General features: G+C 41.0%; 1 protein-coding gene and 1 long non-coding RNA gene across 2 annotated transcripts; one reads left to right on the top strand and one right to left on the bottom strand.

Annotated features, from left to right (window-relative positions):
- Window positions 1–3,030: 3,030 nt before the first annotated feature.
- Pdk4 (pyruvate dehydrogenase kinase 4) lies at window positions 3,031–15,263 on the bottom strand. The gene is made up of 11 exons (XM_048437056.3): window positions 14,969–15,263; window positions 13,888–14,029; window positions 12,542–12,613; window positions 11,630–11,814; window positions 11,385–11,471; window positions 10,866–10,943; window positions 8,575–8,651; window positions 6,833–6,931; window positions 6,520–6,630; window positions 6,133–6,246; window positions 3,031–5,124 (listed from the first exon to the last, which is right to left on the bottom strand). The coding sequence occupies exons 1-11, from the start codon at window positions 15,096–15,098 to the stop codon at window positions 4,981–4,983; spliced, it is 1,239 nt and encodes a 412-aa protein (XP_048293013.2). The 5' UTR covers window positions 15,099–15,263; the 3' UTR covers window positions 3,031–4,980.
- Window positions 15,264–24,428: 9,165 nt separating this feature from the next.
- Window positions 24,429–27,479, top strand: LOC125402461 (uncharacterized). Its single transcript, XR_007232629.3, has 4 exons — window positions 24,429–24,757; window positions 25,289–25,538; window positions 25,911–26,087; window positions 27,138–27,479. It is a non-coding gene; the product is annotated as an uncharacterized LOC125402461 (long non-coding RNA).
- The last annotated feature ends 44,610 nt before the right edge of the window (window positions 27,480–72,089 follow it).

The following is a 72,089-nucleotide window of genomic DNA, read 5'->3' on the forward strand; positions in this document are numbered from 1 at the left end:
CCTTTCATACACACACTTATGTATACATATTTGCACACATGCATGAACACGCATACATACCTGCACACATACATGATGACACATTGGTGAAAGTTTTGAGGATTTATATTGTGTTTTCTACTTGTCAAGCAGCTTGGACCAAGGAAACTGTACAGCTAAGCACCTTTTCCTTCTGTGTGTGTATGTGTGTGTATGGTGTATGAGAGAGAGAGAGGTGGGTCGGGGGAGAGACTAGAAAGAGAAAAGAAGAAAGAGATGCTTATTTTCTTTAGAAAGTACTGGGTTCTTCAACAGACAGAAGGAAAATGAAATCAGGGGAAGAGGTACTAAAGAGCCATTGGGCAGGATTTTTATTTATTTATTTATTGCTTTAGATATAATTAATTTTATAAGGCTTCAAAATTTAGTTATGGTTAACCCATTTCACTAATCTCATTACTCAATTTTAGCTTTCTCCATTTCCTTTCCTGTTTCCCATTTGCTGAAACTTGCCCTGTATTGTGGTTTCAATGAGAATGTCCCTGCCCGACAAGTTCATGTGCTTGAATACTTGATCCCCAGTTGGTCAGCTCCTTTGGGAAGGACTGGGAGGAGGTGTGTCACAGTGGCTGGCGTTGAAGCACTGAAGACCTCCCGCACAGCACGCTCTGCTCTGTTTGGGGATTGGAATGTGAGTTCTCAGCTGCGGCTTCACAGCCAGGAATCCCTTGCCTGCTGCCATGCTCCCTGATAGTCAAAAAACCATCTCTGGAAATTTAAGGCCCCAATAAACCCTTCCATCTGTAACTTGCCTGCTTGTGCTTTACCACAGCAATAAAAAAGTACCAAAGTTAGTACCAGAACGTGGGCTATTGCTGTGACGAGCCTGACCTCGCTGGTTTCTGGAAGAGGGTAGAATACTTGGGAGTTCAGACTAGAGAAGCAGTGGAACCTTCTAAACGGAGCTCAATGAGCCGTTCTACAGGGGCTTGGAAACCGCGAGCGCAATGCGGACTGTCGAGGTCCAGCTCGAAAGTTCTCAGAGCAGAACAACTTTAGCAACTCGGCTAGAAACCCATATTTGTGGTATGTTGACAAAGAATGTGGCTGATATCTGCTTTCATCTAAAGAACTTTCCTGAGGACAAGGTAAAATATACTTACCTATACTGAGCTAAATTTCTTTGGTGGAGGAGGTTTCAAGGCAGCCTGAGACTGACTTTGTTCTGAGGTTATTAGTGAGCACAGTTATGGTGGTGTAAAATGAAAAAGAGCAAGTAAACGCACCAAGAAGTACCAAGTATACATTATAAAGAGAGAAAAGTACCAGGAAACTTATTATTGGTGCCAAGGCTTCTCCTGAAACAGATAAAGAGATTTCAAAGAGGCCGGATTCCCACTGGAATTAAAGGTGGAGTACCTTCAGGCAACTAAGCGTCCACATTAGAAAAGAAAAAGACCTAAGGAATTTTATGCTTCTAAAAAATAACAAGCAAAGGTTGCTGAAAATTTGGTGGTTCCTGTGGTTCTGGCTTTAGAGTGATGGAAGATAAATCAGCAGATAGACTGTAGACTCTTCCTCAGCGGTTTAGGAGTGTCACTAAGGCCAGGTGTGTAGCTGGAAAGTCTCTGTACGGAGGCCTGGAGAAAGGGAGAGCGGTGAAAGTGAAGCCTGCATTGTGCTGAAACTTCAAGGTGTTAGAGACGCTAGAGCCCTGAGACTTCTGTCAAAGAGAGCGCAGATTCAGAGGTGAACCAAGCCAAGGGAAAGAAGTGTGCTGGAATCGGCAAAACAAGAAGGGTGAAGTCTTTTATGCCCTCTCACTTTGGAGATGCTCCAGAATTTGAAATCTGACCTGCTGGGTTTCAATCTCTCTTTGGTCCAGTATTTCCTCATTATGCCTCCACCCATCATCCCTTTTGGATTGGTAATGTACATCTAGTGCCACTGTATGTTGGAAGTATGAGATTTGGTTTTAGATTTTACAAGGGGTTGCAATTAAGAGATTGCCTTGAGTCTCAGAAGAGATTTTGGAATTACACACTGCGTTGAGACTGTGAAAGACTATGGGGACTTTTGAAGTTGAACTGACTCTACTGTTCATTATGATTTGGCCACAATCCAGGGAGTAGAATGTGGCAGCTTGAATGAGAAGAGTCCCACATAGGTTTTGGTTTGAGTACTTCGTCCACAGCTGGGAGAAACTGTTTGGCAACGGTTAGGGGGTATGGCCTTGTTGGAGGAGATGTATCATGGAACGGGGCTTCAAATGTCTCCCAGCAGCTCCTTTGAATTCTCTGCTCCCTGTTTGTGGGTTGAAAGTGAGCTCTCAGCTACTGCTCCAGAGCCGCGAGTGCCTGACTGCCGCCATGCTGTCTACCATGACGGTGATGGACTTCTACCCCTCTAAAACTGTAAACTCCAAATAAACCCTTCCATCTATATTTCCTTGATCATTGTGTTTTTTTATCACAGTGATAGAAAAATAACTAATACACCATGTAAAAGCACTATGGTGGAAGCAAAGTTGTTTGTAAAGGCATAGGAGGATTGAATTAGTTAAAGGCTCCAAACAGCAGAGATGACATCAGCCATGATTTAAGTTAGAAATCTTTTTTTTTCTCATTATTACCTTTTGTTTCTGTGTTGGCCGTGCACATGTTTTCATGGTGTGCACATGTAGCAGTGTACATGTGAAGGCTGGATGACAGCCTGGGGGATTCTGCTCCCTCCTTTTACTGTGTGGGTTACAGAGGCTGAAATCAGATCCGGGGTTTGGTGTAAGTTACCTCTACCCACCAAACTGAATTGCTGGCCCTATTTTAGCAATTTCTATCTTATTTCTATGTTATTATCATGCAGATTCTTAACTCAAAGTTATTTAGGAATTTAAATTATCCAGGTTATTATTTTGATATTTCACAGTATGCATGCAAATACCACACTAAGCATAAATATGAGTTATGTCCGAATATAAAGTGATGAGTCCCTTTGATTGAAATCATTCATGATACTTTGAGATTATTTAAGAAAGAACATTATAAGACCACATTACTATTATAATAAAAATATTTATTATAAAATTATCACATTTTTTCTGCACATAACCTAAAGACAAAATGTAATTCACACATTAATAAGTTAAGTGGGCCTGAGCATTCAAATCCATCCACTGCAGCCTAAAGTCTCCCATGGGTTCAGAAATAACGGGGAAGACTGTTTCAATTTAGCTTATACAGTTGACGCTGTTGAGATTCTAAAGATTTTTTACTATTTTAAATATAGCTCACAGTGTTTGGGTTATTGAACCAAATGCCTTAGATCTTTGGTAAACACAGGTGTTTATATAAACAAACATACAGCTGACATTTCAGTTAGAAAAACAGCAACAAGAACACAACAGACAAGCTAAATGCTAACAGTTTTGTACGGTCAGTCAATGCAGGATTCAAAGTCCTGCCATCCAAGTCACTGACCAGGACTTTTAAAGATAAAATGTGAAATCCAAAACAAATAGTTGCGACTTCTGCTGCCACAGAGAACAGCACATCAGCACTAGATCAGCACGGAATTCATTGTAGGTTTCAGACTACCGTTCACAGGACTGGTAGTTTACAATGCAGAAAAAATTTCAACGTTAATTTAACACAAATGTATTTATTATCTCACAAAGTCCCTCTACCTGTAAGATGAGACCCATTTAAGAATCTAAACTGCTTTCAAAGACACCAATTTATTCTCCTCTCTACCCAGGATAAAGCACAGGATTTGTTGGAGGAGCTGGTGGGGACAATAGGAAGATGTCTGCCCCCGTTTCCTTCCTTCCCTTTCTCCACTCCTCCCCTTCTTCATTTTTTCTTTCTTTTTTTCCTAAGGGTGACCTGCATGATAAGGCAGATCATCCCCGCCTGCCAATTTTACCTTCATGCTCCTGAGCACCATGAACATGACAGCTTTTAGTTGTTAGCTCTCAAAGTCTCCATGATTCACAAATGACATTGTCCTGGCCTGGAACTTTTTACTTCCAGCCTACTCCTTTAAAGAACCCAAACAAACAAACAAAACAAAACAAAAAAACCTCCAAGAAGGCTTTTAACTTTAACACTCTCAAGCAAATTAGGAAATTGTGGACAGATACGTTAATGTTGGAGTGTAGAGAATATATTTAAAATATATAATGCACATGTTTTTAAGCCCGGACACATTCAGATTCTTCACAACTTCCAGTTAGAGAACATCCCAGGTAAGTTCTTAGGGTGTGATTTCTTTCCTAACATGGGTTTTCCCACATGCAATTTTTGCACTTTGGCAATTTATCTCCCTTTCTAACCCAGCTTCTTGAGGGCAGTGCGTGTTTAACAATTCACTCAAGACGAGGCACCAGCCGAGAACACTGGCTAATGGACTGCAGCCCAAACAAGAAGGGCTACATGATAGGAGAGCTGTCTTGCCAAAGAGGCTTTCATCTGAGTTTGCACATAGGCTGCGCTGCCCAGGCTGCAAGTTAGATAAAGTGCTTTGGCTTCTTCCATCCTGTCCTTTGTAGAACACATCAGCACCTACAAATGCACATTCCTAGTGACACTCTAATCTCTGTGGGACAGGAGAACACCAGTGTCTCAATAAGTGATCTTCACTGAACACCAATATGTTTGGAAGGCAATGAGAATTCTAGAACATCCACCAGCTGAAATTGCAAACCTCAAATCCTGTACTTGTTGAGAAAGAGATAAAACTCAATAGTTGCAATAATCACAAACCATTCTGCATTGCCAAATGAGGAGCAGGTCACTTGCTGCCTGCTGGAGTCAGGCCCTGACTTCTCCTAGATCACACTACTGAGCTCTAGTCCCCGTTAGGTCAATGTCTGTCCTGGTGTTTGTTTTTGGCTTGGCTGGTTTTTTGTTTTTGTTTTTTGCGGAAACAAAAGTCCACACACACTCATGAAGCAGCACTGCCTTAGACCCACTTTGATCCCATAACGTGTCCACATGTCCCTCTTCACACTGCCACCTTTTCCTTCGCCAGGTTTTTCGGTTCCTTGCTTGGGATGCACCAGTCGTCGGCTTCGGAGCTCATCTGGTAATGTTTGAAGGCCGACTTGTTAAAGACAGGCAGCTTTTCTACAGACTCAGAAGATAAAGCCTGAGCAAGAAGTAGACAAAATATCTAATTAGGGAAATTATGCATGGCTGCACTTCATTATTCAAAAGACATTCAGAGGTGTTATTTAATATCCAAATATTCTCATTTAATTGACTTTGTAGTAAAAATATAACAAAACCATGGTGTTCTAGGTATTTTCCAAAATAAGACTAAAAAACTATCATCTTTATTTCCACATGACTTTTGGGTTCCTCTGATGTAATGGAGTTGAAGAGGAAAGCGATTCCTTAGAGTGAGAAACCCACATATCTCTGGTAGAGACCTAAGAAGATACTGTCCATCTATTAAAGAGTTCTTTCCCTATGGCTTGAACACTTTTGTCCATTTCATAAATGAATAAATACATTTCAGCATTTAATTCCCATGAACAAAATGGAAGCCTAGAAACTTGATGCTGTAGTTCTTACCATCTGCAAATAAATTTTTAGTTGAATCATTGGCAAGTGATAAACAGAATTGGGGTGGTGATCTGATCAAACAAATTTAGGCTTTATCTGGGATAGAAAAACATACACCTTGTTTTCAAATTCAAACAGGAATTGCCTGGCACCCCACTGACACCTCATCAGCAATTGTTTCCTGGGTTTTAAACAGGGTCAGTTTAAGGTTACAGAGGTCTTGATTTCTATTGTTTCAGTCTGGAACATCATTCGCATTTGTTACCCACAAGGCTGAGTAAAACCAAATTCTAGCTGCCCTCTCAGATGTCAAGAGTTGTTTGAACAAGGTTCACATCGCTGTGCTGTCACTCTGAGGCTTCACTTACGTCGGGGTCAACCATTGAAGCAAACCAGTTGCATGGCTGAGCTTACTCTTGGGTAAACTGCATTTTAAGTGTGCACACACCGAAACCAAAACAGAAACTTTAATAACTGCCATTACTTAGATTAACTCAGTTTAAGGAGTTCACAGAGGACTGTAGAACTCAGAGAAGTAAACAAAGCCATGAATTAAAAAAGTTGGTTTTCTACTGAGTTCAAAGCATACCTTTAAGTAGATGATGGCGTCTGTCCCATAGCCTGACATAGAGTAGAGATTCAGATCTCCTTGAAAATACTTGGCATAGAGACGAGAAATTGGCAAGCCATAACCGAAACCAGCCTGGAGACAGAAGATCAATTGTTAATGAAGAAGTAGGCATGACCACTGGAGTACCAGATGTGGAAAGACACTAGTAGCCTCTCTCATCCTCACGTTTAAGAACCTAAGTAAATAGATCTTCACTCTAAAGTTAGCTTGCTTTTCATATTTCTCATACTCCTGCAAGCCTCTTTAACTGAAGTTGGTTAACTTGCCTAAATACTTTCTTACAATTCTCACTCTACATTTAGAACTAGGTGGATGAAATGGCTTCGGCTGTATCACTGGTCTTACCAAAGGGGCATTCCGTGAATTGTCCATCACAGGTGTTGGAGCAGTGGAGTACATGTAACTAAAGAGTCGGTCAGTGATCCTCAGAGGAACGCCACCTCCTCGGTCAGAAATCTGAAACAGGCAAGCCAATAGGTCAGAGCTCCACTGCAACAACTGTGGGCACCTGGTTACAGGAAAAGCTCTTCCGTCCCTTCAAAAGTCACCCAGTACACATGGCGTCATCGAGAGTTGTCCCAAATGGAAAACCATGTTATTATAGGCCCCTTTCAGTTCTCTCTAGACAGAACCAGAAACAAATGCAGGGAGTGCTTACCTTGATTGTAAGGTCTTCTTTTCCCAAGACGACAGTTGCCTCGACTGGTGTCAGGGAAGGGCGATTTTCTTGATGCTCAACTGTGGCCCTCATGGCATTCTAAAGACAACAGAACCATAAGGAATTCAATGGGGGAACAATGAGAAGCAGTAAATAACTGGTTTTATGTTTAAAACAAAAGCAGCAGAGGGTAATTCAAAGTTCCTACTTCTTAAGTGAGTGATAAAACATCTCTGTAAATATAGTCATTTATGAATGTGTCATGTAGAATATATAATGAAAAATCTTCATTTACCAATGTAATATAACTCCTGGGAGTAATGTCTAATGGAAAAACAATTCTGCTAGCTGTCAAGTTCTTATTTGTAAGCTTAATTTAAATGTAGAAATTGGTTTTTATAGTCCATTTCCTAGTGCTCTATTTTTCTGTCTTTCCATTACATTTTATATCTAAACACCAAAGACTATTACATAAGGAATGAACAGTGAATCATTGAACCAATTTATTGGCTTTTATAAAACTTGCTGGAAAAAAGGCTGTTACTATTTAAAAGGACAGTCAATAATTCTAAATTAAATTTCTATTTGCATTTGAATATCATCTTAACTTTCACCAGTGATGGCAGAATAACTCTGAGTTAGAGTGCTCAATTAAAAATAAACTAAAACGATGAAAATGGATCACGTGTTCTTTAACAGAATAAACTAAAACAAGCGTACAGGGGAAATGCCCTGTAGGCAAAGGCTCACATTATTAGACTATTTTCCTTTCTGATCATCCTTAGGTATCTCTGTATAATACCAACTATTCATTGGAGTGAAGTAAAATAGATCAGTTCTTAGTAGTCTAACCATACTTCATTGCAAAATATTAGATTAAGTTGGGAAATAGTACATCCAGGTCTCATGTCAGCATTAGAGGCAAATTTTACTTTTTTAGAAAAGATTTCCTCTTCCTGTCAATCTATAAAATCATCTTGGAGAATATCACAAATCAAGTGATTTTTATTTTTTCTGATTTAAGGTCAGAGTATTAGTATGATCTTAGAATGCATAAAAGGATTTGTTATCTGTGTTTAGTTACCCAAAGTAGAGACATCTTCAGTGCACAAGTGTAAATTCTTGGACCTATAGAATCTATACATTTCCATCCACCTGTCTTTCATCGAGTCCTGTAGATGGTTATGGTACACACTGTCTGAGAATCAGGGTCCTTCAGGCTGGATAGAAAGTATGGACTGTGGATAACCATCTTGTTCTTGGAAATTCAGAATCCTGGACACTCTCCAGACCTGCACTGGATGTTGCATTTTAGCAAATCCACATGTGATGGGATTGGTTGGTTTAGATTCAGAATGTGGCTGCCCCACCTAGAGGTCCTAGAGGTGGAGTGTGTAGCTGGAGAGTCTATGGTATGAAGGCAGCAAGACTTCACTCACTAATGCATTCACCCCGTGGCCTCTTTTAAAGAGAAATAACTAGTTCTTTGTTACACATCTAGAGAAATGACAGGAGCACCCTCTCCACTCTTCAACACTGAGATAGCATGAGTCATATTGCATATTTCAAGCACATTGTTTATTATGTTCTCTCTGCACTTTCCCAAACACTGGCTATATGGCTCCTTTATACCAAAAGATTCTTAGACAAATATATAAAGGTTCTTATTTAAAGAGAAATGATAACACTGTCAGGCGAGAACTGCTCAAGGGCAAAGCCGAGATTGCTGTGAAATGCCATACCTTGAAGAGTTCAAAGAGCATGTGGTGGAGGTGGGAAGGAACATACACGATGTGAATTGGTTGGCCCGGGAACTTTCCTAGAAAAAAGTTTAACTAATCAGAATTGAGAATCAAATCTTTTGCTGAAATGAACTTACATGTATGTGTTTTATTGTTTCAGTTTTAGACAAGATTTGGATAACCACCATTTTCCTCATCTGTGATTTAGTATATTCCCTTTTAAACAGTAAAGACAGCTGGTGGTGTGGGAGGGCCTTCTGTCTATGTGTTGCCTTTATTGGTTAATGACTAAAGAAACTGGCTTGGCCTGATATGGTAGAATAGAGCTAGGTGGGGAAAACTAAATGGAATGCTGGGAGAAAGAACGTGGAGTCAGAGAGAAGCCATGTAGCCCTGCTGGAGCCAGACAGAACTTTACTCGGTAAGCCATAGCCACGTGGCAATACACAGATTAGTAGAAATGGGTTAAATTAATATGTAAGAGTTAGTCAATAAGAAGCTAGAGCTAAAGGACCAAGCCGTGATTTAAATAATATAGTTTCTGTGTGATTATTTCCAGGTTAAGCAGCCGGGGACAATCAAGTGGCTCTCTCTTCCCAACAATCTGGCTTATTTTCAAAATGCTGTTCCGACTGCTGTCTAGTATTTTAAATTAATGCTTGCATGTCTCTACAAATGTAGTTATAATTGATTGGTGAGTGAGATGGTGGGGTAAGTTATGTTACATAGATGGTTCTACTTTCAACATGTTTGAACTATACAATTTCAGTGTTAAAACTAAATGTATTTGAAGATAGAAAGAATAGCTAGGTTTATAACATTAAAATTCATGATAGTTTTGTTTTTCATATTTCAATGCATATTTAATTACATGTTTTTTTATCACCAAAAATTTTAAACATAGAGATTAAATGTGCTTAAGCTTCACCAACAGGCTAAAGAAAACAGAAACAAAAACCACATGATACTGTTTGAAAAGAAAAATAGAAGTATTCTTTGATGCCTCAGGCCTGGGAAAAGTCTGAATGAGTAAACACAAGGAAGGTCTGGCACAATCCTGCCTTTGTTTTGTCCAGCGGTACAAGCAGTTTATCGGCGAGGATAACCCAATGCTGCTTTCTCTGAGCTTGTTTGCCATTATCACCGTCCTGCTCCTACCCTAGTGTTCACTGACATTCAATGTCCTCAGTCTCGGAGTTAGTCTTAACTATTAGCTGCGTCACTAGTAGATGTTACTGTATAAACATTACTTGCAAAAACATAGTGTGGAAAGAGAAGATCATTCCAATTTAAGTATGCCTTGATCTGAGAAGCTGCTCTCTTCTGGAGTAGAAGAGGATAGTAGGAAAATCATCCCTTGTATTGTTCATGTAATCACTTCCATGTGTGAAGACCCTATCTCACCAGACAGCATAGAGTGCAAATTTTGAAGTATATTCTGCTTCCAAATAGTAGCACATCTTTGCAGCACATTTTTAAAATTGTGGTGGACCATTCAACACAAGTTCAAATCCACTTGACAAATTCCTGTGTATGGTACAATACTGTTAACTACATTGTACATCAGATCTTAAGAATTTGTTCTTCTTACACAACTGAAACTTTACTGCTATTCAGAAGCAAGCCTTTATCTCCTGTCCCTGAAGCTTTGACAAGCACTGTTGCAGTCTTCACTTGTGTGATTATTACTAACATACTTCACAAGACTGGACTCATGCGGTATCTGTCATTCTGTGTCTATTTTATTTCTTTTAGGACAATTTGTGAAGTATTTTTGTTCTCTGGTCCTGTGAATGACTTCTTCAGAAGGATAGTTCCATTGACAACTATTTTCCACACTTTAGATATCCTTATTCTTCATATGACATTTTTATTTTACTTTTTGAGGCAGAGTCTCATAGAGCTCAGCTGGCCTAGAGTTTGAACTATAGGAAGGACGTGAACTCCTCCACTTCCCCAATGCTGCAGTAGCAGGCACCACGCGTGAAGATTATCTTACATGTTTTATAGTCAGCAATCTTTCCTTGACCTAAGATACTAGAGCCTGCATAAGTCTTTGTTCAAACATTTTTCCTTAGGAATTGCTGTTAGCACATGATATACACAGTTGAAGCTTTTCAGCTGAGGCAATTAGGAAGACGTTTGGCTTAAAAAACAAAACAAACCTTTTTTTTGTAAAAATTCTAAGCAAGCTTAGAAGACTAAAAAAAAGCATAAAAGCATCCTTATATTTACAAAAAAAGTAACATCAAGTTTTACAAAGGTTGACTTGTATCTTGCCGCTAGCTTACCATTCACTTGTGTGAGTTTTAATTCTGGCGATGTCAGATAATACTGATCGCAGAGCATCTTTGCACACTCAAAGGCATCTGAAATAGAAATTTTTCATAACAATGAAATAAATTTATTCCAAGTACAGTTGTCAAGGGATATTCAATGTGTTTATTACCCTTAATCTAGAATTCTATTCACTGGAGAATTGGCTTATGTGTATGAAAAATGTCTTTTTAATATTTCATTAAAACAATATTTTATTGAAGTTGTACCAATAGCAATATGTGCACTTCAGAGATCAAATACAATATATAAGAATATGGCACACAGACCGCTTATGTTTAAATTTTTTATAATACTATAAATGAGTGTTTACACTTCTGACACTCAAAAGCAAGGGATCTTGTTGGCAGACTTCATAAAGCATGAACAGAACACGGTGAACACAAATTCATTTACAGAATCACCAACATTACGGATTTGCCAGACATGCATTATACATTTTCAATAAGGGAAATACAGAGTCTAGAAATTACCTTGGACCACTGCCACCACATCACAGCTTGGGTCAATGCTTCCAATGTGACTTGGGTTTCCTGTCTTTGAGTCACTGAATATCAGGACTGTTAAAAAATGAAAACAAAGGCGTGTTATAAAAACCAAGGTGGTGATTAGAATTGCCATGAAGAAAGGATGTGGGTCCCCAGTCATGGGCACAGCCTCAGCATGGCTTCTGTGCAGCACCCACACCTCCAGACCATGCGTTGAGAAGGTCACTTACTGTGCTGGTTCATCAGCATCCGAGTAGAAATTCGGTTCATATAAAACCGGTCCAAAAAATACTGAAGGTTTTGATTGGTAACTGGGTCAAGTGTACAGGTGTCTTTATACTCAAGGATCCCTTGAGCCATCGTAGGGACCACATTGTGATGTCTGTTCCGAACTTTGATGAGTGTGTCTACAAAACTAAGCCAGAACATTTATAACATTTATGTTAGCAGACATTAATGAAGTTTCCCATGTGTCTCTTTCTTAAGTTGCTTCAGAGAAAACTAACATTCTTTTTCAGCATCAGTTCAAGAACAGCCAATTATAAAATGCTGGATGATGCTACTTTCAGACTGTCACCACACATTCTTCTACTGCAGGGAAGAGGCAGTTTCATGAGAGGGTTTGTGTGTCTAGGTTCCAGGTGACTCACTGTATGACAGGCGCACTCATTAAAAATATTCACTAAGCCTACTTACCAGAAAATAATTAAAATCAAAGATGGCTCTGCCATGACACTGTGGAAAACAAAACCCTTGAAGTTTCTTGTCAACTTAAAAATATTATTATTTATCAAGTTAGAAATTGTCAAACAAAAAGGAAATATGTAATCACCAATGACCCAGAAGTCCATTAAGACTATGTTACAGTGAACTCTCCAGCGAACAGAACCAGTGGACTAAATTTAAAGTGCACATGGAATTCCTTGGATAGCAAGAACTGTAAGTTCTCTATGTTCATTCTCACATAGCACCCACTTCAGCCCTATGTTCCTTCACTCCTAAAGCCATCAAGCCAAAATTTGTAAGGAGTAAGAATTTGCTGTGGAAGTTGGAGCTCTTTAATTTAAAGGTCTGAAAACAATCTGAGTTATGCTCAGAAGAGCTCGAATTTATAAACATGCATTCTCACAAGGAAAGCTTACTCTGATAGCACTTTCTGGTCTTCTGGGCTCTTCTCATGAAACTCCACCAAGTCCAGCAGGCTCTGGATGTACCTGGCCGGGCAGAAGCTTTAGAATTAATGTCAGATGCAAAGAAATGGCTACCAATAAAATACCTTTTGAAATTATTGGAAAGGGGAAAGGACCACTATGTTTAACCTTGCAAATTTTCTTCAGGATATTGGGAGAGAACATGTTAAGACGTTTTTAAAGCTGCAGTTTTCCACCTTTTGCTTTCTAGCCGCTTTGGGTGACAGATGTTGTCTCATCTTCTACTGAAAACACTCATAATCAACTTTTGAGAAAATGTTTCATAGTTTATCAGACTGTAGTCTTCAGGAGAGCCAGAGTCTTGACAAGGAGCACAAGGGTCTGCATGTACAATGCAGACTGCACTCGTCCTAAGGGCAAATCACGATGAAACATTGCGCAGCACTAGGTGGGGTAGGGCACTTTATCTACTACTGTCTATGGCATGGATCTGCCTCCAAAAATCTGCTTGCTAGGTATCAGTACTCTTAATTTCAAGACAAAAATCATAGAAACTGACATTAAATGCTGGCCATGTACTTTGGTGTGTATTAGTTTAAGTCTTTTTTTTTTTTTAAAAAAAAAATAAACAACCTAGGTTAGTTATAGGCAACAACTCTTATAACAGTAGGTGGGGCAGTTGACGCAGAGAGGGTTTAAGACACTTGCTAAGACACTAAGGGAGATGCAGAGGCAGAGTCTGAACCCAAGGCTCACTTTCATTAGTTACTGATAACAAAGAAACAAAGATTAGACTCCCTCTAACTAGCAGACATTCTGATCTATTTCTAGGCAATGGATTGTTTGTGCAATTTCAGATTTCATCCTTTGTTATGTAAAGCACAAAATAAAACTACATATATTGACTGTTTTTCAAATGTATCCCACAAGTCAAAATTATATTATAGTGAAAGTTGGGTATGGTGGTGCATGCTTTTATAACCCAGCAGGTGGGAGGCGAAGGCAAGTAGGGAGGACCTCAGGGCCTTACTAAGCTTTAGAAAGAGTTCCAGGAAGCCTCTGGTACACAAAATCCTGTCTTGAAAGACAAACAAGGAAAGAAACAAAACAAAAGTAAAAGCAAATCTCCACCCAAAATAAAGGAATACGATATTTTAGGGTATTAACAAAAGTCTATTCTTGATTTCTATCTATCCTAATGATAACCTGCCCTAAGTTAATACAAACTTACTTACAACTTTCAAAACTACTTTCTGTCAAGACCACGTGTGATCTGAGTGTGATGCTAGCACGGCATAAGGAGAGCTACTTAGGTGAGACGTAGGTATGCCCCTTACCAGCTCCTGACTAGCTGCACAGAAGGGGTATTCACCAGTCGCTGAGGGAGGATGTCGATCTCCTTGAGAATATTGGCTAGTCTCACAGGCAGTTCTTGCCGCAGAAAAGAAAAAGAAGTTCTCTCACAGGCATTTTCTGAACCTGCAGTGGATAAAGCATGCTCAGTTGGGGGGGGGATAGAAAATAAATATCGACTATAAAGGACATTGGAAAATGATATCTTAACCACAGTTAGGTCAGTGTTTATAAATACCTTAGGAATAGATATCTTTCGTATATTTTTCTTTCCATTTGTCCCCTTTATTCTTTTAAGAATGACCAATATAAGTGAATCTCTGTTTATTTTCTTGCTGAGGAGAATTCACTCTGGAGAAATCAGACCACTCTCCATTTGTCCTATCCATGACAGCAGGGCTAGGCTTTCCCACAAAGTCAACAACATTCTCTAAGGAGAATGGACGAGGAAAGACTGGGTGGAAGGAGGCAGAGGGATTTTCAGACTAACAATCAACTATACCACATTAGCATCTTGAAATGCTCCTTATGGCTTCGTTGCAGAAAGGGAGTAACTGGCTTTATTTTAGTAGCAATGTAAACACTTGTAAAACAATAAAAGCAGAATGGTAAAGATGTTTGTTTGGCGTGCTAAGAGGCCGACAGTGTAGGTGTGTGTGTGGGTATGGGTTAAACCTAGCAGCCTAAAATTAGTTTGTGTTGTACAACAGGAAGAACGGAGAAAGTTTCTAGTTCATTATTAAAATGGTAGCTGAAAGCAACATATGTGTGCGTGTGTGTGTGTGTGTGTGTGTGTGTGTGTGTATCAACTCAAAGATCTAGACAGCCAGAAGAGGAAAGTGGAGTCGAAGCTGAGCATAAGTAGGGTAACAAGTGACCTACACTTGTGGTACAAACTGTCAGAAAGTAGCCAAAGTAGGACACCACAAGGTGCACAGCCTTTTGAGGCCCCTGAGTTTCTCAGTCAAGTGGACCTCAGTTGTCCTAGATCTGAGTTCAACCCTTCCTATCCTGGGACCTCCCCGGCCTCAGCGCCACCCTCCTGGACCCCCAGGCCCCTCTCACCAAAGTCCAGCAGCTGCTTCATGGACAGCGGGGACGGGCTGTAGCGCGAGAATAGCTCGACCTCCCTAGGGACCATGCCAGCGCTGCTTAGCGAACTGGCGCTGCGCATCACGAAGCGGGCTGCCTTCATCCTGACGCCCACCTAGGCTGGTGGTGGCTGGGACCCTTTGGGGAACGAGAACTGCGGGGCAGGAGCTCTGTCGGGCAGGAGCAGGTGCGCTGTGGGCTCGTGGTCCCCGGTGCTCCAGGCTGGGTGACTGGTGGACACTCAGGTCTTCCCACCTCCCGTGTCTTTTATCTACCTCCCAGCCCTCCCCACCTCTACTCCAACCGGGAGGAGTCACTGGGACTCTGAACTTGGAGCCACACCAATCCGCACAGAGGGAGAACTTTGCGCTCCGCCCCTTGGACGCCGTCACCAAAAGGCCCGGCACTGTGACCCTTGAGAGGCCTGGATTGGATACCCTGACCTGCGAGGGGCAAGGGGGAGAGGGAGGCCAAGGAGGACGCGGGGCACGGGAGGGGGGGTTGGGGGGGCTACGGCGGGGCATCTGGAATGACTGGGACGACACGTGCTGGAGTTTACCCCCTTGGGACTCCAGGGGCTTCAGACCCGCCCAGACTCGTCCTTGTTTACAACTCCCGAGCCGTCTCAATGTCATGCATTCCTCGCCAGAAACTGTTTCCAAGAATCTTGGCTCTGAGAGCGCATTGGTGCTTGCTCAGAGCGGGACTTTTATAGTAGCCAGTCAGCTGCTTTTCAGTGTGCGGACTTTCCTGCCATTGGACCACGGAAGGAATGGCCACCCTACACTTTTCCCCACTTTCTTCTTAGCAAACAGCCCACCTCTTCAAGTTTAAAAACTCCCCTAAAAAGTGCGCTGGGGTGGAGGGTGAGGGCGAAAGGCCAGTTCGTTTCTCTCTTGGAGCACTTTCTACCTGTTAACTAAATGCAAAATAAAAAGAGATTGCGGCCTGACTTTGTTTTCTTGCCGTTAGAGTTTTTTTTTAACCTGCTCTTTGACTAAGACATTCTAGTCAGCTCTCCACAAAATCTACTCCAAAAGCCCTCTCTTCACTGTTTGACTGCCCTGCTTCCGAATGCAGCCCTTGTAGCATATTGCAATTTGGGGGCTCTCTGGCATCTGTCCCTGACAGATTAGGGCTCTATCAGATGCTCATTGCGTCCCACCCACTTTGTTACTACTCAATATTTGCTCAGCTAATGGCTGCTATTGAAACACTAGCCTGTCACAGAAGTGCCATCCCAGCCTCCTCCGCCCTTCCATCTGCTTTCTCTAAATGGGCTGTAGACTGAAGCCAGCGCTTGGGGAAGCTGGTAATGACTTGGTTACAAATGCAATGGAATGGGAACTAATGAGGAGATAAAGGCCGTTTGTTTTCAAAGACCCTGGTTAGCCTTCCACCCTTGTATTTAAGCAGGATCAGGTGTTATGGGAGTCATGGGTGACCCCAGAGCAAGCTCACTCTACATTTTTCTCTTATGAGATCTCACCCAGTCACAGGACTGGTTTTCAATTTCTTTCTCCAACGCAGGCTCGCCACTGGAGCCAGACTCCAGCATTCTACTGCTTATCCGGCTTCTCTGTTCACAAGACTAGCATCTATTTTTCTCCTTTCAAAACCATCACCATTACAGGGGATCTGAAGGAGTCCTGTCAAAGTCTGTGTCGACTTGTGTGCCATGGTTAGGGACAGCGCCCTGGCTTTCCTTCCAGTTCACCCTCTGTCTAGCCGTCACCTATAAATGCTAGCATTTACAATCGCCTTTGCACCCAGGCATTTTGCTCAGATCTATGGGGGAAAGCCTGTGATGACATTCAACATTCATAGTTTTTCTGTAATTAGGGTATGGTGTGGGTTCTTCAAGACACTGAGAAATCATCTAGAGATGAATGAAAAAAACATCAGCAACGGCGTGTTGGTGGGGAGGAAAGGAGAAAAGCGGCCAAACTAAGTGTAACTTAATGCGCCGCGGCTTCAGCGCTTATGCTTGAAAAGACTCTCGGCAGCAGCGCTGGCTGGCACAGAGACACCACCAGAACTCCTGGGCTGTGCTCAGAAGCCTTCTTAATCTAAAGCTCTGAGGAGCAGAGATGTGTCCAGAAGGTCAAAATGAAACAAGACTCTTTGACAAAGCAGGTGAACATCAGGTAGAAGCTCCCTTCTATCTTGGATTACATCCCAAACAATGGAAGTCCAGATTCACATTTCTTTCCACATAAGATAAGGCACAGGGAAAATTGGACATATTTTAATCTGGTGAGGGAAGGAAATTGTGTATGATATGTAGGTCTCACGTAGAAAGGAAGTCCCATTTTCTCAGGTTCATTGTGTGCTCAGCCTTACCCTGTGGTGCTATGAGGTGATTAAGGATCAGGTGGAGTCATATGATGCTCAAAGATGACCAAAGGCTAAGTGTGAACTGAGGTCACCAACATTTTGTCGCCATGCTATCCCATCCAATAATATTTACCAGGTCGTTCTCAGCTTTTCTCTATGTCATTTCCGTGCAGTGGTAGCTGTTGCTAAAATTGGAAACACCAGCAGCGGCCGAGCCGAAATGGTCAGGTCAGGTTTTTACCTAGTTGGCTAATGTGTCATGTGGTACCGTGATTAGAGACCGTCCTGTGATCTCTATACTCAGATTGACTGCAAATTTTGAAGGGAATTCAATTGAGACAAAGGTGAAACACAGACATTATTTGGGAATTATGGGTGTGAACCAAGAGTAAGCACAAAGCATGGGAAATCTGACTCAATGCTGGGAAGGGGCAAACCAGCGGAACCTGCCCGACATAACAGCCCAGCTCCAACATAGGCTTTTTTATATTTTCAGCTGTACTTTAAATTTCACCTACATCAAATTGTTTTGCATCCTTTATCTGGCAGAAATCTAATAATATAACATTGTTATGGGAGTTTTGAGGATGTCACAGTTTGATCAAAGTTTTGGGTGGAATCAAACTGGCAAAACCCTTAAAGAGAAGCCTATTCATCTATTCAATTTTTTTCACATTCTAGCGAAATAGTCCAAGAAAACCATGGAAAACACACACACACACACACACACACACACACACACACACACACACACCAATAACTCTAAAGACGTGACAAAAAATTAGCAGACTGACCATAGAACACTTATAGTTAAAAGATGATGAGCAAATTTGAAGAAAATATTTACAAAACATGTAGCAGATAAATGGTGATTTCAAAAATGTTTCAGTGGGATAAAAGCTGTCATGGTTTGTTCCCTTTTGGTGTTGTGAACTTGGATAGGGAAATAGTCATTACTAAAACAAACGGACACTGAGTTTGGACATTAAGTTAGGATAAGAGCCATAAAGAAAATGCACATGGAGAACATGCGAGCTGGAGCAACCTTGGACTTGGTGGTCATGGATAGCTTTTTGGAGAGAATGACAGATGAGATGGAGTAGTTTTCTGTAGAGAATGTTCATGAAAGCATATTGGTGTAGATAATTAGGCAGATTGGGGCCTCATATTTCTTGCAATTCTGATCACTTAGAAGACAGTAGACCCAGGAGCTAACATAGGTGTCTTGGTGGCTGCAATGTCATCTACTGTTAAGTGCCTCAGACTCACAGTGGAGGGCCGAAAACAGTGCTCACTTAGTTTTAAATTCATGAGACTTTAATTTAACCCACTGTGTAAAAATTATTATAACTAAAGGCATTAAAGCAACCATCTACGAGAAAGTCTTAATCAATGTGTCAGAGGCTGTGGTGACACTGATCATGCCTGACAGCAAGCAGCAATGCTATTGAAGTTGAGGGCATTGGGAGGGAGAGCTAAGTTGGTGATCAGGGACTTCTGTCTCTGAGGACTAGTATTTAGGATGATCTTGGAAGGATGGGTAAGACTACCAAATAATTGGTAGGCAGTGAGGAAGGGTGTTTACATCCTGATAAACTATAGTATTGAAAGGGCAGACATACAAGTGAATTAATGACTAGTTTAGTCTGCCTATTGCTTAGAGCATCCTGTGAGAAGAGAGAATTGGAGGTTGTGAAATTTGCTTAAATTTATTAACAACAATTGAATTCCATTAAACTTTATTGAGGACTTACTGTGTAGCAGGTACCAAGACAGGTGCTAGGGCCGTAAAGATAAAAATAAGACAGTTTCTACCTATGAGTATGGTAGAAAGATATGTGAGTAATTTTGAAAAAAAATGTCCTCATCTTTGTGCAAATGTGGAGCAGTTAGAAAAGACATCCCCGGAGCAAGAAACACCATGTGTGTTTTAATTCCTCATATACAGGCAAGAAAAAAGGGCATCGGACTAGAGAGGAGGAGAACTAAGAGGAAGCCACTGTGTTTGTAGGACCACAGTGCTTCACAAAGACCAGAATGAAGTTTACATTTTTAGTTTGTTAAGGTTCTCTTGTGTTCTTGGTCTGTGCTACTGGGGGGAGGGATTTCATCACTGAAAGCAAGACCATTGGTAGAGTCAGGCAGATGGGTTGGACTGACTACAAAACAGCTCATGTTATGAGCTTGTTTGGGAATGTGTTTGCTAATAAGAAACCTTGGGAGAGTCCCGACTACCAGGAAAGGGAAGGCAAGGCGAGAACTCAGAGGTCACCCAGTCACTGCCGAAAAGTGACATTCCCAGAATTGTCACTGAAAGCTTTCTCCAGCGGCAGCTCATGTCCCCAGGGTTAGGAGTCCTTCTGGGACAGGCTTTTGTCCCATTCTCAACTTTCTGACACACTTTAAGACCCCAGCATTTCACACACACAGGAAGACCAACTCATTCTTAGTTTGGTCCTTGTGACTCCAAACCAATCAGAGAGAGAGAGAGAGAGAGAGAGAGAGAGAGAGAGAGAGAGAGAGAGAGAGAGAGAGAGAGAGAATAAATCCTGAGGCTCTTGACATTTTTGCAGTTGGACAAGAAGAATGCTTGTCACTTCCTAACTTGTTATTCGTCTTTCTCCCAAGAACTTTTCCAATTACATTTGATGTTTGCTTTTCTGAAACAATGAGGGAAGGCAAACACCGGAAATGAAAAATTAACCAAAGAAGACAAATAAATGCATACTAAGCAAACAGAAACATGCTCAAAGTAATAATGGCTAAGAAGATAAAAGTGAGATGGTAGTGCATTATTTTTCTGCCATCAGATTGGTAAATGGAAAAAAAAACTGATGGAATCTGCTGTGAAGGCTTTGAGCATGTTTCTGGTTGCTTCATATGCATTTATTTGTCTTCTTTGGTTAATTTTTCATTTCCGGTCATTTCAATTCCTATCATTTGTGATAACAGCAAGGGACCCAGAAGATATTGAGCTTGGTGAAAACAAAGCTAGGCAGGGACACAAATACTGTGTGATCTTGCTTGTGTGTGAAATCTGGAAAGCTGAACCCATCAAAACAGAGAGTAAAATGATGGTTACCAGAGGCTCAGAGACTGGAGACTCTGGAGATGTTGAGCAAAACCCACAAAACTTCAGCATTACGAACACAAACGATCTCCTTGCAGCATGGCCATTATTATAATAATGGATTGCAAGCATACTTGAAAATTACTGAGTAGATTTTATGTTCTTACCACAAAAACTGCATGTAAAGTAATATGTTAATTTGTTTCATTTAACCAATCCACAATGTATCACAACATTGTGTTCACACCATGTATTGACATTTCTTGAAAATTAAACTAGAGGATTTTAAAAAAAGAATAGATTTGGTGTTAAATGTAAAAAATTATGGCTACAGTTTCATATTTTTAAAGTACCAACTTGGTGAGCTTATGCTGCTGTTTCTATTCAGCTGTGTTCTGTAGAGCCTGGCACACTCATCTTTGCATACCTAGAGCAGATGCAGACCAATGCCATACACATGTATCATCTTAGGAAAAAGCCCATTTGAAGTTGGCTTATATGTATATAGTATAAGCTAACTTTTATTTAAAAGATAGTGAAATAGTGTGTATGTGAATATGAACTGGACTGAGCACAGTGTCTCAGAAACAACCACAGTAATTGTGGTATTGCAGATAAACACAGAAGGAATTTTCACTTCTTACTCTTTAACTCCTCCTTATATTCTCCTTGGTGCTTACCTCAGGGCATAGTGCATCAAAGCAAGCAACAATCCTTACTAAGGGAACCGTGTGTAAGGCAGACTAACCTAGGGTTTGTTATCTCGGGATCTTACATGATGCGCCAGCAGTGACTTGGAGGCAACCTGGCATATGGCATCTACTATTGCCAAAGGCCAGTTCTTGTTCTGTGTGATTACGCTGTCCTTGTACAAAGGGCTTGTATGATCTGTGGTTTTCAGCGGGGGATTATTTCATCCCCAAACAGTGAGGATGGAAATTCCATGTCTCTTGATTCCCTGTAGCATCTTCTTCCATTTCCTTCATTAGTTCATTCTTCCTAATCTTGCCTAGATGTCCATCTGTGAGGATCTTTTGATCATAACCCACCCCCTTCCACGTACAATGTGTCACTCGTCAGTTTTCCACCCTCCAGCTCAACACCATCTCACCACTTCTTTGAGTCTCAGCTTGGCTTTCTTCTTGTTCTTCTGGCTTTCTGGCTAGTAACCATTGTCTTCCCAATGATGCTTCCCACCCCTTCACCAGTCTACATCACAGTATGACAGCAAATAAATGACCAGGCCTTTGCTAAACCTTTTGTGCATGGGGAATTCCCCCTGTAACATATATAGATGTAGGAGTGAGCATTTGATTTGTACTAATGTACTATTTGATTTAAATAGTACAGCTGAATGACTGTATTTGTGTTGGGTTCACCAATCACCAGAGTCTACTGTATCTACCTAAACCATGCCTCGATTTTCCTGAAGCACTGCTGAATGCTTTCCCCCTCATTTCACCATATTTGATACCTGTTCCTCCCACTTGTTCTAATCTGTCATAGTCCCTAAATGTCGTCATTTTTCTACCAAATACTCCTCCCTGGAACACAGAGATTGTTTTCAAACTCCCCACACCCTCAGTTTCTTCTGAATCTTCTTTTCATTTTTTTGCAATAATCTGAGACACCATATTTTATGTAGTCTCAACTACAGATAACTTTTCATAACACAGGGCATTTGGTCTGAAGGGGGAATAGGCCTCATCCTCCTCCATCTCATTTGCTCTTTTCCCTGCCTTCACATGCTTCACATCCAACCTTGAGCATCACAGGGACTCTGAAGCTCAAGACATCAGGCAATACTGCTCACTACCTTTTGTTGCTGCCATTAATAGAATACCTGGCTGCTGACACCCTTGCCAGGTATTCCTGTCATTGTTGTGGTTGAAAGCAACACTCGCGTCAATAATCCAGGTACATTTGTTCCCCCAGACAACTAATCTTTTCACCTTGCTGTCTCCTCAGAAACCAAGTCAATTGTCCATTTCTATGATCACACCCTTAGAATCTGTCTTGACAGAAGATGCCACCATGTCCAAACAACCCAATGTGAGCATCCCATGCCCTGAAAACTGCCTTCCATACTCCATGCAAAAGTCAACCCTTTCTCAAGTCCAGCACCTCAGTACTATGGAGACTCCCATCTCACCTGCCTTCCTTCCTTGTAAGTCTCCACCTCCCTGTTACCCAACCACGCCTCCAGGGTCTAACCCTATAATTTCACATGAGAAAACCTTTAACTGACTATGTTTCACTGCTTGATAAATCGACTTTTGTTAAACCATCCCAAATATAGAGTGAAAGTACAAGATTCAGTCCATAAACATTAAGTGTGCACATGCTGACTTTGTTTTCTTCTCCTTTAGATTGTTAAGTCCCTTACTAATAAAAGATTGTACTCCTTATTTTGTCAGAGCCTCATTTATATTCCTAGGAGTGTATAAATGTCAGGGCAATGAACATCTAGTGTGTTAGCATCCACTGAGATGCTTCTTGTCAAATCTTGTCCTAGATTGTTAGTTCAAGTAAGCTATTGATCCAATATGTTAATTTCCATCCAAAAGACCAATTTTTGTCTGGCATACCTTTCCAGTATTTTGGTGTCAAGTCTCTAGGAAGTATTTTATTCTGCTGTTCCTGAAGCATACTGACACATAAACTTATACTCATTCACTGCTGAGCCTCGCTGACATGAATAACACAATGGGATGTCACGAACTTTACAAGGCTTTTCCACACCTATGACTACAGTCCCGTGCAGTCAGGCCTATTCCCGCTGCCTTCTGAGTGTCTTGGTGACAGCATGACATGAGTTCTAAAAGGTTTACTTTTGAGACCATTTGCAGCATCATGAATCCATAATAAATCACATAAAGATTCCCACAATTATCCCTCAAGCTAGAAAATATTCTCTTTGCATAGAGAACCTTCTCTTTGGAGAAGAACTGGCAACAGTTCAAATGAACCATAAAAGCAGAAAGTGTATAGGTCATAGAACCCATGCTTTGGTTTCATGGATCTGGAGAAAAAAGGTGAACCAATCTTTTAATTCCTCAGTAAAGTTTGACCTTAAATTTCTATTAAGTATTTTTGTTTTTTTCTGTGAGTCCTGCCCCTTCCTCCCAAGGGGTGGAGAGGTTCATGATATCATAAGCAATGTTTCCAAATACACATGTGATTAATATTTTGAAAATTTATGCAAAGATACACACACTATGAAGATATACCAGATTTTACATAGTGGTAACATGTTGGTGGTAGAAGTACCAGTATTTATCTTTGCTTCTATGTATCTCTGAATGTTAAACAATGAAATGTTAGCTTTTAATAATAAGAGAGTCAATATTGTATCAAAAGTTGAAATGCTAACAGATGCAGTAAGAGAACCAGAAGCGTTTGGCAAATGCATTCTCTTAAACAGATTTTTTTTAAAATGGATTGGAAGGTAAATAATAGAGACAGGCCAGAAACCTCTACCGTCTATTCAATATGCTTGCCATGAAGCAAGAACTAGGACCTGAGGAGCATGTACCCAGCTCCTCGTTGGGTCCAGCATCTTCTGGGAACTGGTACTGAGCTACTACTGTAGGCTGAAATTCTGCGTCCTTCCATGGTTTATTACTTTCCTCTGTTTGCTGGTCATTGCCTAGCTATCCTGAGAGCATTACCAAACAGGATATTTCATAGCTCTGCCCCTCAGAATTCAGACAGCATCTGTGTATGTAGAAGACTCCAAAGCTTGCCCTGTTCTGTCCTTGGTTCATGTGACTGTGACAGTCTTGGATAAATGTTCTGACTTTTCCATATAGTCAAGCACTCACATTCAAGCACAGGGTCACCTGGAAGACACATATTCAGTGCAGGTAATCTTGTGGCTTCTTTGCTTAACTCAGAGCAGGATTAAGACAGGCATTATATCAACATTGCCTTGAGTGAGTCACTTCTTGACAGTCTACCTGATGTTCAGGTAGACATCTCTGGAAATACCAGTTGAGTCAAGCATGTTCTACAAGTGGTGGTTAGTCCTTCATCACCCCTCTGGGACTGTAGCACTACAGATAGATCGTTACCTTCTTTCCTGTTTGGTCTAACTGAGCCTTGCTACTCAGCACTCCAGATGCTGGTGAATTAGTTACTAGCTTGGAGAAATTTGATGCTTCTTACTCCTCATCTAGGAATCCAAGAGAACTGTGAGTGGCCCCTACTGGACTTCGGAGCCTGCCTTTTACAGTACAGAAGGACAACCCAGTAGGACAACTATCAGAGGCAAAAATCAGAACCACTCTACTTAGTGCTCTACTCTCTTCGCTTGCAAGAGTGAACAGAGCGAGTTAGCAGGAAGCAAGAACTCGGTAAGCTCACTTTGGACAGACATTTCTGCTTCATTTGCCTAGGGCTGATAAATACTATTTTTTTTCAACTAGTAAATTTTTATTTTACATAGTCTTTTTGCTATTCCATTTCTAAGAATATCTGTTTTCTTTGTTGGCCAAAAACCACGCAACATGCAAAATGAATTGAAAACATACCAAACTTTCCTGAGTATTCAATACTTTTGTTTCTTCAGTAACACTGATGTTTTACAATGCTCTTTTACATGTAAACTTTAGTCAGACTATCTGAGAGAAACTAGACTTCTTTTGTAACCGTCCAGACAGCAGCGAAGATTCTAGAGATACTTGTTCCTTTTTTATGTTTTATTTTGTTTTGTTTTTCAAGACAGTGTTTCTCTGTTAAACAGTGCTGACTGTCCTGGAACTCACTCTGTAGACCAGGCTGGCCTCAAACTCACAGAGATCTGCCTGCCTCTGCCTTCCGAATGCTGGGATAAAGGCATGCACTGTGGCTACCACCTGGCCTTGTTCTCTCCTTTTGGCTACCAGACTATTGAAACAATGGTCCCCAAAGGGTTGGAATTCCTCCTGGAAATTTGGAATTGCTCCTGAAGTGTGCTGCCAGCCATAGAAGGAATGTCTCTCCCAGGAAGAGATTTCACACCTCTCGGACTGCCTGACCTGCAAGACTGGGGCTGGCACCCACCTCTACCAGAACTGCAGAGCTATGCCTACCTCCCGGTCCATATTCACACCCCAAGGATAGCCTCAGGATGCTAGGACTGGACTTCTTGACAAGGTGGGCAACTGAATACATCTTCTCTGTCTTATTCCTTGTCCCTTTAATTGCCCTATGGAGGGCCAGTAGTGGAGCCTGGTTTGTTAGAGCTGCCGGGGCCCAGGCTCTGACCCTAACATCTCCATGAACGTCTTCAATTTTAATAACCATCACACAGACACAGGATCTTTTCCTTATTTAGAACCTTCATTCCAAAAATAAACTTGAGGATTCAAAGTGCTGTGTTCAAAAACCATGTTTATGATCTTGAGTGACAGATGGGATCTGGCTGGACTCCAACAACCAGAGCTGGGGCTAAAGAAGACATAGGTATGGAAGAAGGGAAGGTTGTGGCTCTCCTTTCCTGATCTTCCTCTGCTCTTTCCACACTAGGATCACCAACTCTTCCTTCGATGCCCAGGCTCCTGAAAATGTGCTGTTTGGTCAAGAGGACGCTGTGCTCTGCCAGGGAGAGACTCACCGCTTGTTTGAAAATAAAGAACTTCCTGCCTTACAGTTTTCATCAGGATTATTTCAGAAGAAAGTGCTGGTCCTGCAGAAGCTGAGCAGGTACCTCGTTGCTCTCCAGAGCCAGATAAAGTAGATGAAAGTTCAGTCACACGCCCACGCCAAGAGCCCGGCCTGCACCGCCTGGCAGCACAGTCAACAAGGGGAAGTTTAGTAGGTGAAGGGTCACTCTTCGGCAGTAATAACTTTCCATGCATCAACTCTCAGGCATCTCGTTTCTGTTTGTGGAACTAGAGCTCTCTAGGGGAAAGGTCACACGGAACAGAAGTGGCCCTAGAATAGCCCATGCCTAATTCCAGCAGTTTACAAGGCAGGAGACTAAGCTCATACCCCATGGCTTTTCTGAATTGTGCTGCCCAAGTGGAAAAACAGATTGTAAAGTGGTGAAGGGAACACCCAGTACCAACTAAGAGGAATAGAACAGCCTGCAGGCTCATAAATTTATGTTAAGTAAATAGTATGCATAGCACAAAGGGGAGAGAGTCCTTTTGAAAGTCCATTTCCACAAATGAACCAGTGGGGTTTCTTACTTGTTCTACTCCAGAGCAGCAGTTGGTCCTCAGGCGGGACCGGCGAAGACACTTTTAAGTTTGTCTTAAAAACCTGGCTTAGGAAAGCCAGCAGAGGCATGGAGCAGACCGTGTTCCACACTGAGAGCTGTCATGAGCAAGTAGGCCATGACATCAGTTTCTAGATCATGAGTGGCAAGGGCTGGAGAGATGGCTCCAAGATTAAGAGAACCTACTGCTCTTCCGAAGGACCTGGGTTGAATTCCCAGCATCCACATGGCAGATCACAACTGTCTGCAACCCCAGTTCCAGGGAACCTGACACCCTCACACAGACACACATGAAGGCAAAACATTAACGTTCCTAAAATAAAAACAAAATTAAAAATTAAACAGGAACAGAGGCAAGAAGTATGCTTATGATGAGAGTTTTAAAATCAATACTTTTCTTTCAGATCTATGTAGACTGATATAAGATCTCTGTTCAAGATTCTAGAATAAAAACTGGGGGTCTCAAGGCCCCTCCCTTGCTCCTGGCACTACGAAGTTGGCTATTAAATTTTTTTTATTTTTGTTTTTAATAGGCTCTGGATTCTATAGGACATGGAGGTCTGTATTTGGGAGACTACCATGACATTGTTTTAAGAGAAACCTTGCAAACAAGTTTCCATTCAAATGGTTTCTAGAGTCAGACAAACATGAGCTGCCACCCCTGCAAGATGTGGATTGGATCATGACCAACAGCCCACAATTAATATACTCAAAAGACAAAGAACTCACTTACTCACAGCCCAGGTGGAAATTTTCCCAATGGAAACTCCACTGAAGGAAATCTGGATCAGCTAAGATAGTCATGTTTGCTCTTCATATCTGAAATTACGGGGTAGTGGGAAGACTGTCCCTGATTGTGGCAAGGACGGGCAGCGGGATGGGGAATGAGTACTGAAGGATCACATGACTGGTGCTAAGGAGAAAACCTACAGAAAGAGATGGAGGTAGCAATGGTCTACTTTCTCCATTAGTTACTATCCTCTTTTTTTCTTTTAATTTTCTTTTAAATGACTACTTCTGAGTTATTCACACCCTTCTTTGACTGTAAATGGATAGAACATTCCAGGATGCAGTCGAAGAGTTTATACACTACAACAACGTGGTAGCAGATAGGAGGCCACTCTTCTTAGACATATTTATGAGATCTTCAATGACTGGGCTTTCCATATCTTTCCTCCATATCTTGATACAGATTCTAATGAAACTCTTACTTTCCTTCTGTCCCAGCACTGAAGAACTAATATAATATATTCTGTCCTTCAGAGAAAGGTGTCTAATACTTTCAATATTTTGATTTATAGAAGAATTTCTCAAAGCCAATGAATAATAGCATTTGCCCTTTCTCAAGAAGGGAAGATTTGCTAAGTTCTGGCAACCAAAGAAATAATTAAGCTAATTTCTCCACAGACCTTGGAAAAGTGGCAACAAATAATGAATTTGTCCTTTAAGAAACATTTTAAACAAGCATCACACAGCCATTTAAGGCAGCTCCAGATCAGCCATCGGTTATTTTTCTCATTAAGGCCATGCTTATATTGCTCTATCTGCGTATCGTAGGAGACATATCAGATAAACAACACCAGAAAGAACTGGTAAAGTATTGATTTTTCTTCAACCTAAAAGTTTACTAAATAGGTGAAAAACAGTTTGCCTTTGCTGTAACATTTCCCTGAGGTCTTTCTGGCAATCAGCACATGCGTTTCCTTTAGCACCCAAAGTTTAATTACTAGAAAAGCCAAGGACATGTTGGTAAATTGGACCTCCTAACAGAACATTAGGCTCATTTAGGTGTGAATGCTTTTACCTTGTCACCCCTTACCTGCACCATCCTACCCCTCACCTCAAGACTACACTTCTGTGTCACACACACTAACCACAGAGGGTGGCTATGGGGACCTCAGCAGGCCTTGCATCCCAAACTGTGGTCCTTTGAACCAACATGTGCAGTGTTTTGTGACAGGGAAGGATGGATTGAGCACAAAGAGATCCCAGGCTCTTTATCTTGTTCTTTTTTAAAATTTTTTTTCTGTCTCCCCTTCTCCCCTTTCCCCAATCCCACTCCCGCCTCTCCCCCATGCTCCCAACTTTTGCCCAGCAATCCTGTTTGCTTCCAATTTCCAGGAGGATCTATCTATGCTTTTCTTTGGGTTCACCTTGTTATTTGGCTTCTCTAGGCTTGTGAACTATAGGCTCAATGTCTTTTGTTTATAGTTAGTCTCCAGTAATGAGTGAGTACATACCATATTTGTCTTTTTGGGTCTGAGTTATCTCACTCAGGATAGTGTTTTCTATTTCTATCCATTTGCATTCAAAATTCAAGATATCATTGTTCTTTTACTGCTGAGTAGTACTCTAATGTGTATATATTCTACACTTTCTTTATCCATTCTTCCATTGAGGAGCATCTAGGTTGTTTCCAGGTTTTGGCTATTACAAAAAATGTTGCTGTGAACATAGTTGAGCTAATGCTTTTCTAATATGATTGGTCATCTCTTGGGTGTATTCCCAAGAGCATTATTGCTGCATCCTGAGGTAGGCTGATTCCCAATTTCCTGAAAAACTGCCACACTGATTTCCAAAGTGGTTACACAAGTTTGTATTCCCACCAGCAATGGATGAGTGTTATCCTTACTCCATATCCTCTCCAGCATAGGCTATCACTGGTGTTTTTGATTTTAGCCATTCTGACAGGTGTAAGATGGTATCTCAAAGTTGTTTTGAAGGGAGAAGGGAAAGACGGGAGTGCTTAGGGGACTGGGAGGGTGGAGATGGAGGAAGGGCGGATATAGGAGCAGCGAAGAAGATATCTACATTAAGGGAGCCATTTTAGGGTTGGCAAGAGACTTGGCTCTAGAGGAGATCCCAGGTGTCCAGGGGGTTGCCCCCAGCTAGGTCCTTGGACAGCAGAGGGGAGGGTGCCTGAACTGTCCTTGCCCCACTATCACACTGATGATTATCTCGAATATCACCATAGAATATTTGTCCTGCAACAGAGATAGAGACAGAGACTCTAATCAGAGCAAGGACTGAGCTCTCAAGGTCCAAATGAAGGACAGAAGGAGGGAGAAGATGAGCAAGGAAGTCAGGACCGCGAGGGGTTGGTCCACCCAATGAGACAGTGTGCCTGTTCTAATGGGAGCTCACCAAATCCAGATGGACCAGGACCGAAAGAGTACATGATCAAATCGGACTGTCTGGCTGACAGTGGGGGCTGACTGAGAAGACAGCTTTTTTTTTTTTTTTAACTGCATGTACTGGCTTTTTGGAATCCAAGTCTATTTGGATGCACAGCTTCCTAGACCTGGATGTAGTGGGGAGGGCCTTGGACTTCCAACAGGACAGGGTTCCCTGCCCTCTCTCAAGCAGGGATGGGGAGGGAGGAGGCTGAGTGGGGGAGCGGGAGAGGAAGTGGGACGAAGTGTAAATTTTTGAATGGAAAAATAAATAAATAAATAAAAATTAATTTCTTTTTTCTGAAACTAAAATACACTTATATAGTTCCTCTTCCTTGCTTTAAATATTTACTGACCAAGAAACTTGGGTAGAGAAAAATCATTCATTTATCTGACGCAGTTTCCACTTGAATAAAATGTTATCTCAGATGACCTCTAAGGTCTTATTTTACCATCCCGCCCACTCTCTTCCCAACAGGAGGAGCCTGAATCCTTATTTCCATTCCTTGATTTGTGTTCACTGAGCATAAGTCACTTCTCCGAGGAGGAACATCCTTACAGCATCCCAGGCCTACGGCTGTCTTACTGCTGCTAGACTCTTTTAGGTGTCAGAGTATCTCTGAATAGGAAGTGATCTTCATAGTTTTGTAGTGTAGCCAAAACTACCATTAATTTTGCTCCCTTGATTTTTTTTTGGTACTTGTCACAGAGATAAAAAAAAAAAGCCTTGAGTAACACACTCCTGCAATGTCTTCACCTAGCATTTGGGAGATTCTTGGGTTCCTGTTGGAGAATAGTCCCATTTTGTTTTGTCATGAAAGAACAGGTATTTGCCTCCCATGAAGGATGTGGGGATTTGGATCAGACTCCTTGATCATTCCCTAATGCAGTTTTTAAAAACTTAACCATTTTTAATTATGTATACAGGAGAGTTTGTGTAAGTGAATGCAGGTGCCCTTGGAGGTTAGAGGCATTGGGTCTCCCTGGAGTGGCACTGAGGGAATCATTGAGCCATGTGATGCTGGGCACTGAACTTGAATCCTCAAAAAGAGTATTGTGCTTTCCTAATGAAAACCATCTCTCTGAACCCTCTAAGGTAGTCTTGAATCTTGCATGAGTATTGCAGCTGTGAGGATGCTTCCAGGTGCTGACCATTCATTGTTATCAATGGAGACAGGGCCATGAGGACCAAATGGCTTCCGGGCATGGACCTGCTAGGTTTCAAAAATTCCTACTCCAGAACTTCCAGTGTCTTTATGGAACATTAGCCTCTTACCACTCAGAGATTTTGTGAATAAATTTTCTTTTTAATTAAGATAATACAAGTCAGAAATAAGTATAGATTTACAGACTAGCTCTAGAAGCTGGCAAGGAACATAATTCATGAGATTATAATCAGCATTACTTCCCAAGACTGGCCTTGGACACCATCCACAGACTGTCTCTAGCCCATAGACTTACTCATATCTCTATCTCATAGACATACACTTGGCTACAGAGTCTCCCTTGCTTCTTATTCTTTTTAATATTTATTTATTTATTTATTTATTAAAAATTTCCACCTCCTCCCCTCCTCCCAATACCCTCCTACTTCCTTCCTCCTCCCTCTCTAGTCCTAAGAGCAGTCAGGGTTTCCTGCCCTGTGGGAAGTCCAAGGTCCTCCCCCCTCCCTCCAGGTCTAGGAAGGTGAGCATCCAAAGAGACTAGGCTCCTACAAGGCCAGTCCATGCAGTACAATCAGAACTCAGTGCCATTGTCCTTGGCTTCTCAGTCAGCCCTCAATGTCAGCCACATTCAGAGAGTCTGGTTTGATCACATGCTCCATCAGTCCCAGTCCAGCTGGCCTTGGTGAGCTCCCATTAGATCAGTTCCATTGTCTCAGTGGATGGACGCACCTCTTGCGGTCCTGACTTCCTTGCTCATGTTCTCCATCCTTCTGCTCCACATTTGAACCTTGGGAGCTCAGTCCAGTACTCCAATGTGGGTCTCTGTCGCTATCTCCTTCCATCGCTGGATGACGGTTCTATGGTGATATGCAAGATATTCATCAGTGTAGCTATAGGATAAGGCCAATTCAGGCACCCTCTCCTCTGCTGCCCACAGAAATAGTTGGGGAAATTCCCTTAGACACCTGGGAACCCCTCTAGAGCCAAGACTCTAGCCAACCCTAAAATGACTCCCTTGGTTAGGATAACTTCTTCCCTGCTTCCATATCTACCCTTTCTCCATCTCAATTATTCCATTCCCCCAAGCTCTCTCCAATCCTCCCCTTCTCCTTTCTCCCTAATTCACCCTCACCCCCCTTCTCCCAACTTTTGCCCAACGATCTTGTCAAATTTCAATATCCTGGAGGATAAATATATGTATTTCTTTGGGTTCCCCTTCTTATTTAGCTTCTCTAGGATCATGAACTATAGGCTAAATGTCCTTTGTTTACGGCTAGAATCCTCTTATGAGTGAGTACATACCATATTCCTCTTTTTGGGTCTGGGTTATCTCACTCAGTAAAGTATTTTCTGTTTCCATCCATTTGCCTGCAAAGTTCAAGATATCATTGATTGTTTTTTTACCACTGAATAGAACTCTAAAGTATATATGTGCTACACCTTCTTTATCCATTCTTCTATTGAGGGGCACCTGGGTTGTTTCCAGGTTTTGGCTATAACAAATAGTGCTGCTATGAACATAGTTGAACAAATACTTTTGTAGTATGATTGGGCATCTCTTGGGTATATTCCCAAGAATGGAATTGCTGGATTCTGAGGTAGGTTGACTCCCAGTTTCCTGAGAAATCTCCACACTGATTTTCAAAGTAGTTGCACAAGATTGCATTCCCACCAACAATGGATGAGTGTTCCCCTTACTCCACATCCTCTCCAGCATAGGTTATCATTGGTGTTTTTGATTTTAGCCATTCTGACAGGTGTAGGATGGTATCTCAAAGTGGTTTTGATTTGCATTTCCCTGATTGCTAAGGAGGTTGAGCATGACCTTAAGTGTCTTTTGGCCATTTGAATTTTTTCTGTTGAGAATTCTCTGTCTACTTCAGTACCCCATTTTTTAATTGAGTTAATTAGAGTTTTAGTGTCTAGTTTCTTGAGTTCTTTATACATGTTAGAGATCAGACCTTTGTCTGATACAGGGTTGGTGAAGATCTTCTCCCATTCAGAAGGTTGCCTCTTTGTCTTAATGACGGTATCCTTTGCATTACAGAAGCTTCTCAGTTTCAGGACGTCCCATATATTTATTGTTGCTCCTATTGCCTGTGCTGGTGGGGTTATATGTAGAAATTGGTCTCCTGTGCCCATGTGTTGCAGACTTCTTCCCACTTTCTCTTCTATCAGGTTCAGCGTGGTCAGATTTATATTGAGGTCTTTAATCCATTTGGACTTGAGTTTTGTGCATGGTGATAGATATGGATCTATTTTCATTCTTCTACAGGTTGACATCCAGTTATTCCAGCACCATTTGTTAAAGATGCTTTCTTTCTTCCATTGTATAATTTTAGTTCCTTTGTCAAAAATCAGGTGTTCATAGGTTTGTGGATTAATATCCGGGTCTTCGATTCGATTCCATTGGTCAACATCTCTGTTTTTTATGCCAATACCAAGTTGTTTTCATTACTGTAGCTCTGTAATAGAGTTTGAAGTCAGGAATGGTAATGCCTCTGGAAGTACTTTTATTGTATAGGATTGTTTTGAGTGTCCTGGGGTTTTTGTTTTTCCATATAAAGTTGATTATTGTTCTCTCAAGGTCTGTGAAGAATTTTGTTGGGATTTTTATGGGGATTGCATTGAATCTATATATTGCTTTTGGTAGAATTGCCATTTTTACTATGTTGATCCTCCCAATCCAAGAGCATGGGAGATATTTCCATTTTCTGGTATCTTCAATTTTTTTCTTCAAAGACTTAAAGCCCTTGTCAAATAGATCTTTCTCTTCCTTGGTTAAAGTTACCCCAAGATATTTTATGCTATTTGTGGCTATCGTGAAAGGTGATGCTTCTCTGATTTCCCTCTCTGCTTCTTTATCCTTTGTGTAAAGGAGGGCAACTGATTTTTTGGAGTTGATCTTGTATCCTGACATATTACTGAAGGCGTTTATCAGATGTAGGAGTTCTTTGGAAGAGTTTTTGGGGTCGCTTATGTACACTATCATATCATCTGCAAATAGCAAAAGTTTAACTTCTTTCTTTCCTATTTTAATTTCCTTGATCTCCTTATGTTGTCTTATTGCTATTGCCAGAACTTCAAGCACTATATTGAAGAGGTATGGAGAGAGTGGACAGCCTTGTCTTGTTCCTGATTTTAGTGGAATGACTTTGAGTTTCTCTCCATTTAATTTGATGTTAGCTGTCGGTTTGCTGTATTTAGCTTTTATTATATTTAGGTATGAACCTGTATCCCTAATCTCTCCAAGACATTTATCATAAAGGGGTGTTGAATTTTGTCAAATGCTTTCAGCATCTAATGAAATGATCATATGGTTTTTTCTTTCAGTTTATTTATATGATAGATTACATTGATAGATTAGAATATGTTGAACCAGTCCTGCATCTCTGGGAGATTATCATGATGGATAATTTTTCTAATGTGTTCTTGGATTCGGTTTGTCAGTAGTTTATTGAGAATTTTTGCATCAGTGTTCATGAGAAAGACTGGCCTGTAATTCTCTTTCTTGGTTGAGTCTTTGTGTGGTTTTGGTATCAGGGTAACTGTAGCTTCATAAAAGGAGTTTGTCAATGATTCTTCTGTTTCTATTTTGTGAAATACATTAAGAAGTAGAGGTATTAGCTCTTCTTGGAAGTTCTGGTAGAATTCTGCACTGAAACCATCTGGTCCTGGGCTTTTTTCGGTAGGGAGGTTTTTGATAACAGCTTCTAATTCTTTGCGAATTACAGGTCTATTTATATTGTTCACCTGGTCTTGATTTAACTTTGGTATATGGTACTTTTCTAAAAAAAATGTTCATTCCTTTAATCACTTTCTTAAAACACTTCCTTAAGTTGTGCTGGTGGAGGGTTGTTAGATGCTTGTGTTATTATGGGTGTTGTTGGCTTCCTTGGTTTGTGGTTTTCCTTCTAGTATTTTCTGTAAGTCTGGGTTTGTGGCTAAGTCTTGTTTAAATCTGTTTTTGTCTTGGAATATCTTGTTTTCTTTATCAAAGGTGAATGCGAGTTTTGCTGGATATAGTAGTCTGGGCTTGCATCCGTGGTCTTAGTGTCTGCAGCACATCTATCCAAGACCTTCTGACTTTCATGTTTTCCATTGAGAACTCAGGTGTAATTCTGATAGGCTTCCCTTTATATGTTACTTGACCCTTTTCTCTTGCAGCTCATAATATTCTCTCTTCATTCTGTATGTTTTGTGTTTTGATTATTATATGGTGAGGGAATGCTTTCTTTTGATCCAGTCTATTTGGTGTTCTGTATGCCTCTTGTACCTTCATAGGAATATACTTCTTTAGGTTGGGAAAGTTTTCTTCTATAATTTTGTTGAATATAATTTCTGGGCCTTTGAGCTGTAAGTCTTCTTCTCCTTCTTCTACCCCTATTATTCTTAGGTTTGATCTTTTCATGGTGTCCTAGATTTCCTGGATGTTTTGTGTTAAGAATTTGTTGGATTTGTTATTTTCTTTATTCAATGAGTTTATTTCCTCTATAGCATCTTCAGCATCTGAGATTCTTCTATCTCTTGTATTCTGTTGGTTATGCTTATCTCTGTAGTTCCTGATCGATTACCCAGATTTTCCATATCCAGTCTTCCCTCAGTTTGTGTTTTCTTCATTACCTCCATTTCATTTTTCAAGTCTTGAACTGTTTCCATTACCTGTTTGATTGTTTTATTGTGGTTTTCTTGGTTATCTTTGAGAGTTTTATTTATTTCCTCTACCTTTTTGTTTGTCATCTCCATTTCTTTACAGCAGTTTTTCACATCCTGTTTTAGGTCCTCTATCATTTTCATAATGTTACATTTAAAGTCGATTTCTTCTACTTCTTTTGGAATAGGGTGTTCAATTCTTTTTGTTGCGTGATTCCTGGAATCTGGTGTTGTCATGTTGCCTTTCAGGTTGTTGGAGAAATTCTTGCATTGACGCCTGCCCATCTCTTCCTTCAAATTCAGCCAGGAGAGTCTTGATGTCTTGATCCAGTCTATGCTGTGACTGACTCTGGGTGGATCTCCTCAGTGCAGGAGCAGGAACTGTTCCCTGGTATGTCAGTCTGAAAGGTTGTCCTCAGCACAGGGACAGGACTCTTGGAGGTTGAAGGCCCCTCTGCCCCCCCCCCCGCATTAAAAAGGACAAACTGCGGTGAGGGGGGGAGAGGGGAGGGTTGGGTGAAGCCAAGAAGCCCCTGTAGCAAGAGCTGGAGGTGCTGTGCACACCCCTCTGGCCGGGTGGGTGCACACTCACCCCTCTGGGTGGGTAGCCTCAGTACAGAAGCAGAAACTGTTCCTGGGCCAAGTACCTTGCAAACAATAGGGCAGCTTGGGGGGGGTCAGGGATGTGTGGGTCAGGGATGTGTGGAACAAAGAAGCCCCTGAAGCAAGAGCTGAAGGGGCCCAGTGCTCCTTTCCCGGTTGTTCAGCCCCCCGCTTCTTATTCTTTACACCATTTCTTCAACAGTGCTGAACAGTATTGAACAAGTTTATGATGCAGTAATATTGTGGTTTTAGTTGAGATTGCTGTCTATCTAAACCCCAATACCTAGTCTCCACAAACATAGACACTTAAGTGAGAGGTGCTTCAACTTTAATAAGGGCTTTTTCCTTAGATCTCATTGATTTTTGCCTGCCCAAAACTTAATGAATTCAAATGTCTGATGTTCATCTTTTTAAAAAACCAACTTGTATCGTATGCAATTTGACAGTTCTGATATTGTCCTTTGATTAAAGCTGTTTATAAGGAGAGGGACAAGCAAAGCTTTCTGTGTGAGCTCTAGAAACCATTTCTGTGTGAAAATTTGAAGGAATAGTGTCACATTCAAATGTGGATTGGAAATTATGCATTATTAAGTTGTCCTTTTGGAGATTTAAAATACATATATAGTGATAGTTATAAATTTAAATAGAATTTTGTTAACCGTCCATCTCTAGGCAGATAGCCTGGGCTGTGTAAGAAAGATGGCTGAGCAGGCCAGTGCAAGCAGTTCAGTAAGCAACATTTCTCCATCCTTTGTGGTTTCGGCTTCAGTTTCTGCCTTCGTGTTTGTGCTTGAGCTTTTCCTGGCTTCTTTCAATGGATGACGGATTATAATCTGTAGGTCATAAACCCTTTCCTCTCCAGGTTGCTTTTGGTCATGTTGTTTATCACAGCAATAAGGAACAAACTAGGAAAATAGCTTTTGCTTAAATACGTTGAAATAGGCTGACTCTCTTAGTAAGGGTTTCCATTGCTGTGAAGAGACTCCTTAACCATGGTGTTCTTACAGATGAAAAACAGTTATTGGCATGACTTACATGGTCAGAAGTTTAGTCCATTATCATCATGATGAGCCATGGTGGTATGCAGGCAGATATGGTGCTGGAGGAGGAGCTAAGTCCTACATCTTGACCCACAGGCAACAGGATGATGGGTATGACTTATGCATATATGAGACCTCAAAGCCCACCCCATAGTGACACTCTTCCTCCAACAAGGCCATACCCACTCCAATAAGTGACTCCCCAAATAGTGTCACTTCCTATGAGCTTATGGAAACAATTACATTCAAACGATAAAAATAAACTTTTACTTTGTGGTGATTCCCAATGTGAAATATGTAGATAAACTATTAAGTCTCTGAGGTCTACTGGGCGGGCCACAGAGACTTTCTTCATAAAGTATCTTTTGTTTGTGTGCAAACTCAGACCTCAAATTTGTTTTCAAACCCTCTTTTAAGATTAGTATGGTGAGTTTGTTAGAATTATCTCAGTGAATATTTGAGGGCTACAGTTACTCCATCAGCTCTCTATCTCCAAAGTGTTCTCTTTCAGTTCGTGTACTTGGTCTCATTGATGACACACACACATCAATAATGAGGAACTTTAAGACTGCAACTTCTTGGAGAAAACAGGCTTCAAAAACTAACTTTATTTGATTTAGTTGATCTTTATTTTTATTTACATATTTTTGGAATCTCATGTTTCCTAGGTTTACCTCAGACTCACAATGTAGCTAAAGATGACCTTGAACTCCTGATGATTCTGCCTCATGTTGTAAGTGTTGGCATCACAAGCATGCAAGCTACACCCATTTCAGATGGTGCTGAAGCTTGAACCTTTGACTTTTTGCATGCTAGGCAAGTATTTTACAAATCAAGCTATAGCTCAAACCCACCAAATGGGTTTCTTTTAGGCATTTTATTCTAGTAAACCCATTGTACCTTGAAATTTTGACAAGTCATAATGCATATTATCCTATAATATACCAAATATCATAGCTTAAGTGTAGCTAAATAATGTACTGTGGACTATTAGTTGTCCCTTTGAGATTGTGACAACTGGGAATCAGGGCTGGCCTCTGCTATCCAACATCTAGAGAATGTCACATAACATACTGCGAGCAGTAAAGAACTTCAGTCAGAACTGAAGCAATTTCTTTTGAATGCATACCACTTTTGCATGACAAACTCAAACACTTGTTAGGGTGAGTTGTCCTAAGTGGTGGTTGGGTAGACACATATACATACATAGTACTTTGAGTATACATTATTTATTTTTCTTGTCTATGTTTAAAATTTTCATTTCTTAAATAGTGTCTTTAACAGAAGCTTAGAATTTTGAAATCGAATTGTTTATTTAGGGTTTCTGTTCTATTAATATCTAGCCTCTCTAAGGGCTCTTTGCCCAGCACATAGTCACTAACACAAAAGTGAGTCTTCTTTTGTGTCAGCTCATCTCAGTCACAGTGTCTGATACTGTCTCATTCTTCCCTCTGCTTCTAACATGCTCAAGAGTAGTTGTCTGAAGAGACCTCTAGTTGTTGAGACTCTACACTGTCTATTATGGTAAGGCAATAGCTGTGCTCAGTTTCAAAAGATCAGAGAGAACATTACAGCTCATAAACCCTTAAACTGGAAAGATGCTAAGGGCCTTCCTCAAGTTCCTTATATAAGGCTCCCTAGGATAGCATTTATCAAATCACCTTGGGGCTTAATTCAAGGCACAATGATCTTTTACATGTATTTGTTGACATGTTTTCCATCTTATCCTTCCATATGCATTAGACTATATATTTTTTATAAAGGTCATCAGTGAGTAATGGATGAAGAATGAATGAATGAATGGCCTTAGGGTTTCTGTTGCTGTGAAGAGACATCATGACCACAGCAACTCTTTTAAGAAAGGAAAACACTTAATTGGATCTGGTGTTAGCAGTCAGGCATTAATGGTGAATCAATCCCACACCAGTTATGTTTTAATGGGTTATTTATTTTGGGGGGTAAAGCTTACATACACCATAAACCATCAGGAAGGGAGCCTAGTCGCTGGAGCAGGAGCCGGGAGCAGGAGCCGGGACCAAGCGCAGGAACCAAGAGACCAGAGCCGAGATCTGTGGCTCTTTTTAGAAGAGAAATATACCACGCCCCAGTGGGCTGGTATTTCAGCGGCTATTGGCTGACGGAGTGGAAGGCCCTCCCGCAGCACCGTGGGCTTGTGCTTCAGCGACTATTGGCTGAAGCAGCGGAAGATACTCCCACAGCACCTCCCCCTTTTGTTTAAGTAAGAGAGTTCTAAGCCTACTATGAAATTATATACAGTAAGTACAAACCTACACAATTATATACAATAAGTACAAATATCCTATTCTAACTAGCTAAAGTCTTGTATAATAAGTAACTTGACCAAGTCATGAGAGGAAAGTAGCTACATTTATCTAGTCTTCAATCCCATAGAAGATCCGAGAAGGGAAATAATGTTACCTGAGTAATTAGGAAGTGCAATCAAAGAACTTCCAAAACATGCAACAAATCACAGAGACAACTGGCTACCTGGGCAATCACCAAAGACCTGTGTGCAACGTTGAAGCAACCAACTTTGACTAAGGCCTAGAATAACTGACAGATTATTTTTAACAGGCAAGAGATTTTTCAAAACCATCTTATCCTGTCTTGGCAAGATTTAACAGTTCTGTTTATCCATTTCCAGATTTTATCCATTTCCGGATTTTAACAGGCAAGAGATTTTTCAAAACCGTCTTACCCTGTCTTGGCAAGATTTGACAGTTCTGTTTATCCATTTCCGGATACCGTGTATTTGTCAGTAGTTGAGATATGGGCAGTTCCTTACCCAGAGGCCAGTTTTGTCAAGAAGACAAGCTCCAAGTGGAGTGTCTTTGGTATTCAACAATCTCTTGGGAATAGGTCGGTGTTGCCAGGAGTGATTGTGTCTCACTACACAGAACTCTAAGATTAAATTAAATGCCATTTTCTACAGCTCTTCAAAGAGGTTGAAGACTATTTATATATAATCTCTATGTATCTAAAGAACCTGATTAGTCTAACCATAAATATGACAGACATAGATGACTATTGATCTACAATTCTTAACATGTATCTAACTTAAAGACTAAGAGAATAAACAACTGTGCAATAAATGAGGACAATGACCTCCAAATGTAAACAACAAATATCAATACATAAACAATATATGAGTATCTTAATCAGAGGTAGAAATGTACACTGCAATATGGTATACATATATCAATAAAATATATATCAATACAAAAAAATGTTTTAAACAGGTAGAGGCATGCATACATACAATATTCAATATATGCCAATGTAATTATCTATAAACAATAACTCACAAATACCATTATTATCTATCCAATTATCCCCCCCTTTTTTTCCAAAAGATCCCTGAGCTTATAAAATTCCTTTCCCAACTCTCAATCGTATACTAATTATAATCAATCCCTAAATATTGTTCCTAAACCTGAGGACAAACTTTGCTGAGAGAGGGGACATCGTCCTCTAGAATTACTTCCAGCTGTCATGGGGATATGGTTCTTTCTCGAGGATCCTGTGAAAGTAAAATGATGGTTAAATTTCAAGGTCAATGTCTTTTAAAATTGCAAACAGTCTCTGAGTATTTGGTGGAGGTCTGGCCAGAATCTTGTACAAGATGTGCACCATTTCAGCTAACCAAGTTGGAATCATCTGTGCAGCTGATACCCGAAACAGGACTTGTAGTAGCACTATCAGTATCATGACGTCATATCAACCGAGTGGAGTTGTTGTTATGTTGTTATGGGGGTCCCATCTTCTTCCTGGAAACTTCAAATGTCAGTGCAGAAAGAACTCATTGTTCATTGTGGAAAACTTCAACATTAATTATATAGACATATACAAACATATATTCAATGAAAGGTATGATAGACATAGTCAATGAAAAGTATGATAGATATGAAGAAAAGCAAAGATGTTTTCTAAACTTATATTTCTTTCTGTCTCATATAATGGCTCTCGACATAAGACAGAAACTCCAGAAACTCTGGGTTTTTCTCCTAACAACAGGCTTGGAATTAGAGAGGGACCGAACAAAGAGTCCAACTCCAAAACCAGCTCTATAAATTCAGAAATATGATTCAGTATATTCCAGAGCTTTATACTCACAGAACCTATTCAGTTTTCTTGATAATCCATATTGGGTAGTTATTTTTCCATCTGTCAGTATTCAAACATCCAGGGTCCTTTGAATTTTTCAAAGACGAGTGTTTTCCTGTGGAGACAAGAACAGAACCCTGCCCCCATTTTATGTTTTTCTTACCACCTGTATGGTCATCATCATTGTAGATGCTGTCATTTCTCCATTCCAAGAGGTTTCTTCTCTTCAGATCTAACCTTTATTAATTTTGATGGTATCCACAATTTTTCTTCTCCTGTGGAAACAAGAGCAAAACCCCTTCCCCAATGCAGCACATCTCTTGGCTTACACTGTGAGGTCAGCACATCCTTGAAATAAATTGGTTGATTTAATTCAGCAGACTTTTCCAATATCCAATGTCTTTCTGCAGTCCCCTTCTCATTAGCATTGAGAAAATTCAAGGTTAATAAAGCATTGTGTAACCTATTCCTGGGGGTATTTTCCACCCCTTTCTGTTTGTTCAACATATCTTTTATAGTTCGATTTGATCTTTCTATAACTGCTTGACCTGTAGGATTGTATGGTATACCTGTAACATGCTTAATATTATAATAAGCAAAAAATCGTTTCATTTTCCTAGAAACATAAGCTGGACCATTATCCATCTTTATCTGTGTAGGTATACCCATGATGGCCATAACTTCTAATAAATGAGTGATTACTGAATCAGCTTTTTCTGAGCTTAAAGCAGTTGCCCATTGGAAACCTGAGTACGTGTCAATGGTGTGATGTACATATTTTAATTTGCCAAATTCTGGAAAGTGAAACACATCCATCTGCCAAATTTCATTCCTTTTAATACCCTTTGGATTAGTCCCTGCAGGCAATGGTGTTTGGTTATAAAAAGAGCAAGTAGGGCATTTCTTTACAATCTTTTTAGCTTGTTGCCATGTAATAGAAAACTCTTTTTCCAAGCCTTTGCTATTGACATGATGTTTTTTATGAAATTCAGATGCCTGCAGCACACTACCAATCAATAATTGATCAATATCTGCATTACCTTGTGCTAGAGGACCTGGCAGACCCGTATGGGATCGGATATGCGTTATATACATAGGGCAGAGCCTGTTTCTGATCATGTCTTGTACCTGGATAAACAATGAGGTCAGTTCTGTATCATCAGGTATAAATTCAGCAGTTTCAATATGCAAAATAACTCTTTCTGCATATTGTGAGTCAGTAATTATATTAAGAGGTTCTTTAAAATCCCTAAGCACCATAAGAATGGCATATAATTCTGCCTTCCGGACAGAATCATAAGGACTTTGTTCCACTTTACTCAATTCTTCTGATTTGTGACCTGCTTTCCCTGATTTATTAGCATCAGTATAAAATGTACGGGCTCCAGTTATTGGAGCATCATGGACAATTCGAGGGAGGATCCAAGAAGTTCTCTTTATAAAGTTAAGTCTCTTGCTTTTTGGGTAATTGTTATTGATTTCTCCCAAAAAATTAGCACAAGCTCTTTGCCATGGTTCATTGTCTTCCCACAGCTTTTTTTTTATCTCATCAGCAGTGAAAGGCACTATAATTTCTGCTGAGTCTATACCTGCTAATTGACAAAGTCTCAATTTTCCTTTTATAATCAATTCAGAGACTTTTTCCACATAAGTTTTTAATTTTTTACTTGGTTTGTGTGGTAAAAAGATCCACTCTAAAATAGTATCTTCCCTCTGCATTAAAATTCCTGTAGGAGAAATTCTGGAAGGCAATATGACTAGAATGCAAGTAAGATTTGGATCCACCCTATCTACATGTGCCTCCTGTAATTTTTCCTCAACCATCGCCAGTTCCTCTTCTGTTTCAGCTGTTAACTCTCTGGGACTATTCAAATCTTTGTCACCATCTAAGGTTTTGTTTAAATGAATTATTAGATCAGGTGTTATCCCAACAGCTGGTCGTAGATTGGAAATGTCTCCTAATAATCTTTGAAAGTCATTAAGAGTTCGTAACCGGTCTCTCCTGATTTGTGCCTTTTGAGTCTTAATTCTTTGTAAACCTATTTTATAACCTAAATAATTAACAGAATCTCCTCTCTGAATTTTTTCAGGAGCAATTTGCAATCCCCATTTAGGTAATACTATTTTTACTTCTTCAAACAACCTTTCTAAGGTGTCTTTGTTTTGATCAGATATCAGGATATCATCCATATAGTGGTATATTATGGACTTAGGAAATTGTTTGCATATAATTTTCAATGGTTGGTTTACTAAATATTGGCACAGGGTGGGAGAATTTAACATTCCCTGTGGGAGGACGGTCCACTGGTACCTTCTTGCAGGCTGAGAGTTATTATAGGTAGGCACTGTGAAGGCAAACTTTTCTCTATCATTTTCTTGTAATGGTATAGTGAAGAAACAATCTTTCAGATCAATAACTATAAGAGGCCATCACTTTGGTAACAGGGAGAGCAGAGGAATTCCAGATTGCAGAGGGCCCATAGGTTGAATAACCTTGTTGATAGCTCTAAGATCTGTCACCATTCTCCATTGACCAGATTTTTTCTTAACAACAAATACAGGAGAGTTCCAAGGGCTGGTAGATTCTTCTATATGTCCAGCATCTAATTGCTCTTGTACCAGCTGTTCTAAAGCCTGTAACTTTTCCTCAGCTAAAGGCCACTGTTTAGTCCATGTTGGTTTCTCAGTCAACCATTGTAGAGGCATGGCTGTTGGTACCTCTGAAGGACCATCAATTGTGTTGTGTTCTTGTATAGCTCTAATGGCTGGTTTCCACCATCTGTAATATCTTGTAATATTGTCCTTAGAAATAGAGGCTCTGGAATCAGCAGGAATGTTAATTTGGGTATTCCATTGCTGCAATAGGTCACGGCCCCATAAATTCACTGCAATATTTGCTACATATGGCCTTAGTTTTCCTATTTGTCCATCTGGACCTATAAAATTGACCCATCTTGTGCTTTGTCTTACTCGAGATACGGTTCCAATTCCTAAGAACTGAATATCTACCTCTTGAAGAGGCCAATGTGGATACCAAGATTCTGGAGTAATGATACTTACATCTGCACCTGTGTGCAGTAAGCCAGTAATAAATTTGCCATTTACACACACTCTTAGCTGTGGTCTTTGTTCATTTATAGAAGTCTTCCAGAATATTCGTTTACTTTGTCCTCTTAGATTTCTGGATTCATTCACCACATTTAACTCATCCTTCAGGCCATTATTGCTTTTAACAGCAGGCATGGGGCATTCTAATTTCCCTGAAGAGGCATGTTCTCTGCAGTGATAGGAAATGACTGGACCACATTTGCCATGGGGGCCTTCGAGAGGCCCCCTATTGAGTTTCCCGATGGCAACGGGTCGCCCTGTTTTTCTCTTGTTGACCTACACTCATTCGTCCAATGCCTGCCCTTTCCACATCTCCTACATAAACCTGAAGGCTGAGTCCTCCTATTCCTGTTATTCCTAGAAGAGGCATTATTCCTGGAATTCCATTGTCTGCAATCCCTTTTCATGTGTCCCATTTTGCCACAATGAAAGCATTTTGTAATTTGATGCCTCCTTTTACCTTTGGAAATTGCTTCTTGCACCCATATTTCATTGCCATAATCAAATGTATCAACATTCATTGTATGTAAAACCCATTCATCCAAAGGCGCTGATTTGAGCTTTAAAGGCTCCAGGATCCTTTTGCATTCTACATTGGCATTCTCATAAGCCAAAGACTCAATTACTATATTTCTTGCTTCTGGATCAGGTATCCCTATTTGTACAGCCTTGGTTAGTCTTTGTAAAAAGTCACTAAAGGGTTCTCTCTGACCCTGTTTGACCCTGATATACGATTCTACTCTCTGACCTGAGTCTTGAACCCTGTCCCAGGCCCTTAGAGCTGTTGTAGCACATATGGATAAAATGTTTTCATCATAAAGAGCTTGTTCCTGAGGATCAGAGTAAAGTCCTTCCCCTAGAATTTGATCTAGAGAAACCTCAATTCCTTTCGCTGATTCTTATTGTTGTAAAAGTCTGGCCTCTTGTTTGAATAGGCATTTGAAATGCCATAAAGGTCCGTTTTTTAGGACAGCTGATGTGAGCTGGTTCCAATCTTTAGGGGTGGCCCTGTTGCTCAGAGCCCAGGATTTTAACATCTCCCTAACAAAGGATGAATGTAGTCCATAATTCACAATTGCTTGTTTAAATTATTTCAGATCATTCATACGTATAGGCTCCCATGTATGTTCCTTAATGACCTTAGGGTTTTTGGAGCCGGTTATCTTTTCTGATGCTATTACTGGAAAGGCAGGTATAACTCTATGTAGACTGAGAGTTTTTTGAGGTGAATGTTGCCTTTCTACCTTTTGCTCCTGTTCATCAGAGTCTATGATTTCCTCAATCTTAGTAAATCTGCTCACCATTGCCTTCTTAAGTCCTGAATCTCCTGTCCTGTATTATGCTCCAAAGCCTTCATTAACGATTCTAAGGCATGGAGCTTGTCTGTCAGAGACACCATTTCCTCCTTGGACACAATCCTCATGGCATGTACTGTGCCTTCTTGTATGGAAATCCTGTCAATTAATCTATCATATCATATCCTTTTGATAAAGTCCGATTTTCACATTCAATGGTTATAATCCTCTCAGCTAATGTTTCAGCACTTACAGTCATGGACTGGAGGTTACGAGTCATTTTGGTTGTCCCATCCTCCAGAGCAGTGAAGTTCCCTTCTAAAGAAGCAATATCAGACTGTACCTTCTTGATATTTTGGTCAGTCGACTGAGTCATATCAGACAAAGATCTAGTCTCCTCCTTGAGAACTCCAAACTCTGATCTAGTCTCCTGCTTGAAAACTTCAAACTCCGATCTAGTCTCCTCCTTGAAATCTCCAAACTCTTTTTTGAGGAGGTTGGTATCAGTCTGAATTTTTCTTAAGGTCTTAATCTCTGCCCTCAGCATTGTAGATTCAGTCTGTAAGGACTGTATCTTTCTTATAAAATAGCCAAACACCAGAAAAGCGACAGATCCCAGGAATAACAAAGTAAGAGGAATATCAGAGACATCCTTCAGAATATCCTCCATAGTGCAATTAAAAAAATCATTGAACTTTTGGATAGTAATATTTTCTGACATTTTCAATCAAAAGAAATTTTACTTTGTATGTATGTATGTATGTATTTTCAACCGAAAAGAAAAATCTTACCTGTAATGACCGTTGCCTGCCAGTAGGAGGTGGGGCACACCTGAATCCACGTGGCAATGGCATCGATTCAGGAAGTAAACTATAGAATATATACACTCAAATCCAGAGGTTAAATTCACAAATCACAAAAGGTCAGAGAGCTTCTAGTGGCCAATAAACAAGGCAGCCTGGCCTACCCCAGCTGGGCTCTTCTTCCCTGCCGCTCTGTTCAACCCGATGCAGAGGGTCGTGACACAGCCACTGCGCTGTTGCTAAAGAGGCCTAGTGCTTCGGGCCCCGTGTCCCTGTGGTGGGATTAAGGGTCAAGCTGCTTGCAGCACTCCCAATCAGTTATGGCAGATGGCAGGGGTTTTAAACAGCTTGCTGGAACTTCAAAGGAAGCTTGCGCTGTGAGCTCTTTGACTCACGTTGCAAGGAAAAATTTAAAAATCCATGCAGAACAGGGCAAAGTAGGCCGGCAGAGACTGTCCGGACCTGTGTATCCTTGGAGGTGTGGAGGTTATGGCCGAGGGAGGGCTCGTGCCAAGCCCAGCTGGCCAAGCCGAGCTGGCAGCAGGTAGCCAAGCCAGAGGCCGAGCTGGGGGTGGGGGGCTGGGGGTGGTGGGGTGGTTCTTAAACCAAACACTGAGTGCCAAATAATGGCTAATAAATCCCACACCAGTTATGTTTTAAGGGGTTATTTATTTTAGGGGGTAAAACTTACATATACCATAAACCGTCAGGAAGGGAGCCTAGTCGCTGGAGCAGGAGCCAGGAGCAGGAGCCGGGACCAAGTGCAGGAACCAAGAGACCCAAGCTGAGATCTGTGGCTCTTTTTAGAAGAGAAATATACCACGCCCCAGTGGGCTGGTATTTCAGCGGCTATTGGCTGACGGAGCGGAAGGCCCTCCCGCAGCAAGGCATTATCTAGGCCAGCCCTTTGGGACCTAGAAGACTATGTCATCAACTATAACCACTCTCTATGAGCATATGTTGCTAGCATTTCAGGCATTGTACTAGCCTATCCCAGGGTCCTCAGCTGTAGCCACTGAGAACATCACCTACATGCATGTATTGTCAGCATTCAGGCAGATACCTGGCCAGCCTCGGGTCCTACAGCCGCTATATCACTACATTGTCTGTGTGCATGTGCTATGTGTCTGCACAGTCTCTCTGCGCATTCACTAACCCCTTTTAAAAACCCATCCCCCGTCCTTTTTCAGCTGCTTCTCTGAAGAGGTAGGCAGGCATTAGTGCCTCTCTGTTTCAATTTGCCCCTTCTCTCTTTTACCCAATAAACCTCCAATGTGAGAGTTTGTTGTATGGTGTAATTCATCTTTGCCTTTTCTTTTTAAAATGATAACACCTGGCTTACAGTTCCAGAGGTTTAGTCCATTATTGTCATAGCGGGAAGCCTGGCCACATGCAGGAAAACATGGTGCTGGAGCAGTAGCTGAGAGGTCTACACCTGGAAGTTCTGCTGCAGGAAGAGAGTGACACTGGCCTGGCTTGAGCGCTGCAAACTTCAAAGCCCACCCCCAGTGACATACTTCCTCCAACAAGATAACACCGACTCCAGCAATGCCACACCTCCTAAGAGTGCCATTCTCTAAGTGCCTATCTGAGCCATGTTCATTCAAACCAACGCAGAATGAAGGAGAATGAAGGAGTCAGTAGGTCCAAGTTGCAGTGTGACTGACCATAATGACATGAGTTTGGGATTTGTATTTCCTACTGTTTCAGACTGGAAACCTTCCCTGTAACGATCACCTACCACCACACTGTTTTATCCAGTAAGCTACTCTGTGGTATAAGGCCTTTCTATGGAATTGCAAAGTCCATTCTTTTAAGATGAGACAAACCATCTCTTTCTCTATTTGAATGAAAGTTGGGATCCTCTGAAACTTTAGTGTCCACTCTTTTCTGGGTAAGGGAGGATTCAGGAGAGCACTAATGGGGAATTATTGAGAAGATTGCTTTTCTCTGTAATTTCCTCTCTAGTCTTTTAGATGGGTAATTAACAACAGAATATTGGGTTTCTGAGATTGTTGCCTAGTAGCATAAGGTCAGTTAAAGCAGACCTGCTGGCATCTAGGAAAGGGTATTTTTTACTGGTGTTTATCATTCAGGTACTGAAATTCACACTAGGTGAAAATTGGTGTGACAACTCTCAGCTCAGTTGCAGCTTAGAAGAAAACAGATTCTGCTTTGCTTAAATTGTTTTCGATTGACTGGGTAAGAATAAATTAAAGGTCCTCATAGGTAACAGCTTCTGAATTCAATTAAAAATGTGATCAGGCAGCTGCTCTCTTTTTGTCCCCCTGAAAGTATAGAAATGATATCAGGCTATCTAATTGATTTTTTTATGAAGGTTTTTGATGGACAGATTGAACCAAGCTCTTCTTCTGCCTCACTCACACTAACACAGGAATCATAAGAAATGTGTAATTGCCTCACCATGGGAAGACTCTTGGTTAAAACCTTATATGCCAGTCAGTTAATCCTTTTGTCAACTCATTCACACACTGATTTATTGAACAAACATGCATCTCTTGACTGGGCTAAGTTTCACTACACAAGCATTTAATGCCTACCCACCTGGGACTTCGTGTTTACTCATCACCCCGGTTTTCTAGGCTCTAATCTTAAAGCAATCAGGGCTGACAGATAGTTAAGTTCCCAGAATGATGGACAATGTATATTGTACTTTAGATGAGAACTAAATGGGAGGAAAGAAGAGGTGGAGGAAGGGGAGAAGGGAGAAGGAGGATGTCAAGACCAGGGGATTAAAGATACAGTCTCTTATATTTTCTTCATTTTGGTAATTGTGGGATGTTGGGTAGGAGCAGGCTGGAAACATGCATACCCATCAGGTATATTTTTCTTTTTCTCTTTTCAGGACAAGTAAAAAGGAGTCTCTTATCCAGGGTTGTGAGTTTGAAGGATGCAGGCCCATTTTCACCTTGTCTGACAGTCAGAGAGTTTGGAGGCTGACAGGCTTAATTACAGCTTCTAACTCAGGAGGTGGTTGCCTGGCTCTTTTGAAGCTAAGATAGCTCGGTACCATCCTGACAGGTGGTCAGGATATGCACCCATGCTTCTGCTCCTTTCCTTTGTAACTATGAGGTCACCTAGGGAAGGGCTTTTTCAGTGTAGGTGACTTAGAGTACTTGACTTGGGGCACCTGGCAACAGGGACAACAGAATGCTAATGATTATGGATGTCTCAGAGTTGACTTTTGTACCATGTTAATAAAGTCCTTTGTTACCCCCCCCCATTTACTTTGGGTATAAAAGCTGTAGAGAAATAAACGTGGGTGAATTTCAGTCACTGGAACAGCCTCCTGGTGCAGGAGAATTCCTGGTTGTCCAATCAGCGTTTTATTAAAATACATTATTGACAGAATATAAATAATTCTCCTGCACCAGGAGAATCCCCCGGTTACTCACTCAGCCTCAGAAGCTCTCATTAGTGGTGGAGAAAGATTCCACAAATTTAATTATTCGGTCACCCATAAAGCTGCACTTCTGGGTCCTAAAGCAGGCACATGTGGGAGGACCCTTGGGAACAAAGGGCCCGCGTGACCCACGTGCGCATATGCATGGTTACTTCCACCTGCGACTCAACTAACTCCCTGTGTGCGCATGCATGGGTCACCCACCATCTGTGTCATCAGCATCTGATGTACTCACACAAAACCCCTGTGCGCGTGTGCAAGGTGTAGGGTTGCCTGTCATCAGCGTCTGGCGTAGGTACGTCTTCCCACTATGCGCATATGCTAGGAAGCCTTTAAAAGCTGGATGCGCCATCTTTATTCTCTCTTCCTCTTCACCGCCCCCCCCCCTCAGCACACCATTTCCTTGGGCCGAGCACATCCCTCTTCTTTAATAAACTCCTAAATGGGTTTGTTTTCATCTCGTGTCCTTTTCTCACTCGCGTTGTACATTTCATTTGGTGCCAAGACTTGAGAGATTCTCCCGCCCAAGGCCCCTATCCCAGCGCTGGAATTTCCAGTCCAGGCCCCTGTCCTGGGGACGGGATCTGTTCCGGGCTCCTGGGACTGGAATCACAACTGGGGATTTTCTCAAAAACAACTCACGTGTTCCATATGCCTGAGTGCGACCCCTCCAAACAACACTAGCTTCCAATGGTGAGTGTTTCCATTCTGGCCAGCTTAACCATTTCTTTGAACCTGAGGAATTGACTGTTGAGCTCCCAGAAACCTTCTGGAGTTCCTAGAGATGGAGGGGAATGCCCCCAACCACGGTCTTCAAGGCCACGGTTGTTCCCTACGCTGGCATTCATCTGCGGTTTGCTTCCCTTAGTTAAAAAACTTGTTTTTGGGAGGGCCCAGGGTCAACCCACCCACAACTGAGGGCCCAGGGTCCCTCAGATCTTTCTTTCTCTTTTTTTCATTTCTTTGTCTTTCGTTTTTCTTTTCAGAGGCTGCTCGGAGCAGCTTCTGGCCTCTCTGGGTTCGGGTCACCGACTGGATCCAGCTAGGCCTTACCTTCCCACTCATGGCTTGAGGGGACACCCACGCGAGTCTTGCAAAGGTTGTGCTGATTTACACCCTGCTCCACAGTCAAGAGACATCTTCTGTGGAGCCTTGAGGTGTCGCTGTTTTTTGCGGGTTTACACAGCTTTAACCATGGGAAGCAAACCTTCCAAGTCTATCAATCTGGCCTCCCCACTGGGGTGCCTTTTAGAGGCCCTAAAACCTCAGGCCTTAGTGCCCTACCTACAGATTCCTACACGTATCCACCTTTGTTAAAAAAAAAAAAAATGGCCTCATTACAATTTAGAGGGAAATCTAAAATGGTCGCCTAATGGCACCTTTGATCCCGATATTTTCTGGGAGCTTTTTAATTATTGTCAGCACACAGGCAAATGGAAGGAGATTCCCTTTATCCAAGCCCTTTTCTACTTAAGCTCTAAGTCTAAGCCCTCTGTCATTGCAAGCTGTTCACCTGCTCACATGTTTCTAGCTATGCCATCTGCTCCTGAAGAACCCCCCACTTCCGTTCTGGACCCAGCTAATGAACCTCTGCTTTTTCGACTTTAGTGGGAAGCTACCCCTGTTCCCTCAGCTTCTACCCCCAACTCTTTAGCTCCTTCAGCTTCCTCACCACCTCCAGCCACTTGCTTTACAGCTCCCTTTCTTCCCTCCCAACCTGCTCGGTCTCCAACAGCTCCACTAAATCCTTCTTCCTCTCTGGTGCCCGGCCATAGCAGCCACCCTGTTCTGGCACCCACCTTTACCCCTCCTCTCACATGCTCACATGCTGCTATAGAACCTAACCCTAACCAAGCCAAGCCCGCTACAATTCTCCCATTGTGAGAGGTGGCTGGCATAGATGAATTGATTAGGGTACATGTTCCTTTTTCTCTCTCAGAGCTTTCCTATATAGAAAAACACTGGGCTCCTATACATCTAATTCTACCACTTTCAAAAAACAATTCCAATATCTTACCCAATCTTATAATCTCACCTTTTATGACATCTATATGATCTTATCAAATAACCTACTTTCTGAAGAGCGCAGGTGAGTTTGGGAGCAGACCAGGCAACATGCAGACGAGATTCATCAAGCTCTTGCCTCCCACCCTCCTGGAGCAGAGGCAGTCCCAGAGCAAGAGCCACACTGGGATGGATTATAATACTCCGGGTGGGATCTTAGCTAGGAACCAGTTTTTGCCTTGTCTCCTGGCAGGTCTCCTTCAGGCTGCCCTCAAGCTGGTGAAATATACTAAGCTCTTAGAAATCATTCAGGATACGTAGGAAAATCCTTCTGCATTTTTAGAATGCCTCACAAAAGTTCTGTTACAGTATACTGATTTAGATCCAGAAACTACAGAAGGCAGACAGTTACTCATGACCCAGTTTTTTAATCAGTGCTGAAATTAGGGCTAAGCTTAGATGTTTGGAGAAAGGCCCCTTGACCCTGCAGGCAGAAGTCCTAGAGTTGGCTTTTAAGGTGTACCATGCGAGAAATGACAAAGTCCGCAATCACTGTCACGTGTTAACCACGGCCTCCCGATTGGCTGAGGTGGCAGACCTCCCGATCTGCGCTGTCCGTGCTGCTCCCCTACCTCCCAGTGCTCAAGAACCACCAGGTTTGTGTTTCAAATGTAGTAAAACTGGTCACTGGGCCCAAGCATGCCCTAATCCTCATCTTAGTCCTAGGAGACCTTGTCTGAGGTGTCATAGGGAAGGACATTGGGCAGTAGATTGTCCTCGTGCACATAGTGGCATGGAGACATCAGACCCAAAAAATTCCCAAGTTGACCTTCTAGGTCTGTCCATAGATGAGTGAGGCTGCCTGGGCTCCTTTGACCCGACCACAACCATTATCTGTAATGAGAAGCCACGGATACTCATCATGGTATCAGGACAGCCCATCTCCTTTCTCTTGGTCATTGGAGCCACACACTCAGTACTGAGGGAATTCTTGGGGCCTACTTCTCCCTCTAGTTTCCCTATTGTCGGGGTAGGGGGACAGCCTAATCTACCTGAGCAGACCCCACCACTTAACTGTGTGTTTAGGGGTATTTATCTCACTCATTCATTTTCAGTCATGCCAACCTGCCCAGTGCCTTTCATGGAAAGAGATTTTTTTTAACAAAGGTAGGAGCTTCCATTTCTTTTCTCCTCCCATTTACCTTACCCCAGACTCACCAGCAGCTCCCTTTCTCCTTCTCCTAGCCTCCAAACCTTCCAGCCCTAATGTGTCTTTTCTTCTACCAGCCTACCAGGTAGACCTCCAAGTCTGTGACATCCAAAACCCCTCCCTTGATAAATACCATTTCCCATTGTTTTCCAGTTACAGGACCCTACTAAATACATTACCCAAGCTCAGTACCCTCTCCCTCTCCAGAGCCTTAAGGGACTTAAGCCTATTATTTCTGGCCTTTTAAGGAAAAAAGCTACTTCACCCCACCTCTTCTCCCTTTAACACCCCTATACTTGCTGTTAAAAAAAAATCTAATAGAACTTATCATCTGGTTCAAGACCTCCGGTTCATTAACTCTGCAGTGATCTCTCTCCACCCAGTAGTCCCTAATCCTCTCACCCTTCTATCCAATATTCCTCCAGGAACCTCCCACTTCTCAGTTCTAGACCTCAAGGATGTTTTTTTCTCTATTCCTCTCAACCCTCAATCTCAAAACATCTTTGCCATCACCTGGACTTATCCTGACACTCACTTCTCCACACAGCTCACCTGGACTGTCCTTCCCCAGGGATTCCGGGACAACCCACACCGGTTTGGCCAGGCTTTAGCTTCTGTCCTCTCACGGTCTCTCCCTAAGTCTAAATTCATACAGTATGTGGATGACATTTTACTTTGAAGTCCATCATTGGAGATCAGCAAAACTGATACCTCCGCTCTTTTAAATTTCCTGTTCAAAAGGGGCTATAGAGTCTCACCTTCTAAGGCCCAACTGTCTACTCCTCAGGTCATTTATTTGGGATTAACTATAACCCCAACCCAAAAGGCTATTATTCTAGACAGAAAAAAACTAATTCAGTCTCTTTCAGTTCCTTCCACAAAAGAAGAGGTTTTATCGTTCCTAAGAGTAGCTGGCTTCCTGAGTTCCTGGATCCCCTCTTTTTCTCTCCTCGCCCGCCCCTTATATGAGACAGCTCTCGGCTCTTTGCATGAGCCCGTTCCCCATCCTGTTACTAAACCCTTCCAGAGACTCCAGCAGGCCCTTATCCAGGCTCCAGCTCTTCATCTTCCGGATCCACCTCGCCCTTTTTCTCTTTATGTAGCAGAGAAGGAGAGATATGCCCTTGGGGTCTTAGGACATCAACTGGGACCTTCTTTTGCACCTGTAGCATACCTGTCAAAGAAGATGGACATCACCACTCAGGGCTGGGCGCCCTGCATGTGTGCCTTAGCGGCTGCTGAGTTTCTTATTGGTGACTCAAAAAAACTAAACTTTGGGTCACCCACCACTGTCTTCTCCCACCATAATCTGTCCCACCTCTTAACTTACAAAGACTTACAAACCTTGCCCCCTTCCCAAGTTCTTTCCCTCCAAGTGGCACTAATAGAAGATGCCACACTCACTTTCCAGTGCTGCCCACCCCTTAATATCTCAAATCTCCTACCTCAACTTAATGTTAATGATTTCCCATCTCACTCCTATATAGAGATCTTAGTGGATCTACTGCCCCACCCCTCACATACACAGGAGGGCGAACTGTCCCAGGCCACTTATACCTGGTATACATATGGCAGCTCCTTTTTATATGAAGGGACCCATAGAGCAGGCTATGCCATAGTATCCGATACTGAGATAGTGGAGGCACGGGCACTCCCTACCCATACCACTAATCAACAGGCTGAGTTGATAGCTCTTATCTTTGCCTTCCAGTTAGCAGAGGGACAATCTTTAAATGTTTACCCAGACTCCAAATATGCCTTTCATATCCTCCTGTCCCATGCGGCTATCTCGAAGGAGTGTGGACTTCTTACAACGAAAGGAGGATCCATAACTATCTCAGGTTACATTATGAATCTGTTAAAAGCCTCCCATCTCCTGAAAGCTGGAGGAATTATTCACTGTTGGTCTCATCAGACTGACAGTTCCATTATTTCCAATGGAAATAATCAGGCTGACTGAGCAGCTAAAGCAGCAGCATTCCAAAGCCCAAACCTACCTCAACCACCTCAGGGAGTTCATACACTACAGTCCACACTCTCACAGACACCCCCTGACACCCAGCAAATTCTGTCCTACCTACATCAGCTCTTTCATCCTAATAACAAAGCTCTGTTTCATTTTGTTAAGGCTCACCTCCAACCCACCCCTAAGGACATAAAGTTCCTAAAAGCTATCACTGCCTCTTGTCAAATCTGTCAAAAGTCAGATCCCAAGGCCAAATACTGCAGTTTTCCTTTTCCCACCCACCAGGCCAGGGGCTCCCTTCCAGGAGCTGACTGGCAGCTGGATTTTACTCATATGCGCACGGTCAGAAGAGTTAAATATCTCCTGGTCTTGATGGACACAATGTCTGGGTGGATTGAAGCATTTCCCACCACTAATAAGAGGGCCCAGACAATTTTTTATGTTCTCCTCCAAGAAATCACCCCCCGGTTTGGAATCCCAACCTCTCTTCAGTCAGATAATGGCCCTAGTTCACTTCCCAGATTTCCTAAAACTTGTCTAAGGCTCTTAACATCCCTTGGCATTTTCATATCCTATACCACCCTCAGTCTTCAGGGAAAGTAGAACAAACTACCATTCCTTAAAAAATGTTCTTGTTAAAATGTCATAGGAACTTCACCTCGACTGGGTAAAACTCTTGCCTCTGGCCCTCCTTAGGCTTAGGGCTCTCCCCAAAAGCCCCATTTTCATCTCAACCTTTGAACTCATGTATGGGTGGCCAGTTTTAACCCCCGGCCTCTCACCTAAAACCTTTCCCTTTCCTGATCACCTGCTTACTCCCCTGTTGACTCATCTGTGCTCCCTATTATGGGATTTTACTGACTACTCATTACTTCAACCATGTGCTAACTCATACCGACCACCGATTAAAATAGGATATCAGGTATTATTTTCTCCCCCAGACCAATGTCTCTCACCCCTTTCCCCTAAATTGCAGGGTCCCCTTAGAGTAATTCTTGTAACTCCCACAGATGTCAAGCTCGAGAGACTTCCTCATTGGATTCACCTGTCGCATCTTAGCCCATTTACTCTTCCAGCTCAAGATGATGCCTCAAACACAGTAACTCAAACAAGAACCCAGTTCCTTAGGTTCTAGAGGACACCAAGATCAGCCCCTCTTTGTCCAGTACCAAAAAAGTCCCATCCTTATTCAACTCTCTTGTATCAAAATATTCTCCCTTTTCCTCTTTTTCCTGTATGCAACTTCTCCATATACCTCCAATGTCATGCTTAAATTTCCAAATAACCACTCAGCTGTTATTACAGGGACCATCATTAAACACAGTCAGAGGTACAAGAACTGTCAAAAACCCAGGTGGTAAGAAACAATAATAAATTTGTAGCCCCAAACTCCAAACAATCTCATAAAGCAAATGTTAACATAGCAGGCTTGTCACTGACTGCCTCACTGTTTCCTGGATGTTGAGGTAATGCCATGATGCAAGAATTTACTTCAGGTAAAACATTAAAGAGTCTAATAATTATCCTTTTCAACAATTTTCTCCTTCTTCCCCCTCCCACTATTTTCCATTTTATTGTTATTATCATAAACTGTTGATATGTCTAAAATTTATTTCTTTCCAAACATTTTTTAATAAGCTCCAGGGAGTCAATTTGACCTACCTAAATGGATCAGACCCGCCCAGATTAAATATCATTTAATTCTTTCCTTGTCATTTCTGGTCTCGGGAACCCATAACCCCACCCATCCTCCATCTTAAACCTCTCCTTTATTAATTACTAAGATCTAATTGTTTTCCCAAACATAATTTTTGTGTTTTCATCATCTTGCGAGGTCCAAATTGCCAGCCGACCCAGCTCCTCAGAGCCCGGAAAATACAACCTTAATCAGCCACCCCAGAACTTGGTCAAACATCCCAAATCCCTCGACGCCCACAAAGTCAGCATGAAGCTATCATGAGAGACCTCACGGTGCCCCATTCTCACCCATTAAGATCCTCAAGCCCCCCAAATTTTTATAATAAACAAAAGGGTGGAATGTAATTATTCAGCCACCCATAAGGCTGCACTTCTGGATCCTAAGGCAGGCACTGTGGGTGGACCCTTGGGAACAAAGGGCCTGCATGACCCATGTGCTCGAATGCATGGTTACCTCCACCTGCGACTCAACTAACCCCCTGTGTGCGCATGTGTGGGTCACCCACCATCTGTGTCATCAGTGTCTGACATACTCACACAAACCCCCCGTGTGCATGTGCAAAGCGTAGGGTCTCCCGTCATCAGTGTCTGACGTAGGCGCATATCCCCGCCACCCCCCCACCCCCCGCCCCGCTTGTGCACGCGTGCTAGGAAGCCTTTAAAAGCTGAACACGCCATCTTTACACACCCCCCCCCACACACACACACACTGTTTCCTCGTGCCCGTTAGTATATCCCTCTTCTTTAGTAAACTCCTAAGTGGGTTTGTTTTTGTCTCGTGTCCTTTTCTCACTCGTGCCGGACATTTCAACAACACTTTTACGCATGTGTGCTTCATGACCTTAAAGCCAGAAACACGAGGACAGCACTGCCAAAGTCTAGCTGCTTGGGATGGACCTTGGATCTCCTTAATTCCATTTGCACGAATTTTCCTTTGTTGTTGCTTTTTAGTAGCAGAAAATTTCTTAGGCATTTCCTTTTTACAGGTTGGAAAGGGGTCCTGCTCTGAATGCACCCTTCTGTTTGTCAGGCCTCTCCTTATCTCTTTCCTCCTTAGCCTTGCCTTAAATATTAGATTTCCTAGTACTTCCTTCACTTCAGATAGTATATTTTGTATTTCTTTTTGTCCTGCTTGCCCTTTTTCATTATGAACCTAAATATGAGTGATTATTAATAAACACATTATAGAGTTGATATTGGATTGTTTTGAAATCTAGTCCACCAAAGAAATCTATTAAATCCTTTTAGCCTCAAGCAGATTCTTAAACAAGGGCAGAAAGCAGCCACATTTCTTGCTAAAACATTGCAAGTATGTCTCCAGCCTAGTTGCTAATCTTTGTGCCCTCCATATCCTCTTGAGCCGAACATCTGTTGTTCACATTGTTCTCAGCACCATTGTCTTCTAAGATCTTAGTTGACTAGTCTGAACTTGCTCTGCTTAGTGTTCAACTGCTTTTCTAATCCAAAGCCCCAAATCTTCCACATTCCTCTAAAGCCCAGCACAATTAGGTTTATCACAGCGGCAGTCCAGTTACTTTTCTATCGCTGTGATAAAATGATATGACTATGACTGTGGAAACATGTGCTGCTCATGTTTAGTGAATTTCATTTTCTTCTATCAACGATAAAGCTTATGTGGAGGGATTGGGGAGGGCTGGTTAGTTCTCTTCTCCTTTTTAAAATAACCTCATGGGATGTTACATGGGTAGTTTTGATGTTAATGTCGATGACTTTTAAGCTTTAAAACAGCAAAATCTGAAAATAGTGCAGAAAATGATGAGGGAAATAATTTAATTACTAAGTTACAAATCTCTGCTTTTCCTATCTTTTCACCATTATGCAAAACTACTTCTACATAGACTGAGATGATAAAAATTGATGAAATTCATGTTTCATGGTTTTATATGAAAATACGCAAACAGACAGGAGCATATGCAACTTGTTTTCTAACTTCTTGTTAAGGGTGGAATGAAAATGCCTTCGACATTTTTCTGATTTTGATGAAAGTGTCCAACAGAAATACAAATATATAGGCTATGCGAGGAACGAAGCACAATTCCCCTTTGATCTCACCACTCAGAGAAGACAATTATCATAAGAATTTTGTACAGTTAACACCCAATCCTTTCCAAAAGTAATTAATAAAGTAGAACGTCTGCTTTTGCTCTTCTATTCTGACTCTGTCACCTGTTATTGCGAGAACCTTGTTTTATAAAATAAAAAAACTCTTTACAACATCTTTATTAAGTCATTGAGACACATCTCAATGGTCCTAGGCTTTGCAGGTTTACACACACAGTTAGCATAATGAGCTGTCAGGAATAGGAGCTATGTTAGAGTCTAGAACACTAGCAAGAACTAAGTGCAGGATGTTGTAAGTACTGCTATCTGATTTTCTGTCTGAAACCTTTGCATCTCACACAAAGACATTTCTTTTGTCTTTATTCATGTCTCTGCTTAAAATATTTCCTTAGTCAAAGTAGCATGAACCACATCCCTTACGTTGTAAAAGCCTGCATTTTAATTCTTCTATTGGCAAACGTTGGTATACCCAGCATTGCAAAAAGCATTTGACTTTTAGAATATGAAACAGAGCCCTTTTGATCTTGTTTACCAAAGTCAGAAACACAGTAGATCCTTCATCTATTCTTAGTGTAAGAAGTAATGTCTCCCCAGATATAGCAGAGCAAGTTAATCTCCCTCTCCAGAAATGCTGGGGAGAAGTGGTCAAGAGCAGGCAGACTTGCACACCGTGACGGGTGGTGATAAAGAGTACACTGAGCATTCGTGGCAAGTTTGTTCTACTGATGAGACTCTAGAAAAACCTTTTCCTACCAGGTATAGGATTGGAACTCAAAAGGCCGGAAAGTTCTTGAAGATCTTTTCAGTTGTTCATAAGGCTTAATAAAACTAGCTAGTTTTCTTTAATAAGGCTGAAGAGAAAAGTAAATAATTTAGAAACTTCCAAACTTCTCAGATAAGAGAAACTTTTAATTGTAGTTAACAGTATTTTTTTTACATGACATCTGTCATTCCAAAGAAATTTCTGACCATTCTATTTATCATTATTTATTTTAAGCAGTAGAATAATAGCAATTCATATGATATGGGAGAGGATATGCCATTTTTTCTGAAAAATTAATTTGTCTTACAGTGAGTTTTGGTTTTCTGGGATCCCTTAGAATACAGTTTTCAGACTGTGGAGTTGGCTAGATATTCTAAATAGTGCTTCAGGCCCAGTTTTATATGGTGGTAGATTGTCATAGAAATTTTTAGGACATGATACTGAGCCAAGTGAAACTCTGGGCTCACAAGTCAGGTGATATTATTTGACTACAACCTGTGGTATTCTGACACCAGATTTGAACATTGCTAATAGCATTTGCTCATTTTTTTTTTGTCAAATAACCAAGAGTTCTGTGTCCTAAGAGCTAAGATTTTACTCAATTTTGTTTATTAGTGGTATTACTATACTACCCTGATGCACATTGATGTGAATTCACGCTATCATAAATTTTGATGCTAATAAGTAGTTTGCACTAGATTCCTAACCACATGAACCAATTAGTCAACTCGTGCTTAAATTGCAGAGTCTAGGATGGTTTAAAGAAATATTAGAGTTCTTGTAACATGAGTTACATGGGCTTTCTTATTTTTACCTACAAGATTGAATTACATTAATGTTTCATTTTCATTTTGGTTGGAACAGAATCTTCTTTGGGGGAATTATTAACCTCAGAGAAAGATTAGGACATGAGGAGGAAGTAAAGAAAGTATACATGAGTCAAGAATCCAAAATTTCTGTGAAGAATCTCATGACTTAACATTTGCAGTTCTAGGCAGAAGATCAACAGGGCAATTTAAGATTTGAGCACAATAAATTAACTAGACAAAATATGCACCTATAGAGTACTCCATGAAACAACAGACAGAATACATACCTTTCTCAGATCCACACAAAACCTTGCAAAGAATAGACCACATGCTGAGCCATAAAATAAGTGCCATTAAATTGAAAGAATTGTGATCATACAAAGTATAGTCTCTAACTACAATAAAATTATAAATGAGTATCAGAAAGCAGTTTATAATATTTCTAAACATATGGATGAAAGTTAAAGACACCATTTAAGGACACAGTCAGGAAAATTAGGAAATCCATTTTATTAGTGGATTTTGTTTATTACAAAAATGAGATGAAGTAACCATGTATTAATAAAGAACTCTCACAAAGTAACTACATCACTTTCTACTTTAAAATAAGAAAAACAATGAAAAAACTAATCTTAAAACAAAAATAATAAGGAAAATAACAAAGATAAAAAGAAATGAATGAAACAGAGAATGAAAAATCAATTAAGTCAAGTATGCTGGTTCTGTGAAACCATGAACAAAACTGACGAAAGCTGTCCAGAAATCTGCAAAACGTTATTGAAAGCAATTTGAGTTAACATATAAAAGTCAAAATATCCTGAGTACATGGGTTAGAAGAACTCTTCATGTTGGTAAGCTGGCAATTTATCTGAGTTATCTACATATTTGCAAAAGTGATAAACTGGGCTTAAACTTTGCATGGAAATTCAATGAACCCAAAATAATCAAGAGCATTGAAAAACAAGTTTCTCAACTTCAAGTTGAGAAAGTTACAGATAGTCAAAGCAGAAATTGTACTGCTGTAAGAATAGACATATGGATCAAGTGACTAGAGCTGAGACTCACTAATACCCTTCCAACACATTTGCAATCAGCTGGCAGAGTGGAAAAATAATTAAGTAGAGGAAAACATAGCTATTTCAATAAATAGCACTGGAATACCTGGCTGATGACCCTCCAAAGAGTGGAGTTGAACACATATATTTCACCCTACACATATATTTCACACTACATATAAAAATTAAGTAAAAGTGGAATAAACTTAAGTGTAAGGACAAAATGTATAAGACATACAGAAAACTTGTCATCATAGCCGTGGTAATAATCTCTTAAATTTGATACTAAAAGCATAAATCACTAAACATCTATAACGATTGGATTCATCAAAACTGTAGCACAACACCTGCTCTACATGCCATGGTATGGTTTGAGAATTGGACAAGGGCCTGGAGATTGAAACCCGTACATACATTCACACACACACACACACACACACACACACACACACAGAGAGAGAGAGAGAGAGAGAGAGAGAGAGAGAGAGACAGACAGACACGGGGGGAGACAGAGACAGAGACACAGGTGCCAAGAATGCCCCTTTATTGTGTTCCAAGGCAACTTATGTTGGGTCTCCTTGACTAAGTGGCCACGCCCTAAGTCTCAGCTGCAAGTCCAGCAGAAACCACTCCCCTGCCATCAGAAACTCCTGAGGGTCTCATGCTCAGAGCAGCTGCAAAACAAATTGTTTGCTCAGAGCAGCTGCAGGCATAGGAAAACAAGTTGTTTATTCTGGCAGGCAGGGTGTCACAGGAAGTTCAGGGTCTGGGGGTCCACAGTTCCCAACATCTAACTACACAGTCATGAAAATCTGAGTTCAATTCCAAGCATTCATGTTAAAAAGCCCAGAGCTGCCATGCATGCTTGTAATCTCAGTTATGTGAAACACAAAAGAGATAGATGTATGGAGTTTGGAAATAAGCTAGTATAGCTTAAATGGTGATCTCCAGGTGCAGGAAGAAACCTTGTTTCAAAGCATAAAGTAGAGATTACGTAAGTAAAAAACTTGAATTTGACCTCTGATCTCCACAAACTTGCAAGCACACGTACCTCATGTATTTGCACTCATTCACAAAAAGCACATTTATACACATGCTAAGAAACAGTACAAAGACTGAGACTTGTTTTACAAAGAACATTATCAAGAGTGAAAGGACAACTTAGTGAATGGGTGAAGATAATTACAGATTACATATCTTAAAATGGGTGTGAATATAGAATGTATAATGAATCTTACAATTCAATAGTAAGTTGGAAAATAGTCCAATTAAAAAATGGTGAGTGTTCTGAATATGTATCTAAAGATCATACACAAATGGCTAGTCAAAGCCATAATGAGCATCACTTCACACTTGTTTACTGGGGTAAGTAAAATAATGAAAATGATAGTCAAGTATTTGTAACATGAGGGGGCCTGCTTATTGGGGTATCTGTTCCGCCAGGTACCCCACAACCAGCAAGCCCCAAAGAAAATCACACAGAGTCTACATTAGGTTATAAACTAATTGGCCCATTATCTCAGTCTTCTTATTAACTCCTGTAGCTTATATTAACCCATTATTCTTATCTATGTTAGCCACATGGCTTGGTACCTTTCACAGCCGGGCAGGTTACATCTTGCTTCTCGGTGGTCTGGGCAGGAATGCGGAGGGAGCTTCCTGCTTTCCAGAACACTCCTGTTCTCATTGCCCCACCTCTACTTCCTGTCTGGTTGACCCACCTATACTTCCTGCCCGGCCAATCAGCATTTATTTAAAACATGATTGACAAAATACGGACAATTCTCCCACACCACGTATTAGCAAAGATAAGGGGAATCTGAGAAAATCAAACCCTTCTGTTAGACAGTCTAGAAGTTTTTCAAAAGGTTGAATTTACGGTTATGCTTTAATCTACCAATTTAATTTATTGAAATGAAAATGTTTGCATATATATGAAAAGTTGCACATGAACAATTTCAGCAACAGCATTATTAACAGCCCCCAAGGAAGGAATGTATGAGTGCTGTCTTAGTTAAGGTTTCTATTGCTGTGAAGAGACACCATGATTATGGCAACTCTTAAAAAGGGAAACATTTAGCTGGAGTGGTTCATTTACAATTTTAGAGGTTCAGCCATTATCATCATACAGCGAGTATGGCCACATGCAGTAGACGTGCTGGAGTTGCTGAGAGATCTATATTTTGCAGTCAACAGGAAGTCCACTGACACACTGGGTGGTATCCTGAGCGTGGGAAACCTCAAAGTCTGCCCCCACAGTGACACCCTTCCTCCAACAAGGTCATACCTACTCTAACAAAGTCACACCTCTTAATACTGTCACTCCCTATGAGATTATGGGTGCCAGTTGCATTCAATCTATCACAAGCTCTAAATGTCCATCACTAAAGAATGGACAGATAGCATGATTAATACCCGCTATGTAGGTGAAGACTTTTCGGCAGTTGGAAAGGAATGTAGAATTGATAAATGTTAAAGACAGCATGGAATGTTGAAAATTGTTCAGGAGATTAAAGAAATCATCCATAGAAGTCTACCTGCCATGTGCTTCTATTGATTTGAAAAGTCCAGCATATGCAAATTACTATTAGTAGAATACTGGTGATCTCAGTTTAGGAGAAATTGTGAGGACATTGCTGACCAGAAAATGTGTCTTAAAGTGACCAAAATATTCAATTTTTTAAATATATATTTTTTATTGTTTGAAGTTAAATATAATTGTACCCTTCATTTCCTCCCTAAAGTCCTTCCTGTGCACTGTTTTGCTATTTTAAATTCATGGCCTCTAATTCTTTTATCATTGTTATACAAGCACATACATAAAATATATAAATGCATCAGTAGAACCTGCTCAGTCCATACAAAGTAATTTGTATGTGTATGATTTAAGGGGAGACTACTTGGTATTGGATAATCAGTTTAAGGGCTGGAAGGCTCTTTCTCCCACTTTCAGCATTCTTTAGGTGCTGGTAGTTTTTTGTCAATGGCTGAGTCCCATGAGCTTTCCCCCTTCTATGTTAGCATGTTTGTTGGTGTTGTCATTGTTTGAATCTTGTTTAGGCAGTCATGTTGATAAGACTTCATGGACATAACTCTTCTAACATTTCTAGGAAAAGAAATCTCACAGCGAACTTCCTGGATCTTATATTATTTTACCCTGTCTTCTGAAATGACTCCTGAACTTTAGATTCAAGAGGTGTGTTGTGGATGTATCAGTTCATTATCATTTTTTTCTTTTCATTTTGTTTGCTTATGGTTTTCTCCAGCAATCTGTCCATTGCAAGAGACCTTTCTTTGGTGATGGGAGAAAATTACACTTAACAGAGAGTACAATGATAAATATTTAGAACAGAGTTAAGGTAATTCTGGTTTAGTGAAGTGGTGATTTTATGTTCTCCCCAAGAACCTTTACTTCACCAACCTCAGGTAGATAGCTAGGTTTCCAGTACTAGGTATAATTTCCCTCTTGTTGTCCAGGATTTAAGTTCAGTTAGAAAGCTATTGATTACCACCAAGGTATGCATGCCATTATTACAGGGAGGCAAACAAGAACAGAAGCAACAGCCCATGTTTGGGGATTCTGTCAGAGAAAACTGACCAGCAACTCAACAGCTGACTTCTCATACTGTTGGTTTTTGTTGTTGCTGCTGCTGGATAGTCTATGGCTCTTGGGGGAAGAACTGTCAGCCCAGATGGGTAATTTTTATTTAATCAGTGTATGTACATGCATACACATACTTACATGAATTATATATATTTGTATGTAGACAGATGATATGGATCTTTATGAATATCTAGACATACTTACTGTTATTTCTTCCTCCTCTCTCTTTTTCTGTATTAATTTCCCTTCCCTTTCCTATTATTTTCCTATTTTCCTATTTTCTTATTCAAATCTCTTGTACTTTGCTTCCCCCCTCTATTGTATTGCCCCCTTTCCATTTTAATTTTCTTCATTTTTGCAGTTACTCCAGGTTGTATGCCCATGTCTGAAGATTTGGAGTTAGGAAGCTCAGAATGGAGAGAAAATGTAATATTTATCTTTCTGGTTCTAGGTTACTTCACTCAATATGAAAATTTCTAGTTTCACATATTTCAATGCAAATTTCAGGATTTCATTTTTCTTTACAGCTGAATAGCACTCCAAAGTGCATATGAGTCACATTTTTATTATCCATCCTTACTTAAGGACATTTAGATTGTTTCCACTCCTAGCTATTGTGAACAGAGTTGCAGTGAACATTGCTGAGTCTTATCTGTGGATTGAGATGTGGAATCGTGAGACCTTTGGGTGTCTGTGAAGGAGTTGTATAGTGGGATCTTATGGGAGATTTATACTTAGCTTTACAACTAAAATCACACTGATTTCCAGAGTGTCTCACTTAGTTTGCAATCCCATCAACAGCAGATGAAGGTGGTTTATTGTCATGGAAAGTATTAAGGACTCGGAACTCTTTTTTTCTCCATATCATCTTGCTGTGTTGAATATGAGATAAAATGTCCAATTGTTGGCTTAACTTGGAAGAAGCAAGCTTTCTCTAAGTTATATAATGCTCCTAAGTCATAAACTCAAAGGACAGGTATGCCTTTGCATTTGTGGTACGTTGCTACCTTCATACTGCTCACAACCTTCTTTTGGTTCAGACAAGGCTTCACTGAATGGTGACTCCTGCGTGCTGAGGACTTATTTCCCCCACAATGGCCTGATTAATTCCTTCAAACGCTTATTACACAGTGTACTTTCTCTTTTTATCTAGAGGCTGGACAGCTTTCCGAAGGCTGACATCAGCAACATGTTGGCTTCTGTGCAGCTGGCAAAATCCTCTCTCAGTTCTATCATCAAAGGCTTAGACAGCCCAAACAGAAAACCAATTAGACCCGTTCCCACTCTGTGCAATATTTGTCCTTAGCACTCAGCTGAGACTTGGCAACAGTCAGCAGAAGCAAGAGATAATTTGTTTGGATTAGACTGGTAGTCACCTCAGCGATGGTAGTCCTCATTCATTGTGCAGCTGTGGTCTCTGTCCAAACTGGACCCATAGATGATTTGAGAAAATCTGTCTCATAAATAATGCAGGGAATAGAACTACTGCTGTTTATTTTTGAAGTTCACACTTAAATCAACCTGTATCAATACAATGTTATTGGCAATCCACCTGCTTCCAATGAATTCCAATTTTCATAAGCTATTCAGAAACATAAAGCTGCATATCTGCTTAGAAGGAAATTCTCATTGTGTTTAATAGAGATTTTTTTCTTTTCTTGATATATTAAGTTTAGTAACTTTAATTTTATTTCATTTTTATTTTTGTTGAAAACAGATTCTTCTTTCATACAGCACATCCCTACCACAGTTTCTCATCCCTCCTCTCCTCCAAGATTCTCTCCCCACCTGTGGGAGAATTGTCTGTATTCTGTCAATCATGTTTTAAATAAATGCTGATTGGCCAGGCAGGAGGTATAGGCGGGAAAAACAGGCAGGAAGTGGAAATGATGCAAGGAGAGCAGGAGAATTCTGGGGAGGAGGAAGTTGACTCCTCCCATTCCTGCCCCCCAGATCACTGAAGCAGCAGGATGTGACCTGCCCCACTGAAAAAGGTACTGAGCCACATGACTAACATAGATCAGAAAAATGGGTTAATCAAGATGTGAGAGTTAGCCAGTAAGAAGCCTGACCTAACGGGCCAATCAGCTTTATAACTTACAGAGTTCTGTGGTTGATTTTTTCCGGGACTAAAGAGCTGTGGGGTACTGGGAGGCACAGAAAACACAAACAAGCCAGCCCTCATGTTACAGATGGCGCCCAACGTAGATAACTGCATCCACAGAAAGCCTGAGAAAGCTTGGGAAGGACTAGAATAAAGCATTTTGGTTTTCAGCCGTGGCAGGAAAAAAAGCTATGCTGGCTTTCTGGGCCGTCCTGCCAGGGAAAACTCTTGACTTTCAAGCAGGCAGTCCAGACTATGGAAACACTGTTGCAGCTTGCTTCCTGGCAAGGACCTTGAAACGCCTTAAGAGCTTTTGAATGTTGTCTGCTCCATATTCCTTAGCAAATTATAGACCCATGTGGTCAGAAAAAGAGAGATATACAGTAAAGAGAGATTCAAAGAGTAAAAAAACCTCTAAATGGTTTACAGTGTGTTAAAAAAATATATTCAGGCTTGAAAAAAAAGGTTTAAAGTCTTAAAATAAAAAAGAAAGAAAGAGAGTAGTTGGGTGTGGTGGTACACACCTTTAATCCCAGCACTGGGGAGGCAGAAGCAGACGGATCTCTGTAAATTCACGGTGTGGTGGTAGACACCTTTAATCTCAGCACTGGGGAGGCGCAGAGACAGACGGATTTCTGGGAGTTCAAGGATAACCTGGTTTACAGAGGGAATTCCATGACAAAGATATACAGAGAACCTGTCTCAAAAAGCCAAAAGTTAAAAGTAAAAATAAAAGAAATAGAGGTTAAAATAAAGCTATGTAAAAATGGAAAATACACAGAGAATCTTGATACTGTATGCTATTATGCTCTCTTTAAACTGTTTAAATGCTAAGGAAGGAGAAAGAGCTGCTAAAAGATACTTGCTTATAAATGCTGCAAAATTAATTCAAGATAGGTATTTTGAAAATACCTTGGCTTCAGAATTGAAGTCAAAAGGTATGTTACCTTGGAGAAGAGATTTTGCTTTTGTTTCCACAGAAAATGAGAGGCTCTGGATTTATTCGGAGTTAAGAAAAATCAACTTTGACCAAGGGAGACCACCTGAGCAATCTCCGGTAGGAAAAGATGGCCCAAATGTCTGAGTTCTTCATCCAGAACAGGTTCAAGACTGCTACCTGAGATGATCAAGACTCACAGGACTTGATCATAACTCTAAATTTTCTTTAGGTCTCCATAAGATTATCAGCACCCCCAACCAGCTGGAAGTAGCCTGGAATACTATGCCCACATTCCCAAAAAATGGACTATGGATATTTTCCTTTGTTTTTCTTTTTTAAAAAAGAGGGGGAAGTGGTATGGGAGAATTGTCTGTATTCTGTCAATCATGTTTTAAATAAACGCTGATTGGCCAGGCAGGAGGTATAGGCGGGAAAAACAGACAGGAAGTGGAAATAATGCAAGAAGAGCAAGAGAATTCTGGGGAGGAGGAAGTTGATTCCTCGCACTCCTGCCCAGGCCACTGAAGCAGCAGGATGTGAGCTGCCCCACTGAAAAAGGTACTGAGCCACATGGCTAAAATAAATCAGGTAAATGGGTTAATCAAGATGTAAGAGTTAGCCAATAAGTTAATAAGTTATTAACAATAATAAGTTAGCCTGACCTAATGGGCCAATCAGCTTTATAAGTTACGGAGTTCTCTGTGGTTGATTTTCTCTGGGACTAAACAGCTGTGGGGTACTGGGAGGCACAGAAAACACAAACAAGTAGGCCCCCTCATGTTACACCCACCTACCTGCTCTCCCACATCTATGCTCCCCACGACCAGTTTCCTCTTCAAATAAGAGCAGTACTCCAGGAGAAAACAGTCCTATAGGACAAAACAACATACAATAAGACAAGAATAAGGATATGAAGGATAGACAAGGCAACCCAATAGGAGGAAATGAGACTCAAGAGCAGGCAAAAGAGCCAGAGATAAGCCCACTCCCTCTGTTAGGATTCTCAAAGAACACCAAGCCTACAACCCTAACATATACAAAGAGGACCTGCTGCAGACTCATGCAGGCCCCATGCTTGCTGCTTCAGTCTCTATAAGCCTATGTGGGTCCTGCTTAGTTGCTTTGGTGGGCCATGTTCTCCTGGTGTTCTCCATTCTTTCTGTTTGCTACATTATTTTCTTCCCTTCTTCCATGGGGTGCCCCAATCTTCAAGGAAAGGGACCTTCAATTTAGGATGTCTGTGCATCATGTCTGACTCCGGGGCTCTACATCCGCTTCCCTCTGCTGCTGAAGGAAGCCTTCTCCAAAGACGGCTGGACAAGGCATCAATCTATGGGCTATTCAGTCATCTCCATGGGACCCCCTCCCAGCCAACAACTCAACCTAATGCAGCCCAGTCCCACCACTAGAAACCTTGCCTAGCTAAAAATGATGGCCAGTTCTGATGCTGTATTCTCCATTACTAGGAATCCTCACAACGGTCACCCTCACGGATTCCAAGAAGTTTCTGGAATCTACTAAGTTTTCATAACTCTCTAATGCTCCCACATTCCAGCTAGGTCTTCCAGTGTTCCCTGCTTCCATCCTTCCTGTTCCCAACCCCACCTGCTCCCAGTCCACCCTCAAAATTTGTTCTATTTCCCCTTCCTGTGCTGGCATTAGAGCCATCCTCTTTACCTAACCTCTCTGGGCCTGTGGAGTGTAGCATGATTATCATTTACTTAATTGCTAACATCCACTTATTAGTAAATACATATTATATTTGTCTTTCTGGGTCTGGGTTATCTCACTCAGGAAGGTTTTCTTCTATTTCTGTCTATTTACTTGCAAATTTTATGAGTCCTTTTTTTTTTTTTAAAGAACTGAATATCACTCCTTTGTGTAAATGTACCACATTTTCTTTATCCATTATTCAGTCGAGGGACATCTAGGTTTTTTCCAGTCTCTGGCTATTATGAATAGAGCTAGAATGAACATAGTTTAGCAAGTGCACTTGTGATAGGATGGAACATCCTTTGGGTATATGCCCAAGAGTGATATAAGTGGGTCTTGAGGTAAATTGTCTCCTAATTTCCTGAAGAACTGCCATATTGACTTCCATAGAGGCTGTACCAGTTTGCACTCTCACTAGCAATGAAGGCATGTTCCCCTTGCTCCACATCCTCACCAACACAAGCATCACGTGTGTGACTGATTTTAGCCATTCTGACAGGCATATTATGGAATCTCAAAGTAGTTTTGATTTTTATTTCCTTGATGGCCAAGGATGTTAAGCATTTTTTAAAAAGTATTTCTCAGTCATTTGTGATTCCTTTATTAAGAAATATCTGTCTAGATTTCTAATTTTTTGTGGGGGGTGGTTTTGGTTTATTAAGATACAGTTTCTCTGTGTAGTTCTGGCTGTCTTGGAACTCACTTTGTAGACCAGGCTAGATTTGACCTCACAGAGATCCACTGCTCTGTCTCCATGAGTGCTACAATTGAAAAAAATATGCCACCAATGTCTGGCTCTACCTAAATTTTAATTGGATTATTTGTTTGTTTTTTGATGTTTAATTTCTTGAGTTCTTTATATATTTTGCATTTTAGACCTCTATTGGATGTGGACTTGATAAAAAAAATCCTTCCCATTCTGTAGGCTGTCTCTCTGTCCTATTGATGGTGTCCTTTGCCTTACAGAAGCTTTTTAGTTGTATGTGGTCCCCTGTATTAATCATTGATCTTAGTGCTTGTGCCACTGGTGTTTTGTTCAGAAAGTTGTGTTCTGTAACAATGTGTTCAAGGCTGTTCCCCACTTTCTCTTCTACCAGGTTCAGTGTATCTGGTTTTATCCACTGAGGTCTTTGATCCACATGGACTTGAGTTTTGTGCAGGGTGATAAATATGAGTCTATTTGCATTCTTCTATATGCAGACATTTACTTTGGTAAGCACCATTTATTGAAGATGCTTTCTTTTCTCTCAGTGTGAATTTTTGGCTTCTTTATAAAAATCAAGTGTCCATAGGTTTGTGGATCTGTGTCTTGGTTTTTAACTCTATTCCATTGATCCACATGTCCACTTTTTAAAATGTCAATTTCATTTGTTTTTATTACCATATTTCTATAGTATAACTTGAAGTCAGGAATAGTAATACCTTGAACAATTCTTCTACTGTTTAGGATTCTTTAGCTATCCTGTTTCTTTGTTTGTTTGTTTTTTAATATGAACTTGAGAATCATCCTTTCAAGGTCTGTAAATAATTGTGTTGGATTTTTTATATAAGTTTTGTTGAATCTGTAGATGACTTTCCTTTTCAGCCATTTTGTACTGTGTTAATCCTAGCAACCCACAAGCATGGGAGATCTTTCCATCTTCTGACACCTTCTTCAGAGGCTCGAAATTTTTATAACACAAGCTTTTTACTTGCATTTTAAACATTTAGTTTGATTATTTCCTGTTTTCTACTCCTCTTGGGCAGGCTTACTCCTTTTTGTTCTATAGCTTTCAAGTGTGCTGTTAAGATTCTAGTATGAGATCTCACCAATTTTTTATGTAGGCACTTAGTACTATGAACTTTCCTCTTAGCACTGCTTTCATTGTGTTCCATAAGGCCGGGTATGTTGTGCATCACTACTACTGAATTCTAGGAAGTCTTTAATTTCTTTATCTATTGCTGCCTTGACACAGCAGTCATTTAGTAGAAAGTGTTTCAGTTTCCATGAGTTTGTAGACTGCTGTTATTTCTATTCTTGTTGAAATCCAGCTTTAAACTATGATGGTTAATAGATGCAGGAAATTATTTCAATTTTCTTGTATCTGTTAAGACTTGCTTTGTGACTAAGTTTCCTAGGGTTCCTTTTGCTGTGAAAAGATACTATA

Source organism: Myodes glareolus, chromosome 25, assembly GCF_982192425.1.
Source record: "Myodes glareolus chromosome 25, mMyoGla1.1, whole genome shotgun sequence".
Taxonomy (NCBI): Eukaryota; Metazoa; Chordata; class Mammalia; order Rodentia; family Cricetidae; genus Myodes; species Myodes glareolus.

Coding starts and splice junctions, on each gene's coding strand:
- Pdk4 (XM_048437056.3), bottom strand. CDS start 15,098: ATGAAGGCAGCCCGCTTCGTGATGCGCAGCGCCAGTTCGCTAAGCAGC. Junction 12,614..13,887: donor GTGCAGCTAGTCAGGAGCTG/GTAAGGGGCATA, acceptor CTGCCCGGCCAG/GTACATCCAGAGCCTGCTGG. Junction 5,125..6,132: donor ACGCCATCATCTACTTAAAG/GTATGCTTTGAA, acceptor CTTCTTGCTCAG/GCTTTATCTTCTGAGTCTGT.